Raw genomic sequence first — 72089 nt, 5'->3', positions numbered from 1 at the left:
TACAATTTTGTAAGCAATGCCATAGTGTGATAGAAAATTTTGTTTCAAACTTATGCATTTTACGGGAAAGTGTCTTGTTCAAAGAACTATGATTGGTTTATTGTCAAGATATTTTTGGGTCAAAATTGGTGGAAAGAAAAACGTTTATCCGTGAAAAAAAAAAAAATCTTGCACGTTGTACAAACTTTCTTAAAATAACATGTTATTTACTTTTTATAATGTATCAATTTTAAATTCAATGATATCTTAATTAATTACTAATTATACTAATAACTTGAGTTATTTCAATTTAATTACAGTTAATATCTTAATTATAATAGAATTATTTTATAATTAAGTTCTTATTTAAAATAGCTTATTATATAATTTTTTAAAATATTAATAAATTTTTTTTTCTTAAATTATTCTTTTTGAAAAAAAAATTTCTCTCACCGCTGTCGTCGTGACAAGCTGTGCCGATTTCAGTGTTGTCTTTATAAATTACATTATTTATTTTGCAAATTAAACTGCCAATAAATAGAGAACGATAATTTATGTACAAATGTATGAACGAAAATTAGCATATATCATGAAAATTATTACAATATATCTAGGTTGTTATCAATAATTACAAGTTTAAAGGTCTCACTAGATTAATCTGACCAAATTTATGAAAAGTTGTTTAATATACATTTACGATGTCAGCACTGCTTGTCACGATGACGATGATGTTTGGGAGACAACAAAGTTACGAAAAAAATAAAGAAGTAAGGAATGACAAAATACTTAAAGTTATGGCATAACAGATTTTTTTTTTCAAAACGAATGATTTAAAAGAAAAGGAGTTTGGTTATTAATAATTTAAGAAATTATATAATTATTTATTTTAAAAAATAATTTAATTAGAAAATAGTCATACTATAGTTGAGATATTAACACTAATTAAATTGAAATAATTCAAGTTATTAGTATAGTTCGTAATTAAATTTAAGTTATCATCTAATTAAAAATTAACATATAATTTTATATGTTATTTTGTGGAGAATTGATAGAATTTATCTCCCTCTATATATATATATATATATATATATATATATATATTATTTTTTATTCATTTGATTTATGTAATCGAACTCATTAAATGAGAGAAATTTTGTGGTTGGTTTTCCAACTTTTTTTAGACTAGGATTTTTAAACTATTTAGAAATTAGAACTATAACAGTTTCTTCACACTTTTTTTGGTTTTTTAGGCTTTTAGGGCCTGGAAATTAAATTTTCACTGATTTATAAAAATGCCAATCATTTGTTGCAATTGGGCTTTATCATTCCTAAAGTGCTATGATAGTTTAGCCCAACTATTTTTGTTCTTTGTTTTCATTTGAGAGAGAAGGAAACTTCCTGTCCAAAAAAAAAAGAGTGAAGGAAACTTCAGACACAGAAAAATCAAGACGGGAAAACGAAAGACAGAAAAATTAGAAGAGACGCGGGTAAAAACTTACACCACCAAAAGAGCAAAAGGGTTCCTGACCAAAAAAAGAAGAGCAAAAGGGTTTATCTTTTATTAATTTATTCATGAGAAAATAGTTAATGGAAAAGGGAATTTAAAACATATTTCTAGTTTAATATCCGAGGTTAAATATTATTTATTTTTGAAAAAAAATAATATGTATTTATCTACACAAACAAATTGTTGAGTTGTGTTCTGTCCTGGAGTATGGCTTTCGAGTTATAGCCCGTCTTCGGTCAAGTGAGATGATTCTTCGCAACTCGGGACGTTCTCTCCAGAATCAGTGTCAGGTCGGCGTGGAACCTGCAAAAAAGACTCCGACGCTCAAGTCAGTAATATTCGTAGTTATAAGTAGTGTTAAAAGAAAAAAAATAAAGATAGATATTTTGAGGGTGGACTGAAATGTTTCTCTTCAGAGCCAGAATGAGAGTAATTCAATTGTCCTTTAGAGGGGTTAGGACGCGTCTTATATAGATGGGGAGGTTAAGTGATTTGGCCGTTTCACCGAGCTTTACTAGGGGATCTGTTAGAAAGATCTCCTTTATGTTTAGTCCTCATATCTCGGTACCGTTAGAAGATTCAGCTAAACTCGGTTGGTTGGGGTGACTTATTCAAAACTACGTAAGTTGGCAAAGGCCGAATATCTTGTTTTTCTGGTATGGATGAGGTCAGTCAAAGCTCCAGTAACCGAGTATTTCGGTATGGATCACAGCCCCCAAGCTTGGCCTGTTAAGAAAAACAGGTTTGAGCTTTTTGTTTTGTTGCTGGAGCTTTGCGTTGTGAGGCCATAATGGAGCCCCCAAGCTCAAAATGTTTTTTTTTTGTGGGCTGGTATCTTGTTGGGCTTTTTGTTATGCGTTTTGTCTGGTTTTCTTTTTGTGTTGGTTACGGCTTAGCAAATGGGGAGTAGTGGGTGTCTTGGAAGTTGAAGTTGTCTTTTCAACTGACTGTTTTGAATTTGTTGTTTTGTATGTCATTGTACTTGCTTCGAGGGGACTCATCATGTCTTAAGAAAGGTTAGTGAACCGTTCCTATGTTTCGTTTTTGTTTGTTGGTTTGCTATGTTTCTTTGTGAATGGCGAAGAAAGAAGCAGTTGCTATTGATGAAGGTGATGTTTATAGCTGGGTTGATAGTGATGTTAGGGGTCGTGTCTCTGTTTTTAGTAATGATGAACTTGTGAAACAATTGAATGAAGCTAACTGGGTGAGGCATGGTCAGGAGTTGGAGGTTAGGTTTCTTCCTTGTTATGAAAATGATAGGGTTTGTGATAAGAGGTCTGATTGGAGTTACTTTTATATGTATACATGTTTGTTGACTGAGCTTGGCGTGCATTTTCCCTTTACTGACTTCGAATGTGGGGTTTTACATCAGTTGAATTGTGCTCCGACACAGCTTCACCCAAACTCATGGGCATTTGTCAGAGCTTTTGAGTGTCTGATGGATTATTTAGAATGTTATCCTTCACTTGGTTTGTTTTTTTCTTTGTTCCAGGCTAAGGGTGTTCGTAAGGGTGGTTGGGTAAATCTTAGTGGTCACCCGAGTCGTGGGATTTTTTCCTTGTACAAACAATCTTTTAAAGATTTTAAAGAAATGTTTGTTAAAGTGCAGATTGTTGATGGTTTTTATCCATTTTTCTTGGATTCTCTGCTTGAGGAGAAGTTTCCTGTCTTTTGGTCATCGGAGCCTAATCAGATTTTAGATTGTGAGAATAGGGTTGCAAGTGAAGAGTGTTTGTTAAATTTTTTGCTGTCTGCAATGTCATCATCTTCCTTACTTTCTATTTCTGCTCTTCTGGGGCTTGAAGGTGATAAGGAGGCATTGGAAGAGTATTTAGGTAATATTGTTGATGCATAGTTTAGGCTTTTGGTTTGATATTGTTGCTGTTTTCTGATGCTTTTTATTGTTTGTTTGTAAGTGAGAAAACTTCCACTCTCACTACGGCCAACTTGAAGGCTTTTGTTTCTAAAACTAAAAGGAAAGAGAAAGAGGGGTCATCTACTAACTTGGTGAAGGAGGGTGAGGGAGGTGTGGGGAAGCATGATGGAAGTTTTAAGAGAAAAAAGGGGGATTCAGCAAGGGTTATGGATCTTACTGGGTTGAAAGAGGGTTTTGCTGCTTTTACGCTTGAGGAGATTAGTGCGGCTCATGAGAGCCAAGTGATTCTTCATGGTTATAAGGAAGGTCCTCGCAGCTCTCTTTGGTCCTCTGGTTATCCTTTTATGGCTGTTGCTGATGAGGTTGCTCAGGTGGATACTGATGTTAAAATAATTCATGATGCTGGCAAGGTTGGGATTGCTAGATATTTGCAGGTATAGTTGTATTTCTTTTGGTTTTGTTCTTCTTTTTATGAAGCTTTGGGTGTAATATTTCATTTATCTGTAGGTGATTGGGGCTAGGCTTCTTTTTATAGGTCGGACTACTGAGTTGGATGCCATTTTGGAGGGGGATCAGGTTGCGGCGATTAAGGGGTTGAAAAAGTCTTTGGAGGATAGGGATGCTCAGGTGGAGAAGTTGAAGACGGAAGTAAAGGTTCTGAGGGAGAAAGTGCAGAATGCTGAGACTGAGCTTCAGAAGGTTAGGTGTGATCTGGAGTCAAAGGTTGAGGAAACGAAAAGGCAAATGCTCGAATTCCTGAATTACAAGAGGAGGTTTTGTCAGCCTTTACTCTTGGCTTTGATCGTGCTGTAGCTCAGATAGGAGTTTTATCTCCTTCTTTTGATGTTAGTAAGTTAGATGTTACAAAAGTTGTAAATAATGGGTGTTTGCTTGATGATGAGGCTATGTCTGAGAAGGGGGACGAGAGTGCCTCTGTTGGGAAAGCAGATTGAAGACTGAAGATGTTTAGAATATTTTGGCTAAGTTTTATTTGTAAAGCGTGTTGTTTTTGTGTCTTCGAAAGACTGAGTAGTATCTGATTGACTTATAACTTGCTATGTCTTTATAGACCTTGTTTTTACCCTTTGTTTGAGTAAAATTTGCATTATCGTTAATGGCTTATAGATAATATGAAAATATTGTACATTTGGATGATATGGGTGTGAGGGACCTCATTAAAACCTCCTCCAGACAAAATCCTATTTGGGAAAAAAACCTGGGGTAGGAAAAAGAGTATCTCCTCTTGTCATCGTTTCTATGATAAGTAAGATTTTAAAGATGCAACGTTCCAGATTCCTAGGACGTCTCCACCTTCTAGCGTTTGTAATCTATATGCTCCTTTCCCGAGTACATGTGATATTCGGTAAGGGCCCTCCCATGAGGCTGCTAGCTTGCCATGTGTATGTTGTCGTCTTGCTTCCTCTATTTTGCGGAGGACGAGGTCATTTGTGTTGAATGTTCTTGGTTGGACCTTTTTGTTGTATTTCTTCTTTATGATTTCTTGCATTGCCATTTGTTTTAATCTTGCTTTTTCTCTGTCTTCGTCGATTGTGTCGAGCTCTTCCCTTCTGATCCTTTCGTGTTCTTCGTCCGAGGTCTGGGCCCTTCCGGGTGATGCTATTATGAATTCAACTGGGATCATCGCGTCTGCTCCATATACTAATCGGAACGGTGTTTCTTGAGTTGTGGATTGTATTATGGTGTTGTAGCACCATAGGATCTCCGGTATTAATTCGGTCCACTCACCTTTTGCATCTCCGAGTTTTTTCTTTAGGGCGTTGAGAATGACCTTGTTGGCTGCTTCTGCGAGGTCGTTAGTTTGCGGGTGTTCAACTGATGGAAAATGATGTTTAATCTGAAATCCATGTAAAAAGGAAGCTAAACTATGGTCGGTGAACTGCCGACCATTGTCAGTGATTATATGATGAGGTATACCAAAACGACAAATGATGTTCTTCCAAATAAAGGATTGTACTTTGTTTGCTCCTATTTTTGCTAGTGGAGTTGCCTCTATCCACTTGGAGAAATAGTCAATTGCTACAAGTAAGTATTTTACCTGACCTGGAGCTTTTGAAAAAGGTCCGAGGATGTCTAGCCCCCATTTTTGGAAAGGCAAGCTTACCTCCGAGTTATGCAATTGTTCGGCTGGGTTGTTGATGACCGAGCTATGCCTTTGGCAACTGTCGCATTTTTTGACTTTGTCGATGCAATCCATTTTCATTGAGGGCCAGTAATATCCTGCTATGGTTATCTTTGATGCCAAACTTAGTCCTCCAATGTGTTTGCCGCATACTCCTTCATGGGCTTCGTCCATTGCATTCTTGGCCTCTTCTATATTTAAGCATTTTAAAAGAGGTTGAGAGAATCCTCTCCTGTACAGTTCGTTTCCGACCACAATGAAGGAGGCTGCACGTCTTTTGAATGTTTTGGCGTCTGGTGTCGTTGCAGGTATCCTTCCTGATTGTATATATTATTTATATGGCGTTCTCCAGTCTTCTTCCTGAGATACTGAACATATAGGTTTGCTGCTGAAACTCGGACTGGTAAGTGTTAGTTGAGAAATAACAGAGTCAGTTGTAACTTTCCTAGTTGTTGCTAATTTTGATAGTGCATCTGCTCAAGTATTTTGTTCTCGAGCTATGTGTTTTATTTGTACAGAATAAAAATGAGTGAGGAGTTCACTTACCGAGCTGTGGTATTTCTCTAGTAGTTGATCTTTTACCTGAAAATGTCCGGTTACCTGTTGTACTACCAGTTATGAGTCACAGTATACCTAGAGGTGGGAAATATTGAGGGATTGTGCCAGCCTTAATCCTGCGAGTAGTGCTTCATACTCGGCTTGATTGTTGCTAGTTTGGAATGTGAATCTGATGGATTGCTCAATGATGCACGAAATTTTTATCCCAATATCAAAATCAAGATTTCTTATGATTTCGTACCACTAACCAGCAAGTGCATTGGGTCGTCCAAGTAATACCTTACGTGAGTAAGGGTCGATCCCACGGAGATTGTTAGTTTGAAGCAAGCGATGGTTATTTTATTATTCTTAGTCAGGATATCAATTATAATTATCAGTTTGAATTATGAAAAATAAAAGAGCATAAAATAAATAATTGTTACTTTAATAATGGAGAATATGTTGGAGTTTTAGAGATGCTTTGTCTGCTTTATTTCAGCTTTTCTCTTGTAATCCTCTTCCCACACGCAAGGCTCCTTCCATGGCAAGCTATATGTAGGGTGTCACTGTTGTCAATGGCTACTTCCCATCCTCTCAGTGAAAATGGTCCAAATGCTCTGTCACAGCACAGCTAATCAGCTGTTGGTTCTCAATCATGTCGGAATAGAATCCATTGATTCTTTTGCGTTTGTCATCACGCCCAACACTCGCGAGTTTGAAGCTCGTCACAGTCATCCAATCCCAGAATCCTACTCGGAATACCACAGACAAGGTTTAGACTTTCCGGATTCTCATGAATGCCGCCATCAATTCCAGCTTATACCACGAAGATTCTGATTAAGGAATCTAAGAGATACTCATTCAATCTGATGTAGAACAGAGGTGGTTGTCAGGCACACGTTCATGGGTTGAGGAAGGTGATGAGTGTCACGGATCATCACCTTCTTCATAGTTAAGCGCGAATGAACATCTTAGATAAGAACAAGCGTGTTTGAATGGAAAACAGAAGTAATTGCATTAATTCATCGAGACGCTGCAGAGCTCCTCACCCCCAACAATGGAGTTTAGAGGCTCATGCCGTTAAAGAGTATATAATTCAGATCTAAAAATGTCATGAGGTACCAAATAAGTCTCTAAAAGTTGTTTAAATACTAAACTAGTAACCTAGGTTTACAGAGAATGAGTAAACTAAGATAATTGATGCAGAGATCCACTTCTGGGGCCCACTTGGCGTGTACTGGGGCTGAGACTTAAGCCTCTCACATGCTTGGGCTTTTTCTGGAGTTGAACGCCAGGTTGTAACATGTTTTTGGCGTTGAACTCCAACTTGTAACCTGTTTCTGGCGCTGGACGCCAGACTACAACATGGAACTTGAGTTGAACGCCAGTTTACGTCATCTATCTTCGCGCAAAGTATGGACTATTATATATTGCTAGAAAGCCCTGGATGTCTAATTTCCAACCCAATTGAGAGCGCACCAATTGGATTTCTGTAACTCCAAAAAATCCATTCCGAGTGCAGGGAAGTCAGAATCCAACAGCATCAGCAGTCCTTTTTTCAGCCGAAATCAGATTTTTGTTCAGCTCCCTCAATTTCAGTTAGAAAATACCTGAAATCACAGAAAAATACACAAACTCATAGTAAAGTCCAGAAATGTGATTTTTGCTTAAAAACTAATAAAATTCTATTAAAAACTAATTAAAACATACTAAAATCTACATGAAATTACCCCCAAAAAGCGTATAAAATATCCGCTCATCACAACACCAAACTTAAACTGTTGCTTGTCCCCAAGCAACTAGATAAATAAAACAGGATAAAAAGAAATCAAGAAGCAATAATATCTCAGAGTCTTAAGTGAAGTTCAGATTCTAATTAGATGAGCGGGGCTAGTAGCTTTTTCCTTCCAAACAATTTTGGCATCTCACTTTATCCTTTGAAATTCAGAATGATTGGCATCCATAGGAACTCAGAATTTAGATAGTATTATTGATTCTCTTAGTTTAGTATGTTGATTCTTGAACACAGCTACTTTATGAGTCTTGGTCGTGGCCCTAAGCACTTTGTTTTCCAGTATTACCACCGGATACATAAATGCCACAGACACATAACTGGGTGAACATTTTCAGATTGTGACTCAGCTTTGCTAAAGTCCCCAGTTAGAGGTGTCCAGAGCTCTTAAGCACACTCTTTTTGCTTTGGATCACGACTTTAACCACTCAGTCTCAAGCTTTTCACTTGGACCTGCATGCCACAAGCACATGGTTAGGGACAGCTTGATTTAGCCGCTTAGCCATTCTTGTTTCCTGTAATATCTCCTTGAATTCGGCTAGCTGCTGAGTTAGAAAGTCTAATTGCTGATTGAATTCATTAGCCTGATCCACCGGACTGAGCTCAGCAGTTACTGTTTTAGCTTCTTCTTTCATGGAAGATTCACTGCTTAGGTACAGATGTTGATTCCTGGCAACTGTATCAATAAGCTCTTGAGCTTCTTCAATTATTTTTCTCATATGTATAGATCCACCAGCTGAGTGGTCTAGAGAAATCTGAGCTTTTTCTGTAAGCCCATAGTAGAAGATGTCTAATTGCACCCATTTTGAAAATATTTCAGAGGGGCATTTTCTTAGCATCTCTCTGTATCTCTCCCAGGCATCATAAAGAGATTCATTATCTCCTTGTTTGAAGCCTTGGATGCTTAGCCTTAGCTGTGTCATCCGTTTTGGAGGGAAATAGTGATTCAGGAATTTTTCGGACAGCTGCTTCCATGTTTTTATACTGTTCTTAGGCTGGTTATTTAACCACCTCTTAGCTTGATCTTTTACAGCAAATGGAAACAGTAATAATCTGTAGACATCCTGATCCACTTTCTTATCATGTACTATGTCAGCAATTTGCAAAAATTGTGCCAGAAACTCTGTAGGTTCTTCATGTGGAAGACCAGAATACTGACAGTTTTGCTGCACCATGATAATGAGCTGAGGATTTAACTCAAAGCTACTAACTCCAATGGAGGGTATACAGATACTACTCCCATATGAAGCAGTAGTGGGGTTAGCATATGACCCCAGAGTCCTCCTGGACTGTTCATTCCTACTTGCTTCCATGATGGAATAAAAGAGATAATATATATGTTGAAATTATTTATTTTATAAAAATTATTTTTTTATAAAATAAAATAAAAACGAAATAAGTAAAAGAAATTGGAAATATTTTGAAATTGAAAATTGAATTTTTATATAATATTTTCGAAAAATGTAGTTCCAAAATTAGTTAGAAAATATATATATATATATATATATTTGAATTTTGAATTTTATGATGAAAGAGAAAAATATGCAAAAGACACAAGATTTAAAATTTTTAGATCCAATGTTCCTTATTTTCGAAAATTTTGGAGGGAAAACACCAAGGAACACCAAACTTAAAAATTTTAAGATCAAAACACAGGAAAGACTCAAGAACACCTTGAAGATTCACAAGAACACCAAGAACAAAAGAAAGAACACCAAACTTAAAATTTTTAGAAAACCAAGATAATTTTTCGAAAATTATATTAAAATTAACAAGAAAACACCAAACTTAGAGTTTGGCACAAGATTAAATCAAGAAAAATTATTTTTGAAAAAGATTTTCAAAAGAACTGGTGCCCAATCATCAAGAATATAAACCAATACTCTAGCCAATTGGGAGTAAATGTAACACTTGTTCTGAATATTCCAATTAATGCTTTAAAAAGAACACAAGTGAAACAAGAAAAGACACAAAGCAAGAAAAACTCAAGATCAACAAGAAAGATAAACAAGAACAACTTGAAGATCAAGGAAAAACAAGAACATGCAATTCGAAAAAAATTAAGAGACAGGAAAAGCATGCAATTGACACCAAACTTAAAACAAGACACTAGACTCACTAAAAATTAACAATTAATAAAGAAAAATAATATTTTTGAAAAGAAATTTTTGAAAAGAAACTATCCTATCAGAATTTAATGACTCTATAACAATAACAATAATAAATTATTCCTAATCTAAGAAATAAAATAAACCTTTAGTTGTTCAAACTCAAATAATCCCCGGCAACGGCGCCAAAAACTTGGTGCACGAAATGCAATCTAACTCTTTGGCAATTCGCACAACTAACCAGCAAGTGCACTGGGTCGTCCAAGTAATACCTTACGTGAGTAAGGGTCGATCCCACGGAGATTATTGGTTTGAAGCAAGCTATATTTATTTTATTAATCTTAGTCAGGAGGCCAATAAGATTATTTGGAATTAATTGTAAGAAGTCAAAGTGTTTAAAATTATTAGAAAAATAAGAGAGAATCAAATCGTTACTTGGTGTGCAGTAATGAGAAATATGTTGGAGTTTTGGAGATGCTTTGTCCTTTGAATTTCTACTTTTCCTTGAAATCCTTTTCCACACGCAAAATCCCTTCTATGGCAAGCTCTATGTAGGGTGTCACCGTTGTCAATGGCTACTTCCCATCCTCTCAGTGAAAACGTTCCTATGCTCTGTCACAACACGGCTAATCATCTGTCGGTTCTCAATCAGGTTGGAATAGAATCCATTGATTCTTTTGCGTCTGTCACTAACGCCCAGCCTTCAGGAGTTTGAAGCTCGTCACAGTCATTCAATCCCAGAATCCTACTCGGAATACCACAGACAAGGCTTAGACTTTCCGGATTCTCATGAATGCCGCCATCAATCCGGCTTATACCACGAAGATTCTGATTAAGGAATCTAAGAGATACTCATTCAATCTGATGTAGAACGGAGGTGGTTGTCAGGCACACGTTCATAGATTGAGGAAGGTGATGAGTGTCATGGATCATCACCTTCTCCATAATTAAGCGCGAATGAACATCTTAGATAAGAACAAGCGTGTTTGAATGGAAAACAAAAGTAATTGTATTAATTCATTGAGACGCTGCAGAGCTCCTCACCCCCAACAATGGAGTTTAGAGACTCATGCCGTCAAAAAGTATGTAATTCAGATCTGAAAATGTCATGAGGTACAAAATAATTCTCTAAAAGTTGTTTAAATAATAAACTAGTAACCTAGGTTTACAGAATATGAGTAAACTAAGATAATTGGTGCAGAAATCCACTTCTGGGGCCCACTTGGTGTGTGCTGGGGCTGAGACTAAAGCTATCCATGAGTAGAGGCTTTTCTTGGAGTTAAACTCCAAGTTATAACGTGTTTTGGGCGTTCAACTCCGGATCATGACGTTTTTCTGGCGTTTAACTCCAGACAGCAGCATGTACTTGGCGTTCAACGCCAGATTACGTCATCTATCTTCGCGCAAAGTATGGACTATTATATATTGCTGGAAAGCCCTGAATGTCTACTTTTCAACGCCGTTGAGAGCGCGCCAATTGGACTCTTGTAGCTCCAGAAAATCCATTTCGAGTGCAGGGAGGTCAGGATCCAACAGCATCAGCAGTCCTTTTTCAGCCTAAGTCAGATTTTTGCTCAGCTTCCTCAATTTCAGCCAGAAAATACCTGAAATCACAGAAAAATACACACACTCATAGTAAAGTCCAGAAATATGATTTTTGCTTAAAAACTAATAAAATTCTATTAAAAACTAATTAAAACATACTAAAATCTACATGAAATTACCCCCAAAAAGCGTATAAAATATCCGCTCATCAAGGGGCTATCAGAAATAGGATAAATAATCCCAGCCTCTAGTAATTTAGTGATCTCTTTCTGCACCACTTCCTTCATGGCTGGATTCAGCCGCCTTTGTGGTTGAACCAATGGCTTGGCGTCACCCTCCAATAGGATTTTGTGCATGCATCTGGCTGGGCTAATGCCCTTAAGATCACTGATGGACCATCCAAGAGCTGTCTTGTGTGTCCTTAGCACTTGAATTAGTGCTTCCTCTTTTTGTGGCTTTAAGGTAGAGCTTATGATCACAGAAAAGGTGTCACCCTCTCCCAGAAATGCATATTTCAGGGAGGGTGGTAATGGTTTGAGCTCGGGTTTAGGAGGTTTCTTCTCTTCCTGAGGGATTTTCAAAGGTTCTATTGTTCTCTCTTATTCCTCCAGATCAGGCTGAACATCTTTAAAGATATCTTCTAGCTCTGATTCGAGACTCTCAGTCATATTGACCTCTTTTACCAGAGAGTCAATAATATCAATGCTCATGCAGTCATTTGGGGTATCTGGATGCTGCATAGCTTTGACAACATTCAACTTGAACTCATCCTCATTGACTCTCAGGGTCACTTCCCCTTTTTGGACATCAATAAGGGTTCGGCCAGTTGCTAGGAAAGGTCTTCCTAGAATGAGAGTTGCACTCTTGTGCTCCTCCATTTCCAGTACCACAAAGTCAGTAGGAAAGGAAAATGGCCCAACCTTGACAAATATGTCTTCAATCACGCCTGATGGGTATTTAACGGAGCCATCAGCAAGTTGAATATCCGGGTTGGTTTGACTTCTTCAGTCAAACCAAGCTTTGTGATAATAGATGCAGGTATTAGGTTGATACTTGCCCCAAGATCACATAGAGCTTGCTTGGTTCAAGTACCCTCTAATGTGCATGGTATCATAAAGCTTCCAGAATCCTTAAGCTTCTCAGGTAAGCTTTTCAGGATAACTACACTGCATTCTTCAGTGAGGTAAACTTTTTCAGTTTCCCTCCAATTCTTCTTATGACTTAAGATCTCTTTCATGAACTTAGCATAAGAGGGTATTTGCTCAAGTGCCTCTGCAAAACGGAATCTTTATTTCAAGAGTCCTGAGATAGTCTGCAAAGCGAGCAAATTGCTTATCCTGTTCCGCTTGGCGAAGTTTCTGAGGATAAGGCATTTTGGCTTTGTATTCCTCAACCTTAGTTGCTGCAGATTTATTGCTTACAGATGTGGGTTGAGAAGCCTTTTTAGATGGGTTATTATCAGCACTTGTATGTGTCTGATCTTCCACTGGCATTTGAATGCCAGGGGTGGAAGCTGGAGTGGCGTTAGACGCCAACTCCTTACTTGTTTCTGGCGTCTGAACGCCAGAACTGTGCTCCCTTTGGGCGTTCAACACCAAATCATTGCTTGTTTCTGGCGTTGAACGCCAGGACTGAGCATGGTTTGGGCGTTCAACGCCAGCTTTCCACCCATTCTCTGGCGTTTGAGTGCCAGAATTATTCCTCTCTGGGCTCTTACTGTCCTCAGAGGAATTTTGGGTAGTTTGCTCATTTCTTGGCTTCCTGCTGTCTTGAAGTGAGGTATTTAATGTTTTTCCACTTCTTAATTGAACTGCTTGGCACTCTTCTGTTATTTGTTTTGATAACTGTTGTTCTGTTTGCTTCAATTGCACTTCCATATTCATATTAGCCATTCTTGTTTCTTGTAACATCTCTTTGAATTCGGCTAACTGTTTTGTTAGAAAGTCTAATTGCTGATTGAATTCTGTAACTTGTTCTGCAGGACTCATTTCAGCAGTTACTGTTTTAGCCTCTTCTTTCATGGAAGGTTCACTGCTTAGGTACAGATGCTGATTTCTGGCAACTGTATCAATGAGCTCTTGAGCTTCTTCTATTATCTTTCTCATGTGTATAGATCCACCAGCTGAGTGGTCTAGAGAAATCTGAGCTCTTTTTGTAAGCCCATAGTAGAAGATGTCTAACTGCACCCACTCTGAAAATATTTCAGAGGGGCATTTTCTTAGCATCTCTCTGTATCTCTCCCAGGCATCATAGAGAGATTCATTATCTCCTTGTTTGAAGCCTTGGATGCTCAGCCTTAGCTGTGTCATCCGTTTCAGAGAAAAATAGTGATTCAGAAATTTTTCTGACAGCTGTTTCCATGTCTTTATGCTGTCCTTAGGTTGGTTATTTAACCACCTCTTAGCTTGGTCTTTTACAGCAAATGAGAATAGTAATAGCCTGTAGACATCCTGATCTACCTCCTTATCATGTACTGTGTCAGCAATTTATAAAAATTGTGCCAGAAACTCTGTAGGTTCTTCTTGTGGAAGACCGGAATACTGGCAACTTTGCTGCACCATGATAATGAGCTGAGGATTGAGGATTCAACTCAAAACTACTAACTCCAATGGAGGGTATACATATACTACTCCCATATGAAGCAGTAGTAGGGTTAGCATATGACCCCAGAGTCCTTTTGGACTGTTCATTTCCACTTATGTCCATGTTGGAGTAAAGGGGGTAATGTGGATTTAAATTTTTAGTTTATAAATAAATAAAAAAATAAAAAAATGATTTTTGAAATAAAATAAAATAAAATAAAAATTAAAATAAAAATAAGATAAAATAAGAAAATTAAAATAAAAAATTAATAAGAATTTGAAAATATTTTATGAAGATTTTCAAAAAAAAGTGAGGAGAGAGAAAATGGTTAGGATATTTTCGAAAAAGATATAAAAATATATATATATATATATATATATATATATATATATTTTAAATCTTAAAAGGATAAGATTTGAAAAATTTTGAAATTGAAATCTGAATTTTTATAAAAAAATTTCGAAAAAGTAGCTTAAAAATAGTTAGAAAAGATTTTTCTTTTTTTTGAATTTTGAATTTTATGATGAAAGAGAAAAACACACAAAAGACACAAGACTTAAAATTTTTAGATCTAATGCTCCTTATTTTCGAAAATTTTGGAGGAAAAACACCAAGGAACACCAAACTTAAAAATTTTAAGATCAAAACACAAGAAAGACTCAAGAACACCTTGAAGATTCACAAGAACAAAAGAAAGAACACCAAACTTAAAATTTTTAGAAAACTTCAATAAAATTTTCGAAAATTATAAAAAGATTGACAAGAAAACACCAAACTTAAAGTTTGGCACAAGATTAAATCAAGAAAAATTATTTTTGAAAAAGATTTTAAAAAGAAGATACCCAATTACCAAGAACATAGACCAACGCTCTAGCCAATTGGGCGTAAATGTAACACTTGTTTTGAATAGGTATATTCCTTTTAGAAGACTAATGCTTTGGAAAAACACAAGCGAAACAAGAAAAGACACAGAACAAGAAAAATTAAAGATCAACAAGAAAAATCAACAAGAATAACTTGAAGATCAAAGAGCACAAATTCGAAAATTTAAAGGGAAAATATAAAATATGTAATTGACACCAAACTTAGAAAAAACCCTAAACTCACAAAAAATTAAAAATTTGATAAAGAAAAATAATATTTTTGAAAAATTTTTGAAAAGGGAATAAAGGACTCAGAATTTAATGACTCTATAGCAACAAAAATAAATTATTCCTAATCTAAGCAATAAAATAAACCTTTAGTTGTTCAAACTCGAACAATCCCCGGCAACGGCGTCAAAAACTTGATGCACGAAATTTTTATCCCAATATCAAAATTAAGATTTCTTATGATTTCGTACCACTAACCAGCAAGTGCACTGGGTCGTCCAAGTAATACCTTACGTGAGTAAGGGTCGATCCCACGGAGATTGTTGGTTTGAAGCAAGTTATGGTTATTTTATTATTCTTAGTCAGGATATCAATTATAATTATCAGTTTGAATTATGAAAAATAAAAGAGCATAAAATAAATAATTGTTACTTTAATAATGGAGAATATGTTGGAGTTTTGGAGATGCTTTGTCTGCTTTATTTCAGCTTTTCTCTTGTAATCCTCTTCCCACACGCAAGGCTCCTTCCATGGTAAGCTATATGTAGGGTGTCACCGTTGTCAATGGCTACTTCCCATCCTCTCAGTGAAAATGGTCCAAATGCTCTGTCACAGCACGGCTAATCAGCTGTTGGTTCTCAATCATGTCGGAATAGAATCCATTGATTCTTTTGCGTTTGTCATCACGCCCAACACTCGCGAGTTTGAAGATCATCACAGTCATTCAATCCCAGAATCCTACTCGGAATACCACAGACAAGGTTTAGACTTTTCGGATTCTCATGAATGCCGCCATCAATTCCAACTTATACCACGAAGATTCTGATTAAGGAATCTAAGAGATACTCATTCAATCTAATGTAGAACGGAGGTGGTTGTCAGGCACACATTCATGGGTTGAGGAAGGTGATGAGTGTCACGGATCATCACCTTCTTCATAGTTAAGCGCGAATGAACATCTTAGATAAGAACAAGCGTATTTGAATGGAAAACAGAAGTAATTGCATTAATTCATCGAGACGCTGCAGAGCTCCTCACCCCCAACAATGGAGTTTAGAGGCTCATGCCATCAAAGAGTATATAATTCAGATCTAAAAATGTCATGAGGTACCAAATAAGTCTCTAAAAGTTGTTTAAATACTAAACTAGCAACCTAGGTTTACAGAGAATGAGTAAACTAAGATAATTGGTGCAGAGATCCACTTCTGGAGCCCACTTGGTGTGTGCTGGGGCTGAGACTTAAGCCTTTCACGTGCTTGGGCTATTTCTGGAGTTGAACACCAGGTTGTAACGTGTTTTTGGCGTTAAACTCCAACTTATAACCTGTTTCTGGCGCTGGACGCCAGACTACAACATGGAACTGGCGTTGAACGCCAGTTTACGTCATCTATGTTCGCGCAAAGTATGGACTATTATATATTGCTGGAAAGCCCTGGATGTCTACTTTCCAACCCAATTGAGAGAGTGCCAATTGGACTCCTGTAGCTCCAAAAAATCCATTCCGAGTGCAGGGAGGTCAGAATCCAACAGTATCAGCAGTCCTTTTTTCGGCCTAAATCAGATTTTTGCTCAGCTCCCTCAATTTCAGCCAGAAAATACCTGAAATCACAGAAAAATACACAAACTCATAGTAAAGTCCAGAAATGTGATTTTTGCTTAAAAACTAATAAAATTCTATTAAAAACTAATTAAAACATACTAAAATCTACATGAAATTACCCCCAAAAAGCATATAAAATATCTGCTCATCACTCAACTTGTAGGTCATGTTTATTTGTGAGCAACACTCCTGCTCCGGAACCTTCGTTGTTGGCAGCCCAGTCGACGTATAGTTCCCACGTGTAGTGGCGTGCTATTTCTTCTGTCAGTTCTGCGACGAAGTCGGCCAGTATTTGTGCTTTCATTGCTGTTCTAAGTTCATAGTCGATGTCGAACTCAGAGAGCTCGATCGACCATTTGGCTAATCTTCCGGACACTTCTGGGCGTGTTAGAATTTGACGTATAGGCTGATTAGTTTTTACTATGATTTTGTTGCTTTGGAAATAATGTCATAGCCTCCTGGCCGAGATAACCATTGCATATGCTAGTTTTTCCATCGATGAGTATATTAGTTCGGCATTTTGTAACGTTTTGCTTAAAAATATACTGGCTCTTACTTTCCATTTACTTCTGTCATTAGTGTTGAACTTATGGCATTAGTAGTAACAGATAAGTATATTAACAGAGGCTTACCTGGGCTGGGTTTTTGTAGAATCAGAGGAGAGGATAGGGTCGCTCTTAGTTTTTGAAAAGCTGTTTCACAATCTTTGTTCCACTCGAATCTTGTTTGCTTCTTGAGTATGTTGTAGAAGTGTTGTGATTGTGTAGAAATTGAGGGGAGGAATCTGGATAAGGCGGCTAATCTGCCGTTTAACTGTTGAACCTCCTTTACTGTTTGAGGACTTCTCATGTTTATTATTGCTTTGCATTTTTCTGGATTCGCTTCAATGCCCCTACATATTAGCAAAAATCCAAGGAATTTCCCCCCGGTTACTCCGAATGCGCATTTGTCCGGGTTGAGTCGCATGTTGTGTTTTCTGATTTGTTCAAATATTTCTTCCAAGTTGTCCCCATGGTTTTGTTGGTGCTTTGTTTTTACCACCATATCGTCCACGTAAACTTCTAAGTTTCTTCCTATTTGATTTCTGAAGACTTTGTCCATTAAGCGCTGGTAAGTTGCACCTGCATTCTTAAGGCTGAAAGGCATAACTTTATAACAATAATTTCCTAATTCAGTTATGAATGCTGTTTTGTCCTGGTCCTTTGGGTGCATTAGTATTTGGTTATATCCTGAATATGCATCTAAAAAGCTAAGAGTATTGTATTTGGATGCGCTATCAACTAGTTTGTCAATGCAAGGGAGCGGGTATGCATCCTTTGGGCATGCTTTATTTAGATTAGTGAAGTCTACACACATTTGCCATTTACCTGAGAGTTTTCTTACCATAACCACGTTGGAGAGCCATGTTGTAAAGCGGAGCTCCTGAATGAATCCCGCCTCGAGTAGCTTGTGTGTCTCCTCTTGGCAGGCCGACCTTTTTTCATTGCTCAAATTTCGCTTTTTCTGAGCTATAGGTTGGATCTTTGGATCTATCTGTATGTGGCATATTAGGTTGGGATCGATTCCTGGCATATCTGCTGGGGTCCATGTAAAGAGGTCAGCATTCTTTCTGAGAATGCTGATGATGTGCTGCTTGTTTCCTGCAGTGAGTGAGTGACTGATATAAGTAATGTGATCGTTGTTATAGTCTAAATATACCTGTTCTAGGTCGTCCATGGGTGATGGTCTGCTTTGTTAGTTTTCCCGAGGATCTAGCTCAGCTGTTGACGAGACGTTAGCTATTTGAGGAGGCCTTTCTAACAGGTCATGCTCATTGAATTTCGCTAACTTATGCTTTAAGCTCTCATTATAGCATCTGCGAGCCTCTGTTTGATCAGAGTGTATTGTTGCTGTTGCGTCGCTGAATACCTGAAACTTTACACAAAGGTGGACGGTTGAAACTATAGCACAAAAATAATTTAAAGATGGTCTACCCATGATCATGTTATACGGGCTGGGACACTCAACCACTAAGAATTTCACATCTCGTGTATGACAAAGTGGGTGCTATCCCAGTGTTATCTTCAACCATATGCTCTCTAAGACAGACACGCGTTCTCCTGAGAAGCCGACCAATTCTCCCACGTAGGGTTGCATCATATTTGTACTTAATTTCATTTTTATGAATGTGGAGTAGAAGAGCACGTCCGCGTTGCTGCCTGGATCAAGTAATACTTTCCTGACGAGGAGGTCTCCTGCCTGAATGGATATGACCACAGGGTCGTCCAGGTTTGACGTCGGTGCCTGGTAATCGGCTTGTTCGAAGGTAATGCGAGGTGAGGGTAGTTGTGGTGTGCTTGCTTGTGTTGTCTGAACCATCATCATGGTTCTGTAGTTGTGTTTTCTGGCTGAGCTCGTGTTTTCCCCTCCTGCAAATCCTCCTGAGATGCAGTTTATGACTCCTCTTGTTGGTGGTGGCTGGTGCTTGGCTTTTTCGTTTAGTCCTTCCTCTGTCTGTGGGTCGTTTGTGTTTTGCCGAGTTGGTTTCATTCTGTTGCCTATGTATTTGTCGAGATGCCCTTGTCTAGCTAGCCGCTCGAGGAGGTCCTTGGCGATTACACATTCGTCAGTCGTGTGGCCAAATTTCTGACGGAATGCACAGTATTTTGATTTGTCAACGTATCTTTGGTCTTGATAGGCTCCTGCTCGGCTGGGTGGTTTGATGATTTTGGCATTTAAGATTTCTTTGATTATGTCTTCAGTCTTGGTGTTGAATTGGGTGTAGGCATCATATTTGGGTGTCAGTTTGAAAGGCTTTCTGTTATCCCTTTGGTTGGTGGCTCTGCTGTGCTTTTCTTCTTCTCGCCGAGCTTGGGGCTTTTCTGTCCTTCGGGCTTCCCTAAGTTCTTCGATTTCCATTTGCCCTGCTGCCTTCTCGCGGAATTCTTCCAGGGTTTTTGGCTTGGTGACAGCTATCGTCTCTTGGAATTTGCCTGGTCTCAAACCGCTTTTGAGTGCGTGAAGGTGTACGTTGGGATCAAGGTCAGGTATCTCCACTGTTGCCTTTGCGAATCTGGTCATGTAGTCTTTTAGACTCTCGTGCTGTCCTTGTTTGATAGTGCTGAGGTAGTCGGACCCGTGGACATATATTCGGGAAGCTGCAAAATAGTCAATAAAGGACCTCGCCAAGTCTTCGAAGCTTGAGATTGAACCTGCAGGAATCTTGGAAAACAAAAGTAAAGCCGCTCCGTCTAAATAAGTGGGAAAAGAACGACAAAGTACAGGGTCAGAGGCACCGTTAAAGAACATCATGGACTGAAACTTTGTAATATGCACCCGAGGGTCTCCGATTCCTTTGTACGGCTTTAGCCCGGTTGGGAGCATAAACTTCTCTGGCATCTGAACGCTCATGACCTCCTTTGAAAATGGATTGTCGAGCGTGAGTTTTTCTTTGGATGGAGTGACGCCTAGAGACTCAGTTCCCTTATTGTGTGAGCCATTTTCGGCCGAGTTGGGTAGGGGAGTCCTGCAAAACAAAGTAGGGAAAATAGAGTAGAGAAAAGATATGGGGTCAGTTACTTATGAAAGTGGGCCCCACGGTGGGCGCCAATTGTTCTGTCCTGGAGTATGGCTTCCGAGTTATAGCCCATCTTCGGTCAAGTGAGATGATTCTTCGCAACTCGGGACGTTCTCTCCAGAATCAGTGTGAGGTCGGCGTGGAACCTGCAAAAAGGACTCCGACACTTAAGTCAGTAATATTCGTAGTTATAAGTAGTGTTAAAAGAAAAAGAATAAAGATAGATATTTTGAGGGTGGACTGAAATGTTTCTCTTCAGTTCCAGAATGAGAGTAATTCAATTGTCCTTTATAGGGGTTAGGACGCGTCTTATATAGATGGAGAGGTTAAGTGATTTGGCCGTTTCACCGAGCTTTATTAGGAGATCTGTTAGGGAGATCTCCTTTATGTTTAGTCCTCATATCTCGGTACCGTTAGAAGATTCAGCTAAACTCGGTTGGTTGGGGTGACTTATTCAAAACTACGTAAGTTGGCAGAGGCCGGATATCTTGTTTTCCTGGTATGGATGAGGTCAGTCAAAACTCCAATAACCGAATATTTCGGTATGGATCAAGTTGATTGACAGAGGTTTCTTTTCCTAAATCATAGTTTTGAGTTGAGAACCAGATATCAAAACAATTGTTTTGAAAAAAATTAAACCCCTTCTATTATGGGATTTCAGATAGTCCAAGTAAGAAAAAATGAAAAGCTTTTTCAATTTTTTCTTTTCTTTTGCTAAAAGAAATCTATTTCCATATTGAATAGCACTATAAGGCACTAAACCATCACGTTAAATAAGTTCTGTTCCTCTATAAAATCAGTGCTATATATGATTTTGATCATTGTAGTTTTGGTCTAAAGATTTTCAAAAATAAGTAAAATTGGTCTTTACCGCTGTTTCACACCAATAAATACTTATAATTTGAACTATATGTGAGATGACAATATAGACTATTAGATTACTTTTATGTATTTTATTCTAGATCAAAACCCCAATAAAGATTTTACAAGAATCAAAACAAAAGGACCAGATTTTACAGGAATATAAGTAACAAGAGAATGACCACTACTATATGTATGTATGTAAAATCTGCTTAAAGATAATAGAAGGAAACCAGGAAATGAATCAATATGTGACATATCACACTAATACATTACTGTTTTAACTTTCTAAGCAATGTTCCTACTTTGCAATATTTTTACTGGCACAGATACAGAAAGTTCGATATCAAATGTTTGGTAATTAATGACAGTGCAACATCTAATTGTGAAATAGCGAGATGCTATTTTTACAGAAAATAAAGTGCAATGCAATTCAAAGTTCCTTAGCGATGACTTAATCTATATATGTGATGTCTACATAGACAAAGTAGAAAATTGTTGTTCCCTTTTGAAGACAACTGAGTGATCAGTAGTGGTGACTAACAGCACCCTTGTTTAGTTTGTATCTGTGGTGGAGGAATGCAATTTGCCATTTTATTCTTTAATTAATTGGGAAAGTGGTTGTCCATTACTTAGTAAATAATTTCTTACTTTTTTTAATATTAAGTTGACTCTGTAATTATTATGATGATTATTATTGGATGAGGCAGACACATTTGATATTTTGTCTAATAATAAAGAATCAATTATTTAGTTTAATATAATGTAACAACTAATAACCAAGAATTGAAAACAGGGTTCTAAAAATCGAATTAGTTATCTTAGTTATATAATGTAACAACTAATAAGTAATAACCAAGATTTAAAAGTAAAGATTCAATTAGAATTGAATCTAATATAATAAAATAATTATTTATATAAAATAGAATTTTTTGTATTTTATTATTTTAAGATGGTCCTGATTCAATAGGTTTAACGAATTTAGATTTTTTAAATTTTGAATTTTATTTTAGAGAATAAAATATAATTTTTTATCATTTATTTTAAAAGTGAGACCAAAAATAAATATAAAAAAAACTATTTAATGATAGAAAATTACACTTTATTTTTTAAAGTAAAAATTTAAAATTTTGAGGATTTAAATTCAGATTTAATAATTTTTTAATAGATTTTTTTTTACTTTTTTAATTGTCTCGCTTAGATCATTATTTTATTTAAAATTAAATTAAATTAAATTAAATTGAATAATATAAAATATTAAATAATAATTTTTAAATAATATTTGATCTTTTTATATCACGAATATTTAAAATTTATATCAGTTTTTAAATAGATTTTTTTAGTTCTTTTTATTGTCTCGCTTACGATCATTATTTTACTCGAAATCGAATTAATTTAATTTTTAATTTTTAATTAACCTAATTGAACTGGTTGATTTATTCTGGTTCTTAGAACCGTGATTGAGATGAGTTATGCCAACTGCGGAGAAATATGTCTTACAAGCAAGAGAAATGATATGAGAAATATTATATTCTTACTAAGTGGATAGTGGCTATTTTATACACAAATATAATAAGAAATATTACATTGAATTTCAGCCTCGGAAAGGAAAAAGTGGAAATGAATCCTCTCTATTTTTTTTAATACTTGAGAGAATAAAATGTGATCTCTCACTTTTAATTTTATAAGTAGAACCAAAATTAAATAGGAAATAGAAAATAATGAATAATGAAATTAAACACTGAATACCATCCAATTTTTTTTTCTACTAGAAAAGATCCACTCCTGAAAAAAGTAGAGGAATAATTCATGATGTTTGAGGCAGATAGGATTATTATTGCAATTTTGAAATTGATTAAATTTAATTTTGTCGGTTTTCAATAATAGTAAAAAAGAAAACCTTAGAGACTAGTAATATGTTCCTAACGAAAATGGTGGGCATTGTGCTATCCAACATGGTTTTGAACACTTGTCAAAAGCTCCAAAAGAAAGAGTGAGGAAGTGAAGAAACTAAAATAAGAGTTGCAAAAAGAAAAATAAAAAATAAAAATATAATAGTTAGCAAGTGTAGTGTGACGTTGATGACTCAAAAGGCCAAAAAATCAGAATAGTCCAAGATAGTGAACATATTATTGAGGCCATTGATTAGGATTAGAAAATAGGACATATCACATATGAGAAGGGATAAGCCCTACAAAAACAAGGCATGCCAAGTTGTATTTTGTTATCATGTTGTGTATTATAATTATAATTATAATTATAATTATGTAACACTAGCATATGTCATACGCGTCAATTCTTCATATTAGAATCAAATACATGTGAATATATAGATTGGTGACTAGCTAACAACTCATCCTTAATTAGCAATTACTTTTTTCTTTTCTTTTCTATTTTTTAAATATTTGTGTAGATTGTATTGGTCATGTATAATGTATATAAACTATATAAGTAAACTAGACTTTGATTTCAAATACTATTCAAAGGGACTAAGAACAATTTTGAAAATGAAAGATTATGCTAGAAATTTAAGAATCTTCGGGACAATGATTGGCAATATATATATATTGAGCTATGATCATGTGGCAACATGCAGAACAGCCATCAGGTTCCATCATACATCTTATGAAATTAATGCTTCACCAAAAAAAAAAAGGAGGGGAGAGAGGGGGGGGGGGGGGGGGTTCACAAAATAATGTTCACCAAGAAAAGGAATCGTATAGCATTATTTAACAAAATATGATTTCACTTCTGTTCTTTTCATGCAAAGATGAAAATATTAGGGCTCATTGATTCGTGAAAGTTTGTGTTTTTTGTTTTTATTTTTTTTAAATAATTTTATTTTAAATTTTTCGTATTTTAGAAAACACAATTGATTTGTGAAAAGAAGATTTATTTTGAAGTATTAAAAATAATAAAAATAAGTTTGGTTGGTTTATTTTTAAAATATATTTTTAATAGTTTAAAATCATAAAATTATATTTTTATTAAATATATGATTTTCATTATTTAATTTTTTTATTAAATTAACAATTAATTTTTATATGGTAGGTATCAATATGAAATAAATTACTATTTTAGAAAAATTTGTATTTCTTATATATATATATATAGTTAGTTTTATATTTCCTATTGCACTATATAATAATAAAAAAATACTAATTGAAACAAAAAATCGAAACTAAAATTAATTAATTAATATCAAATTTATTGATGTAATAATTTTTTAACAAATAATTTATTAATAAAATAATAAATAAATAAATATTAAAGTTAAAAAAATTTAAAGCAAAAAGCCAATTTCTTGTCAATATTTTTAAGTTTTTATATATTCTTTTTAATTAACAATACTTTAATAATTGATTATCGATTTAAAATTTATTTTTATAACAAAATTATTTTTTTAAATCTGAAAAATAAATGTCAAAAATAAAAAAATTTAATAAATACACGTTAATTTGAAGAGTACATACTCAATACTAAATAAAATAAAAAACTGTCACAAAAAAAAATAAAAAACTTAATAAATACATATTTTAATTCTAATTAGAACTACAAAAATTAAGGCTAAAATAAAAAATCGAAAGACTCAAATGAAATAAAAAAAAATAAATTCATCGTTTCAAAAGATGTATGTATAAATTAAAAATAAATAATGAATATTCCAACAACAAAACGCATAAAAAAAACGGAAAAAAACGAGTGACATACACTGAATGATTAATGAATGTAGCGTACAAAAACATATAAAAACGAGAGATTTAAATCTTTGTTCTAAAACCAGAAACACCGTGTTTTGGTTTAAAATCATTTTCAAAAATTAAAACTGAAAAAATTGAAAACATCAAAATAGTGTTTTTAACTTTGTTCTATTTTCATAAAAACGTTTTCGTTAAAAATATTTTTAAAGTATTTAATCAATTATATTTTTATATTTTATTTTTATTTTTATTAAAAATAAAAAATAAAAATAAAAATAAAAATGCTTAAACCAATAAACCCCTTAACTTTTATTAGACCTTAACATTAAATGAGAGCGTGATGGAGCATTAAAATTTTAAAAATCTCGACTTAACCATCCAAAATGGCCGACATCAATTTTAATGATCGAATATATATATATATATATATATATATATATATATATATATATATATATATATATATATATATGCGTATTTAGTACAATTATATATTAGATATAAATTAAAATCAGCTATTAAAATTAGTAATTAATATAAAATATATGTTAAAATATAAAATTTTAATTAAAAATAAGTTAAATAATATTTATTCGAGTACAAATATACAGTAATTATTTTTGATAGTTAATTTTAGTATATAAATAATATTTTTAATTCTAATATATTTATGTTATGGTAGTTATATAAGTGTGGTTAAAATTGATTTTTTTTATATTTTGATAATATATTTTTTTAGTAACATTTTTTAAAAATTGTTGTTTAACTATAAAAAAGTTTTAATATTAAAAGACCATAATCACCGAAACATAGTCATACTAGAATCTCATACACATACATATGTATGACTATATTATGGTAGTTATGGTGATTATGTTTTGCAAGTATTGTTAAAATTAAAGTTAAAATTCTACTAGGTAGACAATGGGGTACGAACAATGTAAACAATGAGTTACATTCTTTGTTAATTAAAATAAAAGACATTCCATCCCATTTATCCACCACAGCCTTAACTTCTCACCTTTCACCTTTTTCTCTTTTTATTGCAGTCACTTCACTTTTCCTTTTGTGTCACGCCGTCACCAATGCACTTCACTGCCGCCGCTATCATCTGAAGAAGCACCGCGTTGCACCGCCACTGCTCCTTCTTCTCCCATGCATCGCGCGCCACCATTGCACCTTCTTTTTTCCTACGTTGTGCCCCCAACTCTCGACGCCACCGCTGCACCTTCTTCTCTTATGTATCGCGCTGCCCCTATTCTTCTTGTAAGTGGCGTTGCTGCTGTGTGTCTTCTTCTCTGGTCCATGACATCGCACCGTCACCGGGCCAGAGGCCTTGTTCCTCTGTCCTTGTTTTCATGCTGTTGTGTTGTGTATTCGTCACTTCTATCACATACCGTTTTACTTCATTCACCCAAATGGTATGTGACTCAAATAAACATCTACATCTTATTGAAAAGAACCATCCGCATATATAGTAAAATGAACATCTTGCGATGCATGTGCATGCAGAATCAAGTAAAATAGCAGTGGTATACCCAAATAAACATCCACGATAGAATGAAAAGAACCTTCCATACATAGTAAAATGAACATTCGAATTAGTTGATAAGAAACAAATAACAAGACAGCAGCTGTAGAGGCACTGAAATCGCGATACAACAGCGGCGTTAGTAGCACAGGATTACGAGAGAGCGATGGTTGCGACAAAAATTAAAATAAAAAATTTAAAATTATGATTAAACTTAATTAATTCAAAATTTAATTTTTAAAATTAAAATTAATTTCTTTTTTAATTTATTATTTATGCTGTTAAAAAAATATTTTTCTTCTATGTTTTCTCTTAAAATTACATTTTTTTTATATTTTGGTAATATTTTCTTTTAGGCAACACCTTTTAAAAAATATTGTTTAACAATAAAAATCGTTATTTTAATTTTAGTAACAGCATAATCGGGGGTTTAGTCCATGCCACCAGACAATACAAAAATCACATGGCCGTTGAGCTTCCCTTATACCAGAAGTTACTTAGACCCCAAGAAGAGAAAGAGTCAAGTAAGTGCAGAGTCTCACTTTCTTCTTTTTTTTATTATTATTATTATAAGAAAAATATTATTTAAACATTTAAAATTAAAATACAAAAATGTAATTATAAAATTATATGGCACAAAATATAAAGAAAGTCCAACATGAATCTACTCTGTTCACTAATCTAGAGAAACACTCCATCACTAAGCATTAACCAATACTTGTTCCTTTTTATAGTTTCCATGCACCTAACGTGACAAATATTGAAAATCCCCTTCCCCTCAATTCTCCCAAACTCTCTCCTTTAACTTCTTCAAATCTCAATAACTTGATTGATCCTCATACAAAGTAGCAACATTAATCACAAACACAACCCTTTAGAAAAAGGAGAAAATTGTGAATTTCCCATATCATCATGTTAATAAAAATGCATAATAATATAATTAAGGCACCAACAATGATCCTTAGTTTGATCCTTGTTCTTGTTCATGTTCATGCAACCAACGCACTTGAATCAAGAAAGCTTATTGGCGATGAGAAGTGCACACCATGTGGAACAGGGGGAACTGTGTATCCATCACCGCCACCGCCTGCGATTCCTCCGCCTCCGCCGCCGCCATCTCCAAAGAAATCACCCTCCTCATCATACTGCCCTCCACCACCATCATCATTCATATACATAACAGGGCCTCCGGGGAACTTGTACCCGGTGGATGAGAATTTCAACGGAGCAAGCCATATCCACCATAGGAGTAGCTTCATCATCCCTTTTCTGCTGCCCCTTTTTCTTGGATTCATCACCATGTTTGCTTTTTAGTATCATTATTATAGATGAACGAGGTAATTATCACTATCATTCAAATCATTCTCATCCAAACAATACAAGAATTTAATTTTGTGCTCTTCATAGTGTTTTTATAAATTAGCATGAGACTTTTGTATTCGGTATTATACATAGTTTTAATTAATATGCATCTATGTTCTGTTTTTTTTTTCTTAGTGTATCATCATAATTTGTTCAATAAAAATCTACCTTCTGTAATATTATTTTTATTCTTGATGTTCTTCGGGTGATTATCTAAATTTTGTGGTATGATATCGTTTTTTAATTTCGCACAATTTCTCAAAAAGAGCAAGAAGAATGAATTATGATAGATTAGATATGTATTATTTGGCTAAGTAAAAATTATAAAGGTTTGTAGAAGTGTACTTTTTCAAAATTGATTACAATTGTCGGGAACTAGAACTTTAATCTCATCAAATTTTAAATTTAATTGTGAAATTAATAAAATAAAATTACAAAACTAATCAATCTGAATATCAGTCGATCAAATCAAGAGAGAAATAAAGGTCGGTGCTGATCAAAATTTCAGTGGTAGAGCTGTAATTGCAATTGTATAATACACTTTTCGCATCGGAAATTAAATAATGATTTTGATTGGTTGCAACTTGCAAGCTATAATTAATAACTAATTAATAATTAATTATGGATGTGTATGGATCAACCGATCAACCAATCGCCTATAGTAGTAGCAGTTGTTTCCAATTTCTTGAAAGAAAAAAAAAAGGGTCCAATCTTGATGGGTCCACGGTTGGTGCTATGAATGTTTATCAAGATTAATCCTTGTCTTGTGGGTGTATACATGCCGATTTGCCAAACTGTAGATCCCAAAATCAATCAATGAGGGGAATGCTAAACAGCTAAAGCAATATCCCCCGTTGAAGATAAAAACCAAATATGTTTAATAAGAATATTGAATGGATATTTTTTAATTTATGACATGTTTTGATAGATAAAGTCATAAAGTTTGAAGTATATATATTTTTTATTAGTTTAAATTTATGTTTTGATGGATAAAATAGTAAAATTTAAAATATTAAAATTGTTAGAGATATAATTATTTATATTTTTTATTAATTTATTTTTTTGAATAATATTAACTAAATTTTTATATTCAAAAGATTTTGAATTTAATTTTTTGTTGACTTTTAAAAAATATTTTAATATAACAAGAAAAACGATTTTATAAAAAAGACAATATTCTCAAACGTGTGTAAAATTATTTTAATAACTAATTCATAAATACTTTTTATAAATATTTAACGAGTGTGAAATTACGCCTTAATTTAGTAAAATCACTAGTATGAATTTACCTAAATTTGTCAAGGAATTATAACAGGAGAATGAGATTGATTGTTGTTAATTACTTAATTTCTTAACTGGAAAAGTTTCTCAAATCAAGATTAGTAAAGTAACAAAGTGTAATACAAGGCCACGTGTAACTGCGCAATATAATCGTTATCATGTTCTGCGTAGTGGATGAAATCAGAAAGAATGTCAGAGATTCATCGTTTGTGAGATCAAAAGCGTCCCTCGCCAGTGGCCTCAAAACATCAACTTCGGTTACACCAAACTTGCAGAGTGTGGGGACCCCGTTCAGTGAGTGAGTGATGTTTATTTGGGAAAGTTTAATTACCTTAGTATTTCGGATTTTTTATTTCATTATTGATGAAGAGAGTGAGATTTACGAGAATATTAGAGAAAATGGTGTTTAACAGGGGTCTGGGGGCGCGTTCTTTGGGAAGCACAATACGCAAAGTGCGTATTCCCCTACAATACGCAAAACCCGTATTGCGTGCATGGTCGACACGCGTCAAAGAACTGCAAGCCCGTGAATAAGGTGATGTTTGACTGTCTCTCTCTCGTCAATGTACACGAGCTTCCCCAATTTACAAACATTTTCAGAGACAACCACAATTTCAAACGTTCATTTCCTTCTACTCTTTAATACTTCTTCAGTTCTATCCTTCCATGCTTCCCCCTGCAGAGACTTCATCTTCATTTGCCAAATTTATTGTTTCTTCAAGTTTTAACAAGTAAGTTATTTAAATATTATTAATATAATTAGTAGATTAACTGTGTGTTTTTTTTATTTGAAATAGAGATAATGTGATAATAATATATATAGTTATTATTTAAATTAAATAGTATTTATTTATTAGTAGTTAAAAAAATATATAAATAAAAATTATACCTTTATTATATATTTAGATGAATGATGATGATATTAATTAGTAATTATTACTAATTAAATATATTTTAAATTTAAATTTAATATTTTAGTTAGGCTATTTAAATCAGAAAATAAAATATAATTGTGAATTTAATTTATATGTTAGAAAGTTTAAATTTAAATAAATATTTAAATATGTTTCAGTTTTAATTTTATATTAATATTTGAATTTAAATATATTTTGAATTTATGTATATAAATAAATTTGACGTTACTATATTTTAGCTTTGTTTATAAAATTAAATTTAAATTTAAACATATGTAAATATATATTTATAATTTAAATTTAAATATATTTTAAATTTAAATATGTATTTAAATTTGACTTTAAATTTACGTTGGTTCTGATTATAAATTTAAATTTGAATTTGAATATATTTAAAATTTAAATTTATATTTAAATCTACCTTAAAATCTGACTGTAAATATATTTTGGCTTTAATTAAATATTTAAATTTAAATTTAAATAAAATTTGAAAGTATGAAAATACATATTTATAATTTAAAATTATATATTTTTTGAAATAAAATACAGTCCAAAAAATGTCGTTAATTACATTTTGGTTGGTTTTCGGTATTTATTTAAAATTGAGTAAATATATATTTTAATAATTTAAATTTAGATATAAATTAAACATGTTTCAAATTTAACTATATATCTAACTTTGAATTTGAATATATTTATAGTCATAATATATATTTAAATTGAAAATATTTTTAATTGTTAATTTAATATGTATTTAAATATATATTTAAGTTTGATATAAAATATTTTTTAATTTAAATATATTTTAAATATGTTACAGATATTTGATATTTTTATAAATATCTAAATATAATAAATTTAAATAAGAGTTAATTTTTTAAATTCAAATTTAATTTAAATATGAATATTTAAATTCAGACTAATAAAGTTTATATAATATATTTTTTTCAGGAAAAAATAAACGCAGAATATGGTTCGTGACGTTACGCGTCCTGAAGATCATATTGTTGAATATCTGGATCGTCCACCATATGTAATTATTTTTTATCTTTGTTCATTTATTATTATTATTGTTCTTATTGTTGTTGTTGTTTTTGTTTTTGATACTCATTATATTTCTTATTTTGTTTCAGAATTCAAGAGATTTGGGATCAAGATATCTCCACCAAGATGTGTATGATCCCCGAGTTGAAATCGAGTTACGGGATAGTGGATTTTATCACATATCTCAGATACTAGGAAAACTTACTTTGCACAATGCACTTATCAATGCCTTGATTGAAAGATGGCGCCCGGAAACTCACACATTCCACCTTCCATACGGTGAATGCACGATTACCTTGGAAGATGTTGCAATGATTTTTGGACTCCCCACGGATGGTTTACCGGTGTCAGGATTGACAGATAGCAGTAGTAGTAGCCTCGAAAATGAATTCATGATACAATTTGCGACAGTACCTACTGCAGCTGATCACAAAGGAAGCGGTGTCAAACTTGCATGGCTCCGCACCCTAAAGCGGCGCATGCAGTTGGATACCGCCTTGGGCAGGCAAATGTACGTAAAGATTCATATATTATTGTTGTTCGGCACAAATTTATTTTGTGACAAGTCCGGAATGACAATCCACTGGAAGTTCTTGCCTTTGCTCCGTAATTTTGCTGAGATTAGGGACTTTAGTTGGGGTTCAGCTTGCCTGGCACATTTGTATAGGACACTATGTCGGGCATCACGTTATAATTGTAAAGATGTGGATGGTCCATTGGCGCTGCTTTGTGTATGGGCTTGGGAACGGTTACCGTTCCTAGCACCTGTGCGATCGCAACCAAGCTTTCCGCTTGCGTGCAGGTAAGGTTACTAATGTTAATATAACATGTTACTATGAATTATTTAGTATGCATTGTTCAAATATATGATTTACATGTATAGGTTTAGTATAATATAGTTTCATTTTATTTTAGCTGGATTGCTTGGAGCTCGCAATTTCATGGCTATAAAAAGTGGACCATCTCGCATATTAGGCAGTTAATAGATGATATTCCTGCAGATGGGGTAAGTTTTTTTATTACATTTGTTAGTTTTATTATTATTGTGCATTGTTTTGTAGTTATGTTTATACGTTTGTTTTGTTATGCGATTGCAGTTTGTGTGGAACCCGTACAGCCATGAACGTATGGAAAACATTGTAGTTCCTAATGAAATCTTGCAACATCGCTTAATGTGGAGTGCAACTGTGCCACTGATATCATTTGAGTGCATTGAATGGCATGCATCAGATAGGGTCAAAAGACAATTTGGTTTACAGCAGGAAGTTCCTAGTCAACCGATGGTGCTTGCAGAAGCTCACAACATGGTCCTGACTGGACCAAAGAACAAAGATTGGAGAGATGAGCATTATGCATACATTATGATGTGGACAAACCGTTTGACCTCTGTTCTGGTCGGTGATCCCGTAGTGCACTATGAAGCATCTGAAGCGTATATGCAATGGTATAATGACGAATATGGAGCTCACCTGCATTTAAATGGTTATGTTCCACAGCCACAGCCACAGCCACAGCCACAGCCACAGCCTCAGCCACAGCCTCAACCACAGCCAGAGCCACAACCACAGCCTATGATGCACCCATACCAGTACCCGTACACACAACCGTACACTGAGCCTGGAGTCTCATTCTTTAGTCAGTTATTTGATGACTCACATTCATTACAGATGCCACCATATCAAGCATATTATCGACCTGCCATGTCACAGCAGAGGGACACAGCTGAGCAATCTTCAAATCGTCAGTTGTATCGGTGGGCACCTGAAACAGACACGTCGCAATGGGTAAATGAGTTGTTGGACCCTCAACTGCAAGTGCAACAATTTCAGCCGCAACCTCCTGAAATTAACGAGCAGGCTCCGCAGTGTAGTAGACAATCACCTCAAATTGTTTGTGGTCGGTCATCTGTTGATTCGCAAGTACGACGTCGTAGCCCCTCTCCACGCTCTGGAGCTAGAAGGTCTATTGACTCGATTCAGAGTGATTCGATCCAGAGTGTCGCCAGAGGGATTGGGTTTAGTAATGCTGTTGATTTTCCTCAGGTGCAGGCACCCATGGCTGAAGATGATAATGTTGGCGAGGATGATAGTGATAGTGACAGCGATGGTGATGACGATGCAGGTAATAATATACTATTGTATTCATTACTATGGTTTATTAGTGTATGATTGTGATATATTTTTGTATTCGTTATTGGGATATATTAGTGTTTTCTTGTGATATATTTATTATTGTGATATATTTATTATTGTGATTTTTATGTCATATAGGTGGTGCGGTAGGTGCGGATATGGCGGATACTCCAGATATTCATGGTAAAGGGTATAATCTGAGGATTGAGCCAACACGTAGAAGTGCAAGTAGATATACCCCTTCCACAATCAAGAAGGCAGTTAAAAAATGTACTAAATTTGTGAAAAAGACATTTAGCAAATAATTGTTATTTATCTTTTAATTTAAGACCACAATTGTAATTGTTATGAATTTTATAAATTCACATCAAATTCGAACACACAGGGATTTCATAAAGTAGTATTTAATACAATTGATGTAGTATTTAAATCCAATTCCTAATGAAGGAAAAACCAAATGCACTAAGACATAGGTGCAGATCCACCAGCACTAGGCCCTGCACGATGGGGGCATCTACTTCGACTGTGGCCTTCGCCTCCACAAAGCCTACAACGCCTAGGACCACGCATATCACGCATATCCATTTCATTCAAGAAGCGGGTTATTTTGGGACGCCCTTTGGAAACCCGCTTTAAGTGCGGATTAGGTATGTGTCTTGGTCCTTGATACACCGGCCATGTTGCTGGATTTCCTAATGGCTTAAACCGTGCTCTATACACCTTTCTTATCTCATCCATCCTATAGACCTCATGAACGTATTGTTGCCAATCAAGTCGTTGGTTCGCACAACACGCAAAGACATGGCGACATGGGATTCGATCTGTCTGAAACTCACCACAATCACAATACCGTTGACGGAGATTCACAGCATACTCGATACCAATGGGCATCTCACGTACCTCAAAGATCTCATTTTGCCTGTCAAATAGGTTAACCTGTATGTTTCCTGCTGCTTGCTGATTTGATTGCAGTTTGTTGCTAGCATATTCAGAAAATACATGTCCTGCATTCCTTCGAACCTCAGCCTCAGCCCTCTTCCTAGTGAACAACTCATTTAGCCTATAAAAAGTTGCCTTCACAAGTGACGTGATAGGAAGATTTCGAGCTCCCTTCAGTACTCCGTTGATGCACTCCACTAGGTTTGTGGTCATATGACCCCAACGGTATCCATTATCAAATGCCAAAGCAAATTGCTGTCGTGGAATTCGATCAAGCCATCGCGTGTAAGCCTCACCACGTTCACGTAATCTTGCATACTGCACATTAAATTCATGCACAGTCCTACAATAGCCTGTAAATAACCAACAAAACAAAATCAATAAAATGGATGCTATATGCCTGGTAAAAACAAATACGCCTTAGTTTCACAATAATCTACGTACCCATATTGACTATCAGCTTCTGTAAATACGGTGCCTTGAAATTCCTCAAAAAGTTGGATGCTATGTGCCTAACACAAAACATTCGGATAGCTCTTGGAGGTTCCCATGATCCATTACTACGAGCTATTGCTGAGGTAATAGAGTCGTGACGATCAGAGATAAGCCCAACACCATCTCGAGTCACCACATGTGTGCGTAAATGAGTAAGAAAGAAGTGCCATGCATCAGAAGTCTCACCCTCAACAACGGCAAATGCAAGAGGCACAATATTGCCATTGCCATCCTGAGAAACTGCAACTAGTAGAGCTCCTTTATATTTCCCGTACAGATGTGTCCCATCCACCTGTACGATTGGCTTGCAGCTCCTAAATGCTCTGATGCAAGGATAAAAGCTCCAAAATACCCGCGTCAGTATCCTTACATCATGGACTACCTCATCCCCTTGGTATGCTGGTGCAGTTTCAATCTCGACTGCTGCTGATGGATCTTTTTGTACCATTGCTTCAAACCACGACGGCAAAGCTTCATAAGAAGCTTCCCAACCACCAAAAATGTTTGCAATTGTCTTTTGCTTCGCGAGCCATGCTTTGCGGTAACTTGTCGTATAATTGAATTTTGACTGCACTTCAGCAATTATTGATTTCACTTTCAAAGATGGATCAGCTTCAACCAATGGCTTTATCACCTCTGCAATCATGTCTGAATTTAGCTTGGCATGATCTTGAGAAATTCTAGTTCTAGTGCATGTGTGACTACCATTGTATCGCCTTACAACCCAACAAAACTTTCTCTTAATAAGACTAGCTCTAATAAGCCAATCGCAACTTCTTCCGTATTGTACACACTTAGCATAAAAAGTCGTTGGCTCAGATTCACACACCCGGTAATCCACTCCCCTGCGAATGGTATAATCTTTAATTGCTGCAATAACAGTCTCTCTAGAACTAAATTCCATGCCAACAACAAATTCACCGTCCGAAACAACAACAGGATCTACAGCAATAACAACAACAAATAATTCTAACTATTGCTTTACAATTCAATAATAATAATAATAATAATAATAATAATAATAATAATAATAATAATAATAATAATAATAATAATAATAATAACTGCTTACTTGAATTGATATATTCAGGAAATTCTGGTGCATTCATAGCGTCTACATCCAAGGCGTGCATGAAAGAAGGCTCTCTAGATGGATATTGGCTCGCCAGTGCATTTGCCACATCTGCTACGTTAGACTCAACTATTATATCATCTTCACCCACTTCTTCAGTTGGACCAACAATATGGTAGGTGCCCTCAAATTCCTCTTCGCTTTCACTGTTATAAACAGTCCAGTCGATGTTAGCCTCCGGTAAATCAACCTCAACTAATTCTTCAAACTCAACATACAATTCGAGAATAGACACTTGTGCTCGTGTTTGTTGGTAGATCGAAAACATTCCTTGCATACTTCCTTCGTCAACCACACTCATCATTTGAAACTGAACGAAACCACCGAACACTAAAACAGGCTGTCTATAAAAAATATTAACGACTCTCTTTAATACTTGATTATCACCACATTGACAAAGTATACTCTTAAATTCCTCGTATGTTATTGCAAAAGGAATAACAATATCACGTGGATTCTCACAAACAAAACTCACACCTTCAGATGTTTGGGGAAAGATTTGACCATTATAATACATTTTCAAACTAATACCTCTCTCCATTTTTATACTCTTACATTCTCAAAAAAAATAAAACACTCTCACACTCAATCAACCTAATACCGTTCCTCCTTTTATAGTACTTCAATTATAATTTTTTATTTACGAAAATACAATACGCAATTTGCGGATTAACAATACGCAATTTGTGTTTTTGCAATTCGCAGTCTGTGGATTGACAATACGCAGTCTGTGTATTGACAATACGCAGACTGTGTATTGTCCCTTTAATATTAAAACACACAATACGCAGACTGTGTATTGTCCCTTAAATATTATAAAATTACAATCCGCCCTTTGCGTATTGTCCTCATGGCTGTGGCAGGCAGAATCTGCTCCTGACAATTCGCAGAGTGCGAATTGTCCCGCCGCCAATAATTTTGCAAAACATCCTCACTTCCAATATTGAGGCATTACACCAGGTTTTTTACAATAACTAAAAAAATGAACCTAGTATTTCATGGTATATATTTGTTTGGGTAAAAAACTTAAATAAGTCAAGGAGAGCTCCAAATTACCCAAATCAGCCAAATCAAAAATCAACACCAGAATCCACCAGGAGGAATTATTATATAATTCGAATTAATAAGATTCGAATTACACTATCAAGTAATTCGAATTGATATAATTCGAATTATGTGCATGCAATGATTTAACGTAATTCGAATTGAATTAATTCGAATTACTAGGGAGGAAACAAAATAACGTAATTCGAAACAACTTGTTTCGAATTATACTTAACTAATTCGAATTTAGTTAATTCGAATTACTAGGTTAGCTTGTGATACAACATAATTCGAAACAATTTGTTTCGAATTATATATATATAGTGCGAACCAGAGCTGTATATATATGCTGTGAACTCATGATGCTCTCAACAAAGAGGGGAGATGGCTAGTGAGGAGAGTTTCCTAGTTCTGGTACATTACAGAGGGTCGATTAAGAGAAAAACTCGGTCCGGCGTGAAGTTCACTGATAAGGATCCCCTATGTATTATCGTGACGCCAACAACCACCTACGATGCTCTTGTTAGCTCTGTGCTGGAGAAGCTTGGTCTTGAAGGAGTTAAAAGGGTCAAGAAGTTTTTCTACCGCATTCCAACAGCGGTGCTCCATGACACCGTGAAGTTTGATTGTTCCACAATCGGTAGTGACGAGGACTTGCAGGTTATGTTTCTTTGTCGTAGGCAGTTTCCCGAGGTAAGGACACCAGAGTTGTTGGCAAAGTTGGTTGATGTGGTATCTAGCTCGGGTGGTTCGAACCGGAATGCCAATACTATAGCCGCGGTTGCCGGCTCGAGCTCGAGACCTGCTGTTGCTTCATCCTCTGCTCCTGTGTATGAGCCACCGATGCAGCCTGTTGCGTCCCCTTCGTTTGCCGTTGATCTGAGCGGCAATGTTGGAGACGAGGTTCGGTATGGGGAACATATTCCCACCGAGGTACATTGTCCCACACCGGCTGGTGTAGGTGATGGTTTGTTTGAGGATCCAGATGACGATGACGTGGAGCCGGATATGATTGCTGATGAAAGCGGCGATGATGTTGGAACTACTGTTCCGAGAAGGGCTACAGGTGGATCTAGTTCTGGCACACAGCAGTATCCACCCCATTTTTTCTCGTTGGACCTGGATGCCATGCGGCAGAACGAAAATGCTCTGCAGCCCTCAGGATATGGCACTAGAGATACCGAGGGGTCTGCCGGTATGAACGAGTTCCAGGTTGGCCAACAATTTCAGGATAAAGATGAGGCGCTGTTGAGTGTGAAGACGTACAGTATCCGCCGAGGGGTCCAGTACAAGGTCGTTGAGTCTGACTACCGCAGGTATGTGGGAAAGTGTTCTGAGTTTGGGAATGGTTGCACATGGCTGATTCGGTTGAGTCTCCGACAGCGGAAGGGTATCTGGGAAGTGAAGCGATACAACGGACCGCATACATGTCTCGCCAGCTCCATCTCCAGCGACCATAGGAGTCTGGACTACCATATCATATCCACTTTCATTATGCCGATGGTTAGGGCTGATGCAGCTGTGAACATCAAGGTGCTTCAAAATGCCACGGCCGCACACTTTGGGTTCAGGCCAACGTACAGGAGGGTATGGATGGCGAAGCAGAAGGCCGTTGCCGTCATATATGGGGACTGGGACGAGTCGTACAATGAGCTCCCTAGGTGGGTTTTAGGAGTTCAGCTGACGATGCCTGGCACTGTAGCCGTCATCAGGACTTGCCCTGTTCTAGTTGGGGGACAGGTTGACGAGTCTCAGATTTATTTTCATAGGCTGTTCTGGACTTTCCCCCCTTGTATTCAGGCATTCCGTCATTGCAAGCCTTTGGTCAGTATTGATGGCACCCATCTATATGGGAAGTATGGGGGAACGTTGCTAGTCGCCATTGCACAGGACGGAAACTCGAACATCCTCCCCGTGGCATTTGCACTAGTTGAGGGTGAGAATGCTGAGTCATGGTCTTTCTTTCTTTCCCACCTCCGTGAGCACGTGACACCTCAGCCGGGTCTGTTAGTTATTTCAGATAGGCATAACGGCATCAAGGCAGCCCTCGAGGCCCCGGATGGGGGATGGCTACCCCCGGCTGCGTACCAGGCGTTCTGCATTCGACACGTTGCAGCGAATTTTGCCTTGACGTTCAAGGGAAAAGATGCCCGGAGGCTTCTTGTTAACGCCGCATATGCCAAGACCGAAGTGGAGTTCGACTACTGGTTTGACATTCTGCGCTCTGAGAATCCGGCAATGTGTGACTGGGCGAACCGAATTGAGTATTCGTTGTGGACACAGTACTGTGATGAGGGTCGGAGGTTCGGGCACATGACGACCAATATTTCAGAATGTGTCAACTCAATCCTGAAGGGGGTAAGAAATCTCCCTGTTTGCTCGCTGGTAAAGGCCACACACGGAATGCTAGCTGAGCTATTTGTCCGTAAGGGTAGGGAGGCCGAGGCTCAGATTGGTACTGGACAACAATTCAGTCAATACCTAGCAAAGTGTATCGAGGCCAACCTGAAGACAGCCAGGTGCTTCACGGTGACTGTTTACGTCAGGGATAACTCGGAGTACACCGTTGCTGAGACGACTCCGACAGGTTCATTCTCTCTTGGTACGTACAGGGTCTCATTAGGGTCTAACTGGGTCGTGGACGTCATCCATAGCCCGATCCACCCAGTTCCACTCACGCTGGCTACGACGTGTCCCAACTCGTGCTCTCCGCTCAATACGACGTCTGTCAGGAACATCCTCGACCCGGTCCATATCTGGAAGTCGGCCTGCACCCCTCTGCGTCACCTCATCTGGAATAGGAATACCTCTCGGATCCCCCAATAACATCTCCGGCGACAAAAACCTCTTTCTGTGCTGATACCACCATGTCAAGAAATCATGTGACGGACCGGGGTCAGGCACGATGTCAAACTGTAGAATGTGCTCCGCACGCTCCTGCTAGTGAAGATGCCACTCAGCGTACTGTGCCGGGAACCAATGGTCACCTCCTCTCCCGTCCTTCGACATCAAGAAGTCGATGTTCAGGTCGGGAGACGGTGTGGGCTGAACGCCGCCAAACTGAGGTAAAACTCTATCAACCTGATGCCACTCGACAACCGCAAAATAAATCAGGGACATCCTGCACCGCCATAACATCGTATGCCGAGGCTCCAAGACCTCCGGATGGACAACCTGTATGACATCGAGTGCGCTATAGGGCATCCATATGAACTGAAAAAAATCAAAATAAAAACGTTTGTACGCTTATGTTAGACACTATAAACTGAAACAATGACTTCAGATACACATATGTTCTGCGTACTTACCTGCCGAGGCTGTAACAAGTCGATCTTCATGCGAGCCATCTGTACCCGAGGTCCCTTGTTGCTAATCCCAGGATTGTAACCAGACCATCTGCGTACGAGAAACATAAAAATTGGTTGCATAATCGAAAATAAATACAAGAAGAATATATAGTACAAAACAATAACGGTACCTCGAGGCAAAGGGCCAGCTAATCTCATCATACCCAGATGGTCTAAAAGTGGGAAACCTCCAGAAGATCCAAGACTGTAGTAACTGTAAAGGGCCTGCTAACTTCACCACATGTCTGTTGGCGACTCGGCACATGCACCTGTACAACCATGCTAGTGCCGCCGACCCCCAACTGTAGCGACCCATCTCCTCAAGTCGAGCAACATAAGGTAGCCATCTGATGTGTATACGATTGCCGGACTTGTCGGCAAACAGCTGCGTGCCCAATAACATCATGATATAGGCCCGGGCAAAGCGCCTAACTGTCTCCTCATCAGCCCCGTCTGGACACTCTGCAAATGTCTCCTGAAACCAGGTGCAGTTGACTGCGAATTTCTGCACCTGGTTCTCGGGAGGTAAAACACCGAGCAACTCATGGAACCACTGCCAAGCAGGTCTCCCACCCTCAATGTAAAGGTAGAAGTCTGTCAGGCAGCCACTAACGTAATCCCCGTCGACTGGCAACCCCAGCTGGTATGCGACGTCCTGAAGCGTGATGGTGCACTCTCCGAATGGCATGTGGAAGGTGTGCGTCTCAGGCCGCCACCTCTCGACGAATGCGCTGACTAGGGGCTCGTCTAGTCGGAACCATCTGTCGTTCAGTCTCGCAAGATGGTACAATCCGGCCATCTGCAAGTACGGAACGTACCTCTCATCAAGACGCATCCCCTACTGCCGCCTAACGCTGGATATGCAACAACGAGGCTGGCCAGTACATAAACCGCATAATTAGAACATATGCACAAACCGCTAACATATACAATATATTTCATAAGGAACCAGAAAATAAATCGTGATGGGTAAAAGATATATGAAACAAACGACCAACATTTTATACACAAACCGCTCACTCAAACCACGTGCAAATACCATTAACAAAAACAGATGCATTTTCACATTTATCATAAACCACTACCATTAACCGCTAACTATCACTGAAACCACTATCCAAAACCGTTAACAAAAACCGAGTACAAAAATCACTAACAAAAACCACTGGCCTAAACCGCTTGCTTAAACCGCTAACACTAAAATAAACCGCTATAAAAAACCATTAACAAAAACCACTGTCCTACACCACCAACCTAAACCACGACCCCAAACCGCTAACCATCACTAAAACCACTATCCAAAACCATTAACACAAACCGCTTACAAAAAACAATTTCAAATACCACTAAAAAAAACTACTGGCCTAAACCACTTGCTTACACCGCTAACACTTAAATAAACCGCTATAAAAAACCATTAACAAAAACCACTAGCCTACACCACTATCCTAAACCACTATCCTAAACCACTAATAGTAATATAAACCATTATCAAAAACCATTAACAAATAACGTTATCATAAACCGCTTTCATAAACCACTAACCTCGTCGTTGATCACACCGGCGATATGAGCTACTCCATCCAAACGATACAGCCTTCCCGGATCGTCCCCCATCGACAAAAAAAGCCGCTCTGGTCTTACTCGTACCGAACGTTAGTCTTTTTCTCTGGGATTTGGTGGGGTTGAAGAATGAGAAAGTGATTCGAATGAACTTGGTTCGAACTCCTTTTATAGCCGAAACCCTTGTAATTCGAATCAACTTGATTCGAATTACTATGCATATCTATTTTCACCTAATTCGAATCAACTAGATTCGAACTTCTCTAAAGTGCACTTCTCCTAGTAATTCGAATTAACTAAATTCGAATTAGTTAGGTATAATTCGAGACGAGTTGTTTCGAATTACTTCATGTTGTTGCATGTGTATAATTCGAATTATATCAATTCGAATTACGTGAGAGTATAATTCGAATCTTATTGATTCGAATTATATAATAATTCGTCATGGTGGATTCAGGTATGGATTTTTGATTTGGCTGATTTGGGTAATTTGGAGCTCTCCTTGGCTTATTTGGGTTTTTTACCCTATTTGTTTAGAGTAATTGGTCAAATTAATTATTAAAAAAAATTATTTTTAAATTAATTTTAGAATTTTTTAAAATTAAATTTGTTTTTTAAAATTTTAAATTAATTATATTAGTCTTTTCATCATTTTATTTGTCGATAGAGTAAAAATTTGTTAATGTAATATATTAAATGATATTCTAATACATACTTAAAAGTTTTAATTAATTATTAATATAATAAATTTATAAAATTAGATTAAATTAAAACTTAATTAGGAAGAAAACTTGAGGAATTGAAATTTTTTAATTTAGAGTTGATTTTATCTAATTTCATAAACTAATCATGTTAATAGTCAATTAAAACTTCTAAGTGTATATTGAGATGTCACTTAATGTGTCATATTAACAAATTTTGACACCATTAACAAACAAATAACGAATGATTAACATGACTAATTTAAAATCTTTAAATGACGAATTTGATTTGAAAAATCTTTCAAAAACCAATTTAAAAAATGAATGATTTTTTAAGGGCTAATTTAATCATTTACTTTATTTGATGAGTCCTTAAAAAATAGGTTTTTAGCTGTTTATGTGGATAATTATCGACAGAAATTTTTAACCAATTAATGAAAAAACAAATATAATTGATTATAAATTTTTAAAAAATTAATTTAATTAAAAAAATTATTTAAAAATAAATAAATAATTAATCTATTTTTTAGAAATTAATTTAATTATTAACTCATTTTTTTGTTTTAAGTTTTAACCTTTCTGTAATTTATAAGTATCTATCTAATTCCCTGTTAAGAAAGATAAGTAAAGTGCTGCACGGTTTCTAGTTTAATTTGCTTGATGCTCTGTAATTGGTAGAATCTAGAATCAGATAAAGCTGGCTTATTTCAATGATTTCATTGCTTGTCCTTTGGTTCTACTCAAAGTACTTTACCAACAAAAGTGTTTGGATTAGAAATGCATTTTTTATGTAATACTAAAAGTTACTAATTATTAGTAAATGTTTCGGTACCAAATTAAGCTAATTATTTTTGTTATGCCAAGGTTTTGAAAATTAAATCAATCGTCAAATCGTTTTAATTACTAATTTATTAGTTGATAAGTTTAATCAATTTGATCGTAATTAAATAGAAAAAATTATTTTATAATAAAATAATAAATAAAATATAAATAAATACATTAAAATATAATTATAGTTTAATATAAATTTTAAAATATCATTCAAATTAAAATACTAATAAATTAAAATGTAAAAATTTCATTCAAATACAAATTCAAAAATTAATTAATTTAAATTTATCATCAATCATCAAAATCCGTCATAACTTACTGCAAATTTATAATAAATAATTTATAATCATTATTAATTATATACAATTAAATTGACTCATAAATTTGCAATAAGTAATTTATAATTATTATTAATTATATATAATTAAACTGACTCACAACCTAATTAAGTAATTATGAGCTTATTGGAATTTAAATTTGACTAATTGAATATGTCTACTCAAATTTAGACTCAAATTCGATTAATTAATTCATAAACTCTACTATTCATCTTCCATTAGATAAGATTATCTGGAAGAAAATAAATGAATAAAGGCTTCCAAAGATAAAGAAACAATGCATTTCTCGACTGATATAACAATACGAAATCTCCATGAAAATGAAGTATACCTTGACAAAATCATAATGAATTCATAAAAATGATAAAATGATTGTTTTATGTACAGCAACCTAAATCTAAGTTTTTGTATAGTTGGAAAACAAATGCAAAAATATTCCCTGAAAAAATACTATCCAAGGTTCTTGTTCTTGCATCTGAAAACGGCCATCACCAAAGAAAGTCATATAAATCAATGGTACCAGACATCTAAAGAAATTGTCTCTTGCCAAAATTTCATTTCATATTATAACATATGCAGACAACAAATGTTGTAGGTGATATGAAAACTCTATAATGGTTATTGAACATGCATGTTCTCATAAACACTAATCAACTAATCAACTAATCAATGCTTCAACAACAAGGTTTAGCACCTAACAACTAGTCAATTATCAAAGTTTTAACAATAAACTATAACAATTAATCATGCTTCAAGCAATCAGTACAAAAAATTAATCATTTAATCATGCTTCAAACAATTAGTTTCGATTTTCAACAATTAATCACTTAATAGTTAATAATGCTTTAACCAATCAGCACCAAAGAATTAATCAACACCAACACCAAAGAATTAATCAACAATAATTATTCATGCTTCAAGCAATCAACATCAAGATTTAAAAGTAACAATTAATCATGCTTCAACAATTATTATTACAACAAATTAGATATATACCTAGAATTAGTGAAAGACAGAAAAAAATGCAGAGTTGGCGGCGACAGGGATAGTGGTTGGGGTGGAAAGGTCGAATAAGGCTAGCACCGGCAAGAAGACACTGCGCAACGGCAAGGAGTGGTGGTGGTAGTTGTGATTTCCACGGCTGACTTCCCGACGGAAAGAGCTGTGCGAATCTCCAAGATGGCTCCAGGAACTTCGACGGTGAGTGACTTCCACGGAACTTGCGACGGCGGCAATGGTTGGACGGAGGCGTTCCCACGAGAGCGAGAGGTGAGAGTGGAGGACTGGAGGGTGGAGGCTCGAGAGTGGTGTCTGGGTGAAGAACTAAAGACTGAAGAGTGAAGACTGAAGGCAAGGGTTCTTCTGGATTTGTGGGCAAAACACAACATTTTGGACAAAATTTAAAAAACCGACCGATTCCTGACCAGTTCGACGATTCAATTCTGGTTCTTGAATTTGATAATTTTGTCTTCTGTCCGAACCGTGTTTGTTGACGATTCCGATTCGACCGATTCGATTGGCCAATTCGAACCGATTTTCAGAACATTGATTATAACCGAGTGTGTAGTGTATTCCTATTATAGTATTATATCGGATAAGAAGGGTAAATTACACAATTATAGCTGTAATTACATATATAGAAAACTGTTAGTAACAATTTTATAATAAAATATATAGCGTAATAAAAACATTTCTTACTATTTCTTAAAAAAAAAATAATCAAATAAAATTGTTACTCACTATTTTTATTCAAAAAAAAAATCACAAAATACTCCTCATAAATCATAATTTCTCTTTTTTCCCAATAATCATTGTATTAATGGAATTTAATCCAAACTCCCGTATTTTAGCAAATCACGCATATGTTCCCAATATAAAAAAAAAAGGTTAGACTTGAGTCTTTTGGTAGTATGCTAGGATTTTACTTTGAAAATAATTTTTCACTTTTTAGTACCAAAATTTCTTCCTACGTAACTTTTCAAAGCCATTAATATTTTGTAATAATATAAAGTGCAGGAATTGAATAACAAAAAATGGAAATGAGAAACTCACATACATTTATGATCTAGTTAAGTGTAAATGAGAATTTTAAATGTGTAAATTATGTGAATTAATGAAAGTTCCATGAATCTTTCTCACTAAGCCCTGTATAAGAACGAATATTACTATATATAAAACCTAGATTTGGAATCAAGCCTTGCACATATTGTTACTTCGACAGGATAAATATTGGGGATCGATAAGCCAAAGTTAATTTCATGATTATAGGAGATCGAGGGAGGGGTTGTCGAAAGGAGAATTCGAAAGAAATTCAAATTCAATGTAGTTGCTTATAAATTGACAATTTGGAGAGGAATTGAGATGGTCTCGACAACATGGTGATCGAAAGAGATTCGATTATCAATCTTTTTGACTAACAGAGAGATCAGTTTTTAAGGTTGGTAAACGTGATGTATGAGACAGTTATCAGACATGTATTTGGGCAAAATAGTTATTTTTTAGTCTATTTTCAAATAAATATATGGTAGTACAGGATTGGTGGAGATGCCTATAAATAAAGTGGCAAACGACGAACAAAGAATTAGAATTTTTTTTCACAAACACATTTTCACAATCTCTCATATTCCAGTGACTTTTGATACTTTATCTTGAGTTTATTTTCTGTAGGTTTTCTTCCATTTTTTTTGCATTCTCTTTACAAATTTTGAATTTTATATTTATGCATGTTACTTTCATTTTCATTTTAAAGTTAATTTCTTTCTTTTGTTTTTATTAATTTAATTATTTTCTTTTGAAACCTTCAAGATTCTGTGAATGTCTCTTTATTTTATATTTATATCACTTTAGTTTTCTGGAAAATAATTTCAACTGTAAAGTTATTTTATTTTATATCATTTTTCAAGTCTGCGGATTTTTTCCTTTATCATTGACAAAGTAAAAGACTTTGATACACATAAAACTGGTACCATAAATAGGAGTAGGTTTTGTTCTCAGATATTAGGCTACAAACCATTCAGATTATTTATGATTGATCATTACTTTTAATTGCAAAAAATTTGTAAAACAAATTGGTACACCTAGTCAAACAGTTTTCATTAACTATGTCAAGATTTTTGTTTTTGCAGTGTCATGCAGAAAAGTTTTTATCATTAATGCATGCTATTGTGCAATGATAAAATTATTAACATGGCTGAAGAAACTCTTGGTAGTAATGTATAGTCAAATACACTAATGGTTGTTGCACAAATTTCTACAAATTCAGTGTCACATGTAGAAGGAAGTACCCAAAATTCGGAGAATAGTTCTGGCAAAATGTTGCTTAGTTTAATACAAATTCTGGCGGTAACGGGCACATCCCATGCCCTAGAATTAACTTCCAAAAGTAACTTTATGGGAGCACATCCCTCGCCCTAGAATCAACCGCAAGTAACTTCCGAATGGCTTCCATTTGGCCTTCCTCCTAGTTATGTGCCACCTATAGCAACAATGCCATTAGTTGGGGGGGGGGGGGATATGAGCCTCCAAGTCGATTTGGAAGTGCGCCAGTTGTAGTAAATAACTAACCACCATTTTCTTATCCTGACATGAGTCAAGATTATCAAGTTGGCTCATTATTGAATAGTGCAGGGTTGATGGATGTTATTTGACAATACGTAGATAAAAGCCATCATGATTTGGTAAAATTTGTTGACTCAGCAAATGACTACCATTTTAAATTGTATTAGAACTGACAATAATACTAAGTAAGTATGACCAATTACCTAGGCAAGTCAAATGAATTGTCAAGATTTAATAATGAGGATATCCCACATGACAATCCCAATGAGGAAGTTCATTCTCACGTTGTTCGATGAGGTCAAGATGCTGATGCAGTTTTGAATAAAATTTGAGCTAATCAGCGTGGCGATCAATATCAAATAACAAGAATTGTCGTCAATTAGGGATAAATGTAGATTTTATAAATTGACCATATGTTTGTTTCAGCTTTTCTGGATGTAGTTTAAATGGCTAAAGTGCCAAGGGACATAAATAGACCAAAAACTGTGATAAAATTTCTTGGAAAAGTGAGTGAGTCTACTGTTGAGCACGTTGATAGATATTTAGTCAAATTAGGAAATCTAGCAAACAATGAAGATTTGAAAATATTTTTTTTTCTTTAACAAAAAATGCTTTTACCTGATTTTTGAATTTGAGGCCCAATTCAGTCTTCACATAGGTATAATTGGAAAATTCTTTTCATATTCAATTTTATAGAGGGAAACTGAAGGTAACCTTGTCCAAATGGAAACTATGGGTCAAGGATTTACTATGCGTCGAAAGTTAGTTAAGGTGCATATCACTGATTTAGTTCATTTAGCTGAAAGAGTTAGACAAATTGTGTTGCTTAAAAAAGAAAAATAGGATTTTGAAAAGGAAAGAAAATACAAAAACTATAAACCTTTAGCTCAGAAAGAGAAAGTCTCATATGTCGAAATGGAGTCTTCGAGTAAAGACTCAAAACATGAATGTGTTGAAGTCGATTTGGCTAAATTAAAGAAAGGTCCTCCTTATGTTTGCCCTTCGCTAAAGAAAATTATTAATTTTGATAAATCTAGCCAATTGAAATATAAGAGTGGAAATTGATGAGCGGATAATTTATACGCTTTTTGGCATTGTTTTTAGGTAGTTTTTAGTTTGTTTTAGTTACTTTTTATTATATTTTTATTAGTTTTTATGCAAAAATCACATTTCTGGACTTTACTATGAGTGTGTGTATTTTTCTATAATTTCAGGTATTTTCTGGCTGAAGTTGAGGGACCTGAGCAAAAATCTGATTCAGAGGCTGAGAAAGGACTGCAGATGTTGTTGGATTCTGACCTCCCTACACTCAAACACAATTTTCTAGAGCTACAGAAGTCTAATTGGCACGTTCTCAATTGGGATGAAAAGCTAACATCTTGAGCTTTCCATCAATGTATAATAGTTCATACTTTACTCGATATTTGATAGCCCAAATTGGCGTTAAAACGCCAGCCAGAGACCTTTTTTCTGGTGTAAAATGCGGAATTGGCACCAAAACTGGAGTTAAACGCTCAAACTGGCATTCAAGCTGGCGTTTAACTCTAGAAAAGGCCTATGCACGTGTAAAGCTCAATGCTCAGCCCAAGCACACACCAAGTGGGCCTCGGAAGTGGATTTCTGCAATATCTGCACTTAGTTACTTATTTTCTGTAATCCTTGGTAATTAGTTTAGTATAAATAGCACTTTTTACTATTGTATTCGGGGAGATCTTATGCTTATTTTTCACATTTGGGAGGCTGGTCATTCGGCCATGCCTAGACCTTTTTCTCTTATGTATTTTCCAACGGTGGAGTTTCTACACCTCATAGATTAAGGTGCGGAGCTCTGCTGTTCTTCATAAATTAATGCAAGTATTATTGTTTCTCTTTCAATTCACACTTACTTCTTCTCCAAGATATACTCTCATAGTTAATTCAGTTAAGTCAGAATGAAGGAGTGACCTGTGACAATCACCCACTATCTTCGTTACTCACTTAGCCAAGATTCGCGTGCCTGACAACCACAAGTAGTTTACATGATGTTCAACATAGTCATTGGACGACAACGGAGTATAGTCTCTTGGGTCTCTGATCCACGGATTTTACTTGCCTCTCCTGACAACAGAGCATTCGAATTCGTGAGATTAGAACCTTCGTGGTAGAGGCTAGAACCAATTGGCAGCATTCCCGAGATCCGGAAAGTCTAAGCTTTGTCTATGGTATTCCGAGTAGGATCTGGAACGGGATGACTGTGACAAGCTTCAAACTCATGAATGTTGGGGGCAATGACAATGTGCAAAAGGATAGAGAGATCCTATTCTGACACAAGTGAGAACCGACAGATGATTAGCCGTGCGGTAGCTGTGCCTGGTATTTTTCATCCGAGACGAGAGATCCGACAGTTGATTAGTCATACAGAAACCGTACCTGAACCATTTTCACTGAGAGGACAGATGGTAGCCATTGACAACGGTGATCCACCAACATACAGCTTGCCATGGAAGGGAGCACGCATGATTGGAGGAAGATAATAGGAAAGCAGAGGTTCAGAAGCAACAAAGCATCTCCAAACGCTTATCTGAAATTCCCACCAATGAATTACATAAGTATCTTTATTTTAATTTACGTTTTATTTATCTTTCAATTATCAAAACTCATAACCAATTGAATCTGCTTGACTAAGATTTACAGGATGACCATAGCTTGCTTCAAGCCGGCAATCTCCGTGGGATCGACCCTTACTCGCGTAAGGTTTTATTACTTGCACGATCCAATGCACTTGCTGGTTAGTTGTACCGGAGTTGTGAAAAGTGTGATCACAATTCTGTGCACCAAGTTTTTGGCGCCATTGCCGGGGATTGTTCGAGTTTGGACAACTGACGGTTCATCTTGTTGCTTAGATTAGGTAACCTTCTTTTTTGTTTCAACCTTTATTTTCTTTTCAAAAAGTTTTTTTTTTAAAAAAATATTTCAAACAAATTTTTTTTAATAAAATCATAAAAACAAAAAAAATTCTGTGTTTCTTGTTTGAGTCTTGTGTCAAATTTTAAGTTTGGTGTCAACTGCATTTTTTAATTTAATTTTCTTAAAATTTTCGAAAATTCATGCATAATGTTCTTCATGATCTTCAAGTTGTTCTTGATGATTTTCCTTGTTTAATCTTTAATTTTTCTTGTTTTGTGTCTTTTCTTGTTTTTCTTGTGCATTTTCGAATTGTTAGTGTCCCTAGTACAAAAGTTCTTATGTTTGGTGTCTTGCATGTCTTTCTTTTCCTAAAAATTTTCAAAAATATGTTCTTGATATTCATCATGATCTTTAAAGTGTTCTTGGTGTTCATCTCGATATTCAAAGTGTTCTTGCATGCATTAGTTGTTTTGATCTTAAATTTTTATGTTTTGTTTCATTTTGTTGTTTTTCTCTCTTCTCATTAAAAATTCAAAAAAAAAATCTTTTCCTTATTCTTCTCATAATTTTCGAAATTTTGAGTTGACTTGGTCAAAAATTTTTAAAATTTAGTTGTTTCTTGTTAGTCAAGTCAAATTTTAATTTAAAAACTGTATCTTTTCAAATCTTTTTCAAAATCAATTCTTTTTCATTTTTTATGATTTTCGAATTTCATTCTTAAAATTTTTCAAAATCTTTTTCATTTTTCTTTTAATGTTTTCGAAAATTTTAAAACTAATTTTTCAAAATCTTTTTCTTAATTTTATTTCATATTTTCGAAAATCCTTGCTAACAATTAATGTTTTGATTCAAAAATTTCAAGTTTATTACTTTCTTTTTAAGAAAAGTTCAATCTTTGAATTCTTGAATTATATCTTTTAGTTTCTTGTTAGTCAAGTCATTAACTTTAATTTTAAAAATCAAATCTTTTTAATTTCTTTTTCAATTCTTTTTCAAAATAAATTTCAATCATATCTTTTTAAAATTTTAATTTCAAAATCTTTTTCTAACTTCTTATCTTTTCAAAATTTATTTTCAAATCTTTTTCAACTAATTACTTGACTTGTTTGTTTTAATTTTAAAAATTTTACTATTTCTTATCTTTTTTAAAACCACCTAACTACTTTTTCACTTCTAATTTTCGAAAATCACTAACCACTTTTTCAAAAATCTTTTTAATTAACTAATTGTTTTAGTTTTTAATTTTCTTGTATTTCTTTTTCAAATTTTCGAAACTAACTTAATTAATTAAATAAAAATAAAAATAAAAATATTTTTCTTTTCCCTCTTCTTAAATTCGAATACTCTCTCTCATCTCTTTCTATTTATTTTATTTATTTACTAACATTTCTCTTATACTCATCTAATAATTCGAACCCTCTCCCTTTCTCTGTGGTCGAATTCTTCTTATTCTCTCTCTACATCATTCTTCCATTCTTCTTTTCTTTCGACACACAAAGGAATCTCTATACCGTGACATAGAGGATTCCTCTTCTCTCTTTGTTCTCTTCTTTTTTATATGAGCAGGAACAAGGTTAAAGACATTCTTGTTGAAGCTGATCCTGAACCTGAAAGGACTCTGAAGAGGAAGCTAAGAGAAGCTAAAGCACAACACTCCGGAGAGGACCTTACAGCAAATTTCGAAAAAGAGGCAGACATGGCAGCCGAACCTGAGAACAATGGTGGAGATGCAAGGAAGATGCTTGGTGACTTTACTACACCAACTTCTAACTTTTATGGAAGAAGCATCTCAATTCCTGCAATTGGAGCAAACAACTTTGAGCTTAAGCCTCAATTTGTTTCTCTAATGCAGCAGAATTGCAGGTTTTATGGACTTCCATTGGAAGATCCTCATCAGTTCTTAGCTGAATTCTTGCAAATCTTGACACTGTTAAGACCAATGGGGTTGATCCTGAGGTCTACAGACTTATGCTTTTCCCCTTTGCTGTAAGAGACAGAGTTAGGATATGGTTAGACTCACAACCTAGAGAAAGCTTGAACTCTTGGGAAAAGTTAGTCAATGCTTTCTTGGCCAAATTCTTTCCACCTCAAAAGATGAGCAAGCTTAGAGTGGAAGTTCAAACCTTCAGACAGAAGAAAGGTGAATCCCTCTATGAAGCTTGGGAAAGATACAAGCAATTGATCAGAAGGTGTCCTTCTGACATGCTTTCAGAATGGAGCATCTTATGTATATTCTATGATGGTCTGTCTAAATTGTCCAAGATGTCATTAGACCACTCTGCTGGTAGATCTCTTCATTTGAAGAAAACCCCTGCAAAAGCCCAGGAACTCATTGAGATGGTTGCAAATAACCAGTTCATGTACATTTCTGAAAGAAATCCTGTGAATAATGGGATGACTCAGAAGAAAGGGGTTCTTGAGATTGATACTTTGAATGCCATATTGGCTCAGAACAAAATATTGACTCAGTAAGTCAATATAATTTCTCAGAATCTGACTGGATTACAAGTTTTATCCGGTAGTACTAAAGAAGCCTCCTCTGAAGGAGAAGCTTATGACCCTGAGAATCTTACAATGGAAGAGGTAAATTACATGGGAGAATCCTATGGAAACACCTATAATCCTTCATGGAGAAATCATCCAAATTTCTTATGGAAGGATCAACAGAAGCCTCAACAAGGCTTCAATAATAATAATGGTGGGAGAAATAGGTTTGGCAATGGCAAACCCTTTCCATCATCTTCTCAGCAACAGACAGAGAATTTTGAGTAGAGTTTCTCTGGCTTAGCAACCATAGTCTCTGATCTATCTAAGACCACTCTCAGTTTCATGACTGAAACAAGGTCCTCCATCAGAAATTTGGAGGCACAAGTGGGTCAGCTGAGTAAAAGAGTTACTAAAATCCCTTATAGTACACTCCCAAGCAATATAGAAGAAAATCCAAAGAGAGAGTGCAAGGCCATCAATATATCCAAAGTGGCCGAACCTATAGAGGAGGAAGAGGCAGTGATTTCCAGTGAGGAAGACCTCAATGGATGTCCACTAACCACTAAGGAGTTCCCTAATGAGGAACCAAAGGAATCTGAGGCTCATACAGAGACCATAGAGATTCCACTGAACTTACTATTGCCATTCATGAGCTCTGATGAGTATTCTTCCTCTGAAGAGGATGAAGATATTACTGAAGAGCAAGTTGCTCGGTATCTATGAGAAATCATGAAGCTGAATGCCAAGTTATTTGGTAATGAGACATGGGAGGATGAACCTCCATTGCTCATCAATGAACTGAATGCCTTGGTTCAGCAGAAATTACCTCAGAAGAAATCGGATCCCGGAAGGTTCTTAATACCTTGTACCATAGGCACTATGACCTTTGAGAGGGCTCTGTGTGACCTGGGGTTAGGTATAAACCTCATACCATTCTCTGTAATGGAGAAACTAGGGATCTTTGAGGTACAAGCTGCAAGAATCTCACTAGAGATGGCAGACAAATCAATGAAACAGGCTTATGGACTTGTAGAGGATGTCTTGATGAAGGTTGAAGGCCTTTACATCCCTGCTGACTTTATAATCCTAGACATTGGGAAGGATGAGGATGAATCCATCATCTTTGGAAGACCTTTCCTAGCTACAACAAGTGCTGTGATTGATGTGGACAGAGAGTTAGTTCTTCAATTGAATGAGGACTACCTTGTGTTTCAGGCTCAATGATCTTCTTCTGTAAACATAGAAAAGAAGCATGAAAAGCTTCATCTAATTTTCTCCATACAGAGTCAAGCAGAGTCCCCACATTCAAACTCTAAGTTTGGTGTTGGGAAGCCACAATCATGCTCTGAGTATCTGTGAAGCTCTGTAAGAGTTTACTGTCAAGCTATTGACATTAAAGAAGCGCTTATTGGGAGGCAACCCAATCTTATTTATCTATGTTATTTACTTTTTCATTTCATTTTCCATTGTTAGTTTATGTTTTCTTTAGGTTGATGATCATATGGAGTCACAAAAACAACTACAGAATTAAAGCGGAATAAATAACAACATCAAGAATAGCACACCCTGGAGGACAGGGTTAGTGGCGTTTAACGCCAGTAAGGATAGCAGAATGGGCGTTTAACGCCCAGTCTGGCAGCATTCTGAGCGTTTAACGCCCAGTCTGGCAGCATTATGGGTGTTAAACGCCAGAATTAGCAGACAGACTGGCGTTTAACGCCAGAAAAGGGTGTCTGGCTGGCGTTACACGCCAGAAAAGGGCATCAGCCTGGTGTTTAATGCCAGGAAAGGTAGCAGACTGGCGTTTAAATCCCACATAGGGCTGTCCAAGGGTGTTTAAATGCCAGAAAGGTGCATGGACCAAAATTCCTTGAAACCTCAGGATCTATGGACCCCACAAGATCCCCACCTACCCTAACTCACTCTCTCTCCTATTCACACCTTTCCATAACACTCTTCCCCAAACACCATTCACCTATCAAGTTCTACCCTCTTCCCCATAATCTCTTCACTACTCACATCCATCCACTATTCCCCAAAAACCCATCATAAAACCCCACATACCTCACCATTCAAATTCAAAACATTTTCCTCCCAAACCCAACCCCTTCTTACACGAATTCCCCCTCTCTCTCTCTTACCCTATAAATATCCTTCCTTACCACCTTCAAATTCACACATCATAAACACTTAAACCCCCATTGGCCGAATTCAAAACACCCCTCTATCTCCTCCATTTCTTCTTCTTCTCCTCATTTTTTTCTTCTTTTGCTCAAGGACGAGCAAACCTTTTAAGTTTGGTGTGGGGCAAAGCTCTGCTTTTTGTTTTTCCATAACCATTAATGACACCTAAGGCCGGAGAAACCTCTAGAAAGAGGAAAGGAAAGGCAGTTGCTTCCACCTTCGAGTCATGGGAGATGGAGAGATTCATCTCAAAGTTCCATCAAGACCACTTCTATGAAGTTGTGGCCATGAAAAGGGTGATCCCCGAGGTTCCCTTCATGCTTCAAAAGAGTGAATATCCGGAGATGCGACGTGAGGTTTGGAGAAGAGGTTGGGAAGCTCTCACTAACCCCATCCAACAAGTCGGAATCTTAATGGTTTAAGAGTTCTATGCTAATGCATGGATCACTAAGAACCATGATCAAAGTGTGAACCCAAACCCAAAGAATTGGCTCACAATGGTTCGGGGAAAATACTTGGATTTCAATCCGGAAACCATGAGATTGGCATTCAACTTGACAATGATGCAAGGAGATCCTCATCCTTTCACTAGAAGGGTCAACTTTGATCAAAGGTTGGATCAAGTCCTCACAGACATTGGTGTGGAAGGAGCACAATGGAAGAGAGACTCAAAAGGTAAGCCGGTTCAATTGAGAAGGCTTGACCTCAAACCCGTGGCTAGAGGATGGTTGGAGTTCATTTAACGCTCTATCATTCCTACTAGCAATCGGTCCGAAGTAACTGTGGATTGGGCTATTATGATCCATAGTATCATGATTGGAGAGGAAGTGGAATTTCATGAGATCATACCTCTAGAACTATACAAGGTGGCTGATAAGCCCTCCACTTTGGCAAGGTTAGCCTTTCCTCATCTCATCTGTCACCTATGCAATTCAGCCAGAATTGTCATAGAGGAAGACTTCCTCACTGAAGAGGACAAGCCCATCACTAAAAAAAGGATGGAGCAAACAAGAGAGCCCGCTCATGGACTTCAACAAGAGCATAAGGAAATTCTTCATCAAGAAATCCCTAAGATGCCTCAAGGGATACACTTTCCTCCACAAAGCTATTGGGAGCAACTCAACACCTCTTTTAGGAGATTTGAGTTCCAACATGGAGCAACTAAGGATGGAGCAAAGAGCCATGAGGGAAGAGCAACAAAGGTAAGGAAGAGATATCGAGGAGCTCAAGTACTCCATATGATCTTCAAGAGGAAGAACTAGCCACCGTCACTAAGGTGGACCCATTCTTTAATTCCCTTGTTCTTATTTTTCTATTTTTTGTTTTCTATGTTTTATGTTTTGTCTTTGTTTTTGTCTTTATGACATGATCATTAGTGTTTAGAGTCTATGTCTTAAAGCTATGAATGATTCCATGAATCTCGCACCTTTCTTAAATGAAAAATGTTTTTATTTGCAAAAGAACAAGAAGTGCATGAATTTCAAAATTTATCTTGAAATTAGTTTAATTATTTTGATGTGGTGTGACGAACGGACTTTTGTGTGGTCTAAAATTCACAAATAAAAGCTCGTTGAAGGTATAGCTTCTAAACAAACTAAAATCCTTTCGTACAAAAGATTGTTTGTCACAAGTACAAACCCCTAATAAATAATAACCGTAGTATTTAAACCTCGGGTGGTCTCTCAAAGAATTGCAGGGAAGTATGCTTATAATTGGTTATGAAAAAGTGTGTTTTGGGGTTTTTTAAGATAAGAAGCAAGAATAGTAAATGGTAATAAAAATCAAATGACTGGAAAAGCTCTTGGCAAGGTTTGAGAACTGGAAATCCTATCCTAGTTATCCTTATCGATTGTAATGAGAACTGTTCATTGCTCCCACTTAGTTAACCCTTAACGAATGAAGGAAAGTCAAGTGCACTAATCAATTTGATTCCTCAAGTCCTAGTCAACTCCTAAGGAAAGACTAGCTTTAGTGGAATCCAAATCAATCAGCAACTTCCAGTTATCAATCAACAAAGGAGTTTGATAACTCAAGTGTTACCAAATACTCAACCAAGCCAAGAACATAGAATCCTAATCTAATAACCTTCTAAGCATTTTCTCAAGTACTTGAAGTTGGAGGGCATAACATAAAAACATAGAAGAGTAATCAATAAGAGTAGAAGAGAAATCCTAAATCCTAAAACCTAGAGAGAGGAGAGAGCTGATAAACCCCATTTTTAGGGTTTATCTTGTATTGAATTTAGAGTATTTTGATAACCTTTTCTCACATTTAACCTATGAATTGGCATGGTTTTGTAATCTCTCCCGTATTTGTGCTTAAGTACAAAAACATGCTTTTTAAGCCTTATTTTGATGAATTCTAGTTCCTCTTTGATTCCATAAGATGCCTTGATGTGTTTGCTAGTAATCTCAGGTTGAATCAGGCTAGTCATGGATCAAGGGAGCAAGAAAGAAAGCATGCAAGTGGAGAGAAGCACAAAAAGCCAAAGAAATTGATCTCGACCATGCACGCGCACGCGCACAAGGCGCTCGCGCGCACAAGGCGCTCGCGCGCATATTGCAGAATTGGCCAGGGACGCGCACGCGTACCGTGCGCGCACGCGTCGATGACAGCACATGACTTCATTAATGCAACACGTGCCTGGCGATTTGAGAGGGTTTCTGAACCCATTTTGGCGCCAATTGCTAGGAGAAAGGAATAAAAGGATGAAGGATTAAGGGGAAGGCATGGAGGAATGAATGAATCTAAGTCTAGCATAGAATATACTTGGGATTAGTTAGTTTCTAGGGAGAGAAGCTCTCACTTCTCTCTAGAATTAGGATTAGGATTAGGTTTAGTTCTTAGATCTAGGTTTTAATTCATGTTCTCTTCTACTTCTATCTCTCAATTCTTTGTTGCTACATTCATCTTCTTTCATTTCTTGGTTGTAATTTCCTTTATGTTGTTCTTATGTTTTGTTGTAGATCTACTATTGTTCCTTCCATTTTCTTTCAATTCAATAAGAGGTAATTCATAATAATTGTTCTTTATTGCTTTTCTATTGTTTATCTCTTGCTTTTGTAGTTAGATCTCTCTTTAATTCTTGTAATTTATGTTGTTTACTTTTATTGCCTTTTATGTGTTTGTTGAAATGCCTCTTCTAGATATAGTATAGATTCTGTTCCTCTTGGCCTAGGGAGAGTAATTAATGACACTTGAGTTATCTAACTCCTTTGTTGATTGATAATTAGAAGTTGCTAATTGGTGTGGAGTGCACAAAAGCTAGTCTTTCCTTGGGAGTTGGCTAGGACTTGTGGCTCAAGTCAATTCATCCACTTGACTTTCCTTTATTTAGTAAGGGTTAACTAAGTGGTAGCAATGAACAATTCTCATCACAATTAAGAAGGATAACTAGGATAGGACTTCTAATTTTTATACCTTGCCAAGAGCCTTTATTAGTTGTTAGCTTATTTTCATTGCCATTTACTTTCATGCCTCTTATCAAAACCCCCAAAATAACTCATAACTAATAACAAGACACTTTATTGCATTTCCTAGGGAGAACGACCCGAGGTTCAATACTTCGATTTATTAATTTTAGGGGTTTGTACTTGTGACAAACAAATTTTTGTATGAGAGGATTATTGTTGGTTTAGAGACTATACTTCAACGAGAATTCATTAGTGAATTCTAAACCATCAAAAATTCATTCATCAAAATGGCGCCGTTGCCGGGGAGTTGCAATGGTGTTATGTTATTGGTTATTGTATATATGTGAATAGTGTGAATATATTTGCTTTTGTTAGCTCTTACTAGTTTTAGGATTTAATTTTCTTGCTTCTTATTTGATTTTGTTTTTATTTTCCTCTTGCTATCATGAATTCTCACCTTGGCTATGAGTTTGGTTATCAACATGTTGTAGGAAATGAGGACTATAATGAAGATGTGCATCAAGAATGGGACAATCAAAGGTGGGAGGAACCATATGCATATGATCAATCCTCATGGCAACAACCTCCACCGATGCACTATGAAGAAGAGCCATTCTATGATGCATATCAGTCCAATGGCTATGGTGAATCACCTTGTGACTTTCAAGAACCACCACCATATGCCTATGAACCATATCCTCAACATAACTCTCAACCATACTCACAAGCCTATTTTCACCAAACACTTCCATATGAACCCAATCCATATTCACCACACCATCCAACTTTTGAACCATATGAGCCATACATGGAACTACAATTCCAAGATCACTACTACCAAGAACCACCTCGATGCACACCACCTCCACAAATTCACCAAGAAGAACCATCGTCCTATCATAAAACATCCTCCCAAAATAATGAACCCTCCTACTCACCCCAAACCCCAATAGACGATCCTCTCACTTTGTTACTCCAAGGACAAGAAGCCATGAAGCGGGATACACTTGAGTTTGTGACCAATTTAACCAAGGTGGTGCACATTTTAGCCCACCAATGTTTGAATACTCAAGGTACTTCCATGACGACATGTGAAAAGTCAAAAGAAGAGCAAGGTATGAAGGAAAGATCGGGCAATCCGGTAGAGAAGGAGAAGCCAAGTTTTACGTTGGAACAATTGGAGGAGCCAATGATCATTGAAGAAAAGGAAGAAGTGGTTGAAGATTTGGGAGATGTTGAAAGTCCATGGGAATGTAGCATCATGGAGAACTCTTCCAAGAAGCTTGATATTGATGTTGAGGAGGGTGCGCAACCTCCAAGACATACCATCGTTGGAGATTTGGAAGAAGCTTATCAAGAGATGGATTCAATCATGGATGTATTTCTCTCTACAATGGAATCCTCTTCCCTCAGACATGAAGTTAAAATTATAAAAGAGTGTGCACAACCTCCCAAAGAAAACGGAAATGGCATGGTGTATATTGAAATTGAAGACTATGAAGAGGTTGATCAAGAGATGGATTCATTCATCAATGAATTCCTAGCCAAAATTGAATCACCTCCCATTGGACAAGATGAAGTTCTTGAAGACAACACCAAGCCAAGTGAAAAAGGGGATAAGGTTGAAACTGAAGAAGTTTGTGAAGAGGTGGAAACAACCAAAGAAGAGCCTAAAGAAGTAGACCTTGCATTGTCTAAGTGTGGGGAGGTCTCCCTCCCTAAGTCAATATTCAAGTGGGTAAAACTCTCACCCCTAAGCTTTACTTTCTCACTTGAATATGGTTTAATTGAAAATGATGGTCAACTTAGAGCTCTTTGTGGAATTAAGAATAGGAAAGAATTGTGTAGTGGTTGGAATTTCGGTGTAAAAATTGTAAAGGCCAAGACTCTAAAGTGTAGGAATAAGGATGGTACGGAAATCACCATATATGGGCTTAGAAGGAAGCATTGGTGGAATAAAGAGGATTCTATGTGCCAATCACCCTTATGTCAACCACCCGTACGAAAAAATCATGAAACTCAACTAACGGATGGGTGTGAAGATAAGATATGGGATCCCGGTTCGCTATGTGAAGACCAACTATGGGAACTCATCTTGGGTAGAACTTTGCCCAAGGTTGATGAAAATAGTTGGAAATTCTGTCAACCAATTGAGAAGCATGGATCCTTGGAGATTCAAGGATGAGTACAAACATAAGCCACCATGACAATAAGCACCTCAAAATGTCCAACTTAAGGACTTAAACTAAAAGTGCTTGGTGGGAGACACCCCACCATGGTAAACTCTTTCCACTCTCTTTTAAATTTGCTTAATAAGTGATTTGAGTTACCATTGTAGGTAGATGTTTCACATAAATTTGTTTGTACAACTTAATTGTTAGCTTAGTCACATGTATGTTGTGTTTAGTAGTAGATGATAATATCATATTGCATTTTTGTGAATTGCACTTTTGTGTTTTGTAGTAGATGCATAAGGAGTTGTGAACAGTAGGGGGAGCACACTTAAACATAAGTTTCTTAAAAAAAAAAAAGGGGGTGGACGCGCGCGCACAATGTACGCGCACGCGTCCCTGTGCGGATGTATCATCACCCACATTCCAGAGAGTTGGGCTTCTCTTGGGCAACCATTATGCCATGAGCCCAACCTGACCCACGCTGCCGCGCACTACGTGCGTGCGCGCAGATTATGAGAACATGGAAGTTCACACGGACGCGCACCTGCCGCGTCCGCGTCGATTTGCTGCTGCAAATTTTTTGAGCCAAGCCCCAGAGAGTTAAGCCGGATCTGGGCCAACTTTAAGCCCCTAGCCCAACTCGGTTTGCGCGGACGCGCACTTGCCTCGTGCGCGCCCATATGCCCAAGGAGGAACAGACGCGAGCGCACGCATCGCGCTAGCGCGCCTTATCACAAATTACCAACGTACGCGAACGCGCACTTGCCGCGCGCGCGTCCCTTACATGCTGCCGCCACTCTAGGCTTTTGCCCCGAGAGTTGGGCGTGCGTCAAGCCCACTCTAAGCCTCAGGCCCAACCCCAGGTACGCGTGCGTGCACTGTACACGCACGCGCCCTTGCATAATTTGCCAATTCACGCTAGAGCGCACTGCACGCTCACGCGTGGATCTCTATTTTCCTCAATGTACGCGGACGCGCAAGGTGCGCGTCCGCGTCGATTCAAAGAAAGGGTAACCCTAAGACGCGAAGAGCGTTGCGCCGCAGCGCACTCTTTCCTCTCCCACAATTGCATTTCTTCTTCTTCTTCCCTATAACCACCTCTGCTCCGCTGGCAACCACCACCGCACAGCCAACTTTTCTTTTCTCTCTCTCTCTCATCACCACCCAACTCCTCTTCGCTCTTTCCCTCTCTCTCTCTCTTATCCACTCACTCTCTCCTCCTTGGTCAAACCTCAACCACTGCAGCCGGCCATCTTCACCGCCACCGTCCACGGCGGCGCGGACTCTTCCTCTGCGTTCACAGTTCTTCCCCCGCCCATTTTCAGTCAAGCCCAATTTTCCTTTCCTTCACAGTTCTTCTCCCGCTCCCAGGTTCCTGTTCACACTCTGTTTGTTCTTAACTGTTCAATTTTGATTAGCTTCTGTTATTTTCTGTCAATTAGTCAGAATTTGAGTTTTGCATGTTAGGATTAGTTAGAAATAATTGCGGTTAGGTAGCTAGGGCTGGATAGAGGATTCTAGGCCTGATAAGTGCTTCGTTTGTGTTTATTTTCTGCTTGTTCATTTGTCTGATAAGTGCCACTTTTGAGTTGCTCTGTGTGCATTCTGTGTTGCCTGGATGCTATCTTGTTGTTGCTTTGAATAATTGTAATTGTAATCATGATTGTTTGTGCCATTTTGCAACCCGGGAACGTCCAATTTTAAGCCAAAATGCTGCCCAATTTTCGAGAAATTTAATTTCATTCTGCTCTCTATTACGAATTTGGGCTACCTTTCGTTATTTTTGACTTCCGGGATTTGCATGATATGTTGTGACCATGATTTGTATGCTTGAAATACTCTTCTCTCATCATGCTACTAATTTTTTTTAACTCCATTTTTTTTCTAACTCACTGCTTCCGTTTCTTCCAAACTTGCATTTTAACTCTTTTAACCATTCTTTTAAGTATTGATGATGACATGCTTATTCTTTATGAATTGTGGTCATTAGTGAACATTGAATTTTGGGATATGGCTGTGTTTTCTGTTGTTATTTGTTGGCCATATTTCAAGCCCCATTCACATCATGTTTGCTTGTCATCTATTCTACATCCTAAATATGCTTTCCTTGCTTTGTGCTACATGCTTTATTGCTTATATTCTATTATATTTCTTTTTCAGGATGTCGGATAAAGGAAAGGCTATAGCCACCTCTTCCAAGAAAAGAAAACACTCTACATTCCCTCTATTTATAAGAATTATGCTAAGAATCCTCTAAATGACGAAGAAAAGGAAAATCAGCTGTTACCTTCTACTGACCCGACTAAGTTCCCCAATCTCTACTGTGAGCTTCGACTTTCCAAGTATCGGACGACAAAACTGAATACCGAAAAGAAGCTTGTTCTCCCCAATGATGTCCGATGGTCCATTACTAGTCGGATCCTTGAGTTGGGTATGGATTTTGTTGACAGAGATTTGGGGGATATCAACATATCTTGGGTGAAGGAATTTTACTGCAACTTCTTCCGTCCGACTTTGGATTCGGTTTAGTTGAGGGGTAGAGAGATCATGATTACTGAGACCGCCATTGAGGAGGCTTTGCAGTGCCGCCATATCCCTGATGGCACTTGCGCCCATCAGCAGGCCGAGTTGGCCATACACAACATGACTTTTGATTATGAGGCACTTAGGAGCGTGATTGGTTTACCGGATGCTACATGGGTTATGGATGCAAATAATACCAAGCCTAAGGGGATGCTATTTGCTCACTTGACTAGAGAGGCCAGGACTTGGCAGATGATCTTTGCCCACTATGTCTTGCCTACCACTCACTTCTCTGAGATCCCTATGGAGATGCTTCTATTGATTGGGTGTGTTATGGAGGGGAAGGATGTTTATCTTCCTCAACTTATCCGGCAGTGCATGTGGCGGGTGCATATTCGTGGCCTACTTCCATTTCCTACTTTGGTCACGCGTATGGCTGCCCTAGCCGAGGTCCCCTGGTTAGATGACGATGTGATACCACCACCCCCTGATGCAGATGGCAGGGAGGTTACTATTCCTTGGGGTGGTTGGGTGCACGAGAAGCCGCTAGCGAGACGCCGTTCCAGGGCTAGAGCGGTAGTGGGGACAGCTGGACAGTCAGCCCCTACAGCAGCACCATGCTCCTCTACAGCCGCAGCTCCCTCTTCATCGACAGCTCCACCTGCAGCACCTGAGCCCACCTACTTACTGGTCCAGCGTCTATTCCGGTTTTTAGAGCGCGAGAGACTCCATGTCAGACGCCGATTGGATTGGATGGACCAGACGCTCATTTCTCTGGGTGCTGAGTTACCCCTGCTTCCCGACTCTCCGGCCTCTGATGAGCAGGATCATCAGGAGGAGGATGCGGAGGCACCGACTCAGCAGGATGCCCCTCCAGCTGCCCCAGACACCACAGAGACACTTCAGACCTATGCGGAGCAGGTCCCACAGCCAGAGCCAGAGCCAAAGCCTACCGTTGTGCCTTCCACTGATCCTCCGGTTTAGCATCGAGGACGATGCTTGATCTTAAGTGTGGGGAGGTCACCGGTAGCATTACTTGGGGACCGGTGAACATTTTGGCTACTCTCCTAGTTATCCTACTTTGCATATCTCTTGTATATATCTTGATGCATTTGAGTTATTTTGGATACTTTTACTGCTTATTTTGGATTTTAGATATTTTGATGCTTATGGATATCTTTAGATGTTTTGGATGATAGATTTCATACTTTTAGTTGGATTTTTCTTTATACATTTTTGCATATCTTTCTTTTTAATTTGTGGTTGTGATTAGAAATCATACTTTGAATTGCAAAAACTTAGTCACCCTTTTTGCATAAGAAATTGGTTTTAAGCGGAAAAGAAAGGGTAAACTAAGGAAATTTTTGCATTTTTCAATCACAACAATGCTTAGTCAAACATTGAGATTTTTCAAAATATTGAGATTTTTCAAGAAATTTAATTATAGGGCATTAACCCAATTGAGTGAAAGAAAATTTTTGGTGAAACTTGCTTGAATTCATACTTTGTGAAGCATGTATTGAATTAAGAACACAAGCTTGTGAGACTTGAGCCTATTGATGTGGTTACATTTTATAACCACTTATCTCCATTCTTGTGTGAAATTACTCTCTTTCTATGATTATGATCCTTGATTTGCTTGATTCTATATGTCCATTTATTTTTTGTATTTATGCATTTGTATGATTGAGGCCATTATTTCATTAGCCTACTTACCCAATTAGCCTACCTTTTACTCTCCATTGTTAGCCAATTTTGAGCCTATGCTTAACCAACTTATTCTCATTTTAGCACATTACAAGCCCAAGGCGAAAAACCAATGAAAAGTCCTTGTTTGGATCTTTGATTAGCCTAGGCTAGTGAGAGTGTTTATTATTCAAAGTTGGTAAGGCTTGGGAACATTGGATGGGATAAAAAGGGTAGTACACTTTCATGTTTAGGAATTGGGTGCATACTCATGTATTAATTAAATGTATAGACCGTATGCATTGATGTTCTTGTATATGGTTTGAAAGAAAAAAAAGAGAAAAAGAAAAAAAAAGAAAAGCAAAGAAAAAATGTATATAGAAAAAAGAAAGAAAAAAAATGAAAAGGAAAGAAAAATAATAAAAGGGGACAAAATGCCCCAAGGTGAAGTTCAATAAAAAGGAATCAATGCATAAGTGTTATGAACTAAAGAATGGAATGCATGAATATGTAAGAAAAAAAGTGAAGAATGGGTAGTTAGAATAGTTTGAACTTGTATAGGTCATTATATAGTTAGGTGGGAAAGTCTATGCTAATCAAAGATTCAAATCCTAGTCCACTTAACCATAAATGATCCTACCTTGACCCTAACCCCATTACAATCTAATTGAAAGACCTCATGATGAATGTATGCGTGCATTGAATAAGTGTTGATTGTTAGAAGAAAATCAAATTTTGGAAAGTATGATTAGAAGAGAATTGAGTGGATTAACCCTTAAACACTTGAGTGAATAGAGCGGATACACATCCGGTGAGGGTTCAAAGGTTCAATCACATGTGTTCACCCATATTATTTATATTCTTGCAAGTTTGAACTCTTTTTAATAATTCAATACAATTGTGGTTTGGACTTAATTCCTATTGCCTAGCTCTTGTGCTTACACATGCTCTCTTGGAAATTGATATGTTTGAACTATGCATTTCCATTTGCTTTAGATAATTGTATTTAGATAAGTTCATATAGTTTAGTGCATTCAAATAAATGTCATAACCCCTGGTTCCTTCTTATTTTAGCATGAGGACATGCTAAGGTTTAAGTGTGGGGAGGTTGATAAACCCCATTTTTAGGTTTTATCTTGTATTGAATTTAGAGTATTTTGATAACCTTTTCTCGCATTTAACCTATGAATTGGCATGGTTTTGTAATCTCTCCCGTATTTGTGCTTAAGTGTAAAAACATGCTTTTTAAGCCTTATTTTGATGAATTCTAGTTCCTCTTTGATTCCATAAGATGCCTTGATGTGTTTGCTAGTAATCTCAGGTTGAATCAGGCTAGTCATGGATCAAGGAAGCAAGAAAGAAAGCATGCAAGTGGAGAGAAGCACAAAAAGCAAAAGAAATTGATCTCGACCATGCACGCGCACGCGCACAAGGCGCTCGCGCGCACATTGCAGAATTGGCCAGGGACGCGCACGCGTACCGTGCGCGCACGCGCCGATGACAGCACATGACTTCATTAATGCAACACGTGCCTGGCAATTTGAGAGGGTTTCTGAACCCATTTTGGCGCCAATTGCTAGGAGAAAGGAATAAAAGGATGAAGGATTAAGGGGAAGGTATGGAGGAATGAATGAATCTAAGTCTAGCATAGAATATACTTGGGATTAGTTAGTTTCTAGAGAGAGAAGCTCTCACTTCTCTCTAGAATTAGGATTAGGATTATGTTTAGTTCTTAGATCTAGGTTTTAATTCATGTTCTCTTCTACTTCTATCTCTCAATTCTTTGTTGCTACATTCATCTTCTTTCATTTCTTGGTTGTAATTTCCTTTATGTTGTTCTTATATTTTGTTGTAGATCTACTATTGTTCCTTCCATTTTCTTTCAATTCAATAAGAGGTAATTCATAATAATTGTTCTTCATTGCTTTTCTATTGTTGATCTCTTGCTTTTGTAGTTAGATCTCTCTTTAATTCTTGCAATTTATGTTGTTTACTTTTATTGCCTTTTATGTGTTTGTTGAAATGCCTCTTCTAGATATAGTATAGATTCTGTTTCTCTTGGCCTAGGGAGAGTAATTAGTGACACTTGAGTTATCTAACTCCTTTGTTGATTGATAATTAGAAGTTGCTAATTGGTGTGGAGTGCACAAAAGCTAATCTTTCCTTGGGAGTTGGCTAGGACTTGTGGCTCAAGTCAATTCATCCACTTGACTTTCCTTTATTTAGTAAGGGTTAACTAAGTGGTAGCAATGAACAATTCTCATCACAATTAAGAAGGATAACTAGGATAGGACTTCTAATTTTTATACCTTGCCAAGAGCCTTTATTAGTTGTTAGCTTATTTTCATTGCCATTTACTTTCATGCCTCTTATCAAAACCCCCAAAATAACTCATAACCAATAACAAGACACTTTATTGCATTTCCTAGGGAGAACAACCCGAGGTTCAATACTTCGATTTATTAATTTTAGGGGTTTGTACTTGTGACAAACAAATTTTTGTATGAGAAGATTATTGTTGGTTTAAAGACTATACTTCAACGAGAATTCATTAGTGAATTCTAAACCATCAAAAATTCATTCATCAAGAGCCTCTCTCTAAAAACTACATCTAAAACCTAAAATTATGTGAATGAAAAGTGTATGAATGAATTGTTGTGTGATTGAATAGATTCCCCCACTCTGTAGCCTCTAATCTGTGTTTTTTACGCCTAAAACTGGGTCAAAACAGCTCAAAAATCGCTCTCAAGCAATTTCTAATATGTCCAGCACATGCGCATGTGACGCGTACGCGTCGTCCACGAGTACGCATGGATTGAACTTTCGCCAGGTCACGCGTGTGCGTCGCCCAACAGCCAGGAAGCTATGGCATATTATATATCTTTGTGAAGCCCCAGATGTTAACTTTTCAATGCAACATAAACCACTTCATTTGGACATCTGTTGTTCAAGTTATGACCGTTTGAGTGTGAAGAGGTCAGGGCTGACAGCTTTGCTGTTACTTCAGCTTCTTGTATTCCTTTCACTTTTGCATGCTTCCTTTCCATCCTCTAAGCCATTCCTGCCCTGTGATCTCTGAAAATACTTAACAAACATATCAAGGCATCGAATGGTAATAAGAGAGGATTAACCATAGCAAAATTAAGACCAAAGAAGCATGTTTTCAATCATAGCACAAAATCAGGAAGGCAAATGTAAAACATGCGATTTTCATGAATAAGTATGAGATTAGTGGATAAAATCCACTGAATTAAGCACAAGATGTACCACGAAATAGTGGTGTATCATGGTGGCAATACTTCTTGCTTTCTGAATTTATGCTTAAACAGTGCATGTTTGAAATTGGAATTAAGAAAAATTGACTCTTGAAAGAATAATGAAAAAGGATACATATTATTGGTGATCTGAAAAATCATAAAACTGATTCTTGAAGCAAAAAAAGCAGTGAAAAGCAAAAGCTTGCGAAAAAAGGGGAGCAAGTAGAAAAAGACAGTAACCCTTTAAACTAAAAGGCAAGGGTAAAATGGATCCAAGACTTTGAGCATCAATGGATAGAAGGGCCCAAAGGAATAAAATCCTGGCATAAGTAGCTAAATCAAGCTGTCCCTAACCATGTGCTTGTATCATGAAGGTCCAAGTGAAAAGCTTGAGACTGAGTGGTAAAAGTCGTGATCCCAAGCAAAAGAGTGTGCTTAAGAACTCTTGGCATCTCTAATTGGGGACTCTAGCAAAGCTGAGTCACAATCTAAAAAGGTTCACCCAGTTATGTGTCCATGGCATTTATGTATCCGGTGGTAATACTGGAAAACAACATGCTAAGGGTCACGGCCAAGACTCATAAAGTAGCTGTGTTCAAGAATAAAAAAGAACTTAACTAGGAAAATCAATAACATTTTCTATATTTCTGAGTTCCTAAAGAGGCCAACAATTCTGAACTCCAAAGGATAGAGAGATGCCAAAACTATTCAGAGGCAAAATGCTACTAGTCCCGCTCATCTAATTAATACTAATCTTCATTGATATTTTTGAAATTTATTGTATTTTCTCTTCTTTTTTATCTTATTTGGTTTTTGGTTGCTTGGGGACAAGCAACAATTTAAGTTTGGTATTGTGATGGGCAGATAATTTATACGCTTTTTGGCGTTGTTTTTAGGTAGCTTTTAGTATGTTTTAGTTACTTTTTATTATATTTTTATTAGTTATTTTTGAAAAATCACATTTCAGGGCTTTACTATGAGTGTGTATTTTTTTGTAATTTCAGGTATTTTCTGGTTGAGGTTGAGGGACCTGAGCAAAAATCTGATTCAGAGGCTGAGAAAGGACTGCAGATGTTGTTGGATTTTGACCTCCTTGCACTTAAACGCGTTTTTTTGGTGCTACAGAAGTCCAAATGGCACGTTCTTATTTTGGCCGGAAAGATAACATCTTGGGCTTTCCAGCAATGTATAATAGTTCATACTTTACCCGATGGTGCACGAAATTGGAAATCACAATTCTTGTCACAACTTCGCACAACTAACCAGCAAGTGCACTGGGTCGTCCAAGTAATACCTTACGTGAGTAAGGGTCGATCCCACGGAGATTATTGGTTTGAAGCAAGCTATGTTTATTTTATTATTCTTAGTTAAGATATCAATAAAAATTATCAGTTGGAATTATTAGAAAAATAAAAGAGTGTGAAATAATTACTTGTTATGCAGTAATGGAGAATATATTGGAGTCTTGGAGATGCTTTGTCTGATTTATTTCTGTAATGTAATATTCCATCCATGGAAAAGTGCAAAGTTCCCTCCATGGCAAGCTGTATGCAGGGTGTCACCGTTGTCAATGGCTACTTCCCATCCTCTCAGTGAAAATGGTCCAAATGCTCTGTCACAGCACAGCTAATCATCTGTCGGTCCTCAATCAGGTTGGAATAGAATCTAATGATTCTTTTGCGTCTGTCACTAACGCCCAGCCTTCAGGAGTTTGAAGCTCGTCACAGTCATTCAATCCCAGAATCCTACTCGGAATACCACAGACAAGGTTTAGACTTTCCGGATTCTCATGAATGCTGCCATCAATCTAGCTTATACCACGAAGATTCTGATTAAAGAATCTAAGAGAAGCTCATTCAATCTGATGTAGAACAGAGATGGTTGTCAGACACACGTTCATGGATTGAGGAAGGTGATGAGTGTCACGGATCATCACCTTCTTCATAATTAAGCGCGAATGAACATCTTAGATAGGAACACACACGTTTGAATGGAGGAATAGAAACAATTGTATTAATTCATCGAGATGCTGCAGAGCTCCTCACCCCCAACAATGGAGTTTAGAGACTCATGCCATCAAAGTGTATAAAATTCAGATATGAAATGTCATGAGGTGCAAAATAAGTTTCTAAAAGTTGTTTAAATAGTAAACTAGTAACCTAGGTTTACAGAATATGAGTAAACTAAGATAATTGGTGCAGAAATCCACTTCTGGGGCCCACTTGGTGTGTGTTGGGGCCCACTTGGTGTGTGCTGGGGCTGAGACTTAAGCCTCTCACGTGCTTGGGCTGTTTCTGGAGTTGAACGCCAGGTTGTAACGTGTTTTGGGCGTTGAAAACTAACTTGTAACCTGTTTCTGGCGCTGGACGCCAGACTGCAGCATGGAACTGGCGTTGAACGCCAGTTTACGTCGTCTATATTTGCGCAAATGGACTATTATATATTGCTGGAAAGCCCTGGATGTCTACTTTCTAACCCAATTGAGAGCGCATCAATTGGACTTCTGTAGCTCCAAAAAATTCATTCCGAGTGCAGGGAGGTCAGGATCCAACAGCATCAGCAGTCCTTTTTCAGCCTAACTCAGATTTTTGCTCAGCTCCCTCAATTTCAGTCAGAAAATACCTAAAATCACAGAAAAACACACAAACTCATAGTAAAGTCCAGAAATATGATTTTTGCCTAAAAACTAATAAAATTATATTAAAAACTAATTAAAACATGCTAAAATCTACATGAAAATACCCCCAAAAAGCGTATAAAATATCCGCTCATCACAACACCAAACTTAAAATGTTGCTTGTCCCCAAGCAACTAGAGGAATAAAAGAGGATAAAATGAAATCAAGAAGCAATAATATCTCAGAGTTTTAAGTGAAGCTCAGATTCTAATTAGATGAGCGGGGCTAGTAGCTTTTTGCTTCCAAACAGTTTTGGCATCTCACTTTATCCTTTGAAATTCAGAATGATTGGCATCCATAGGAACTCAGAATTCAGATAGTATTATTGATTTTCCTAGTTAAGTATGTTGATTCTTGAACACAGCTACTTTTATAAGTCTTGGCCGTGGCCCTAAGTACTTTGTTTTCCAGTATTACCACCCGATATACAAATGCCACAAACACATGACTGGGTGAACCCTTTTCAGATTGTGACTCAGCTTTGCTAGAGTCCCCAGTTAGAGGTGTCCAAAGCTCTTAAGCACACTCTTTTTGCTTTGGATCACGACTTTAACCACTCAGTCTCAAGCTTTTCACTTGGGCCTTCATGACACAAGCACATTGTTAGGGACTGCTTGATTTAGCCGCTTAGGCCTGGATTTTATTTCCTTGGGCCCTCGTATCCATTGATGCTCAAAGCCTTGGATCCTTTTTACCCTTGCCTTTTGGTTTTAAGGGCTATTGACTTTTTCTGCTTGCTTTTTCTTTTTTTTATTTTTTTTATTTTTTTTATTTTTTTTCGCAAGCTTATTTTTCACTACTTTTTCTTGCTTCAAGAATCAATTTCATGATTTTTCAGATCATCAATAACATTTTTCTTGTTCATCATTCTTTCAGGAGCCAACAATTTTAACATTCATAAAATTCAATATAAAAAATATGCACTGTTCAGGCATTCATTCAGAAGACAAAAAGTATTGCCACCACATATAAATAATTAGAATTTTCCTTATTAAGAACTCAAAAAAATATTGCCTCTTTATTCTAAAAATCTACTACTTTATTCATGTTTGATGATGATGAGAAAAATAAATTATAGCTTAATTGGAGATAAAATCAAAATAGAGATACTAATTGCTACTACTAATATATAACTTCTAAGGTAAATTCATAATAAGAACAGTTATCACAGAGTTAAGGCAAAGATTAGGACTCAACAACCTTTATTTTGGGAAGTGGGTGTTCCTCTAGTCTGTGGGATACTTGATCCTTCAAGAGATAATTTCTGACGCTTCAGTTCCTTCAAGTCACATCCTTGGTCTTCCTGTTCCCTTAGGTGCCATGATCTTGATGAGTTTTAGCTCAGTGATCATGGAAAATCACACCAAACTTAGAGGTTTGCTTGTCCTCAAGCAAAAGAAAGGTTAGGAGAGGAATAGAGGGAGAGGCAATTTCGAATTTCAAAAGATATGATGAGTTTGAAAGAGATTTGAAAAAGAGTTGGATTGGAAAAAGATTTGTGTTTATGGATTAAGATATATTTGATATTTTTGAAAAAGGGATTTTAGAAATTAGGATTAAAATTTTTGGAATTGAAGGATGATATTTTGAAATATGTTTATGCAAGAAATCATGAATTGAAACATAAAAATTAGAAAATTTGTGAAGAAAAACGAATTTTACCTCCTCCCCACCATTCTGGCGTTAAACGCCCCACTGCTGCATGTTTTGGGCG

At 36.5% G+C, this 72089-nt stretch overlaps 4 protein-coding genes and 1 non-coding gene across 6 annotated transcripts in view; 2 read left to right on the top strand and 3 right to left on the bottom strand.

Moving 5' to 3' along the window:
• LOC130973090 (uncharacterized) overlaps window positions 1–49 on the top strand; it is a 2118-nt gene extending 2069 nt beyond the window's left edge. For both annotated transcript variants that reach the window (XM_057897491.1, XM_057897490.1), the window contains one exon: window positions 1–49. This exon is cut by the window's left edge and continues 463 nt beyond it. The gene's annotated coding sequence lies outside the window, so the exon portion shown is untranslated.
• A 33553-nt stretch (window positions 50–33602) lies between these two features.
• Window positions 33603–36247, bottom strand: LOC130974973 (uncharacterized). The gene is made up of 3 exons (XM_057899806.1): window positions 35647–36247; window positions 34524–35516; window positions 33603–34432 (listed from the first exon to the last, which is right to left on the bottom strand). The coding sequence occupies exons 1-3, from the start codon at window positions 36245–36247 to the stop codon at window positions 33603–33605; spliced, it is 2424 nt and encodes an 807-aa protein (XP_057755789.1).
• An 887-nt stretch (window positions 36248–37134) lies between these two features.
• LOC130974972 (uncharacterized) lies at window positions 37135–39576 on the top strand. Its single transcript, XM_057899805.1, has one exon. It carries the CDS (start codon window positions 37135–37137, stop codon window positions 39574–39576), a length of 2442 nt encoding a protein of 813 aa, XP_057755788.1.
• A 114-nt stretch (window positions 39577–39690) lies between these two features.
• LOC130974971 (protein MAIN-LIKE 1-like) lies at window positions 39691–40932 on the bottom strand. The gene is made up of 3 exons (XM_057899804.1): window positions 40229–40932; window positions 40059–40146; window positions 39691–39963 (listed from the first exon to the last, which is right to left on the bottom strand). Exons 1-3 carry the CDS (start codon window positions 40930–40932, stop codon window positions 39691–39693), a joined length of 1065 nt encoding a protein of 354 aa, XP_057755787.1.
• Window positions 40933–52074: 11142 nt separating this feature from the next.
• Window positions 52075–52182, bottom strand: LOC130977911 (small nucleolar RNA R71). Its single transcript, XR_009085582.1, has one exon. It is a non-coding gene; the product is annotated as a small nucleolar RNA R71 (small nucleolar RNA).
• Window positions 52183–72089: the final 19907 nt, after the last annotated feature.

Source organism: Arachis stenosperma, chromosome 4, assembly GCF_014773155.1.
Source record: "Arachis stenosperma cultivar V10309 chromosome 4, arast.V10309.gnm1.PFL2, whole genome shotgun sequence".
NCBI classification, from domain to species: domain Eukaryota; kingdom Viridiplantae; phylum Streptophyta; class Magnoliopsida; order Fabales; family Fabaceae; genus Arachis; species Arachis stenosperma.
This window is presented reverse-complemented; position numbering and strand designations above follow the sequence as displayed.

What these genes read in the sequence shown, in the direction of transcription:
- LOC130974973 (XM_057899806.1), bottom strand. Translation starts at nt 36,247, where the DNA reads ATGGAGAGAGGTATTAGTTTGAAAATGTATTATAATGGTCAAATCTTT. An exon ending in TCCTGAATATATCAATTCAA is followed by an intron (nt 35,517 to 35,646) that starts GTAAGCAGTTAT and finishes TTATTGCTGTAG; the next exon opens with ATCCTGTTGTTGTTTCGGAC. An exon ending in GAAGCTGATAGTCAATATGG is followed by an intron (nt 34,433 to 34,523) that starts GTACGTAGATTA and finishes GGTTATTTACAG; the next exon opens with GCTATTGTAGGACTGTGCAT.
- LOC130974972 (XM_057899805.1), top strand. Translation starts at nt 37,135, where the DNA reads ATGGCTAGTGAGGAGAGTTTCCTAGTTCTGGTACATTACAGAGGGTCG.
- LOC130974971 (XM_057899804.1), bottom strand. Translation starts at nt 40,932, where the DNA reads ATGCGTCTTGATGAGAGGTACGTTCCGTACTTGCAGATGGCCGGATTG. An exon ending in AGCTGGCCCTTTGCCTCGAG is followed by an intron (nt 40,147 to 40,228) that starts GTACCGTTATTG and finishes TCTCGTACGCAG; the next exon opens with ATGGTCTGGTTACAATCCTG. An exon ending in ACTTGTTACAGCCTCGGCAG is followed by an intron (nt 39,964 to 40,058) that starts GTAAGTACGCAG and finishes GATTTTTTTCAG; the next exon opens with TTCATATGGATGCCCTATAG.